The sequence below is a fragment of the Myxine glutinosa genome, chromosome 8 (genome assembly GCF_964187855.1).
Source record: "Myxine glutinosa chromosome 8, kmMyxGlut1.1, whole genome shotgun sequence".
In the NCBI taxonomy this organism is placed as follows: Eukaryota; Metazoa; Chordata; class Myxini; order Myxiniformes; family Myxinidae; genus Myxine; species Myxine glutinosa.
The window spans coordinates 21,758,671-21,830,759 of NC_136268.1; the positions used below are offsets into that span (position 1 = coordinate 21,758,671).

Genomic DNA, 72,089 nt, shown 5'->3' on the forward strand with positions numbered 1-72,089 from the left:
GTAACTGTGGGCGCGATTGACAACATAGATCATAACCCGTCAAGCACAACAGCCTCTGGATCACTGCATGGAACAGCAATGACAATTATGCAGCATCCCACTGAACATAATAAGGGTCAAGATCGTCATGAAATTAATGCCGATGCATCTAGGTCAACGTTCGATCTACCAGATAGCTACACCATAGTTCCTCCGCTCTGCAAGGCAACTATCCAAGTACCTAAAATCACGACGCAAACGAGTGAATCTAATCTTCACGATGCTATTGGAGAGGAGAATGACTGGCTGGCTTCAACATCAGAACTTGTAACGCACGGGAAGTTTGATGATTACGAGGCTATGTCTTGGTCGGCATTTCACGCAGCCAAAGAACGATCACCAACTTCTCCACCAGCCATTATTTCCCTTCTTCCTCTCTTCATGGAAAAGGCAGACTCTCCTGCAATGATCAAACACGGCATGGACATCCTAATATCGGCAACACGCTTCTTGAATCCTGGTCAGATGTCAATACTAGCCTGCGACTGTCCCATATATGCCCAATGCAAGTATCTTCAGTGGCGCTTTCCAGAATTATATGGCGAGGGGAAAATGCTGATCATGCTAGGCGGCCTCCATACTGAAAAGGCACTGTTGAACAGTTTAGGTGATCTGATGTGCCGATGTACCGGAAACTGCGTTCGGTGTAAATGTAAAAAGAGTGACCTTCCATGCACAAGGCTGTGCACATGTAACTGTGAAATATCTTAATAACAGTTCCGGTAATGATTAAATGTTATGATAGCGTACACATGCAACGTAACTCTGTAAATGGCACATTACCACTCCTTTATCCTTACTTTGCAACTGTAGAATAAATATTCTTGGATAATTGCAGGAAAAATCAAGCTAAAGATAGTGCATTATGCTTTGATGGAATATAAGCTATTTCAAGAGAGGTAATTCGATATTAATCATTTATTATACTGTTAAAATATAACTATTTGAGAGTTTTATACACCTAAAATGGTATTTGATGCATGTTTATGATTTCTGATATGTTTTAGAGCACACAGACATTATCATCTATTTATTAAAAATCATTTTAGATACGTTGAGTTACTTCCCTTGATCCATAAATGGAGACCAAAGTGTATCATCTTGCACGGGCCACTGTGGGCCTCATAGGGGGCCAAAAGTTGTTTGGAGAGGCTAATTATCTTCCTAAATCAATGTTCTAACTCCTGTGAAAATTTGGTGCTTTAGTCCGGCCGGTAATTTCAAATTTCATAACTCCCCTATGCTGCTCACGCATCGGAACAGGGGGCACAGTCAATCGTAATCAAATCCCCAGACACCGACGTAGTCGTGATTGCGCTTTATGCAAGTTTCACAATCCAAGCACAGCTGATATTTCGCACCGGTACACAACAGCGCACGCGATACATCGACCTGACTGCTATCGGCAAGAAGCTAGGACCAGATATATGCAAAGCTCTTCCAGGTACCATGCATTCAGCGGATGCGACTCGACAAGTGCCTTCGTTGGAAGAGGAAAGGCTGTTGGGTTCAAACTCCTCAAGGACGATGCCACCTTCAGAATCACGATGATGGATTTAGGTAGTACTTTTGATATGACCTCACAACAGCTCACGGCAGGTGAAGGCGCCATCTGTAGACTGTACGGCGATAAGCGACAGACCCATGTCAATGATGTCCAACATGCCATGTTTGGATGTCAGACAACTGACCCTAGCAGACTTTCGCCATGTCAAAATGTAGCTGAGAAACATCTCAGACATGCTAACTTCCAAGCTGCCATTTGGAGCAGGTGCTTGCAGCGTTGCCCAGTGATTCCTTCTGCCCAAGGGCATGGATGGGACTTGAGGGTGCTTCTAACTAAGAGGGTGCTTGAGGATAATGTGAGGCCATCTGTCGGAAAGTTGAAGCTCAACCGAAGGTGGACCTTGCAACATGACAATGACCCGAAACATACCAGTAAATCCACCAAAGAATGGCTGAAAAGAAAGAAATGGAGGGTTCTGGAATGGCCAAGTCAAAGCCCGGATCTAAATCCCATCGAGATGTTGTGGGGGGATTTGAAACGAGCTGTGCATGCAAGAAACCCCTCAGACATCGCACAGCTGAAATAATTCTGCATAGAGGAGTGGGCAAAAATTTCTCCCAGTCGATGTCAGAGACTGGTAGACAGTTATAAGAAATGCCTACTTGAGGTTGTTTCTGCCAAAGGGGGAAATACCACCTATTAGAGCCAAGGGTGTACTTACTTTTTCCACATGCAAAATTTGCATTTATGTTTATTTAAATTATACAATGGACTAAAAAATGTAAATGCTTCATGATATTTGGAATGTTATATCACCTTTATCTATCAATATTGTTGAAATGAAGATCAAATAGCTGTATGTTGAAATATGTTGAAAAAGTCAAAACTTTACATGGGGTGTACTTACTTTTTCACGTGACTGTATATATATGCACACAAATTTCTACAAGAGTATTGGGAAAAAATAAATAAAATGTTAAAAAATACTTTCTACACACGAACATTTCGAGTTCAGAATAGGTTGGCAGATACCGTCTTTCTCGGGGCAGTGAAGAATCCATGATTTTGCACATATTTTTCAGCAGTCGAAGCCACCGTAATTCCACTTCTGGGGGATTCGAGTGCTGCAAAAGATGTGCATAAAAATATCATGGAAGCTAAAATTGTGCGCAGCCACCAACTTCGGATACGCACACGTTCACTTCCCAGTCTCAAAATTGCCTGTTGTGATTCGGCTTAGAAAGGCCACATTGACAACTTCGATCACAGATTTTGAAGTGAAAAAGTGATTACATTTTCAATTTATTCGCCATGGGTACGCTCAGCCCTGTTTACCAATGTAAATTATGTTTCCCGAACAACGAGTGATGATCTAACATTTTGTCACGAGCATGACGGAGGCAGTCGCTGCAGTAGACCACTGTCCAGATGTGTAGATAAGAGCCTTTAAACTACTGCAGAAGAATCCCTCCCTTATAAGAGTCATTCAAGGAACTTGGTACATCTTATGACATATCTGAAGAGATGGTCAGTCATCTGGAAGAGTTTGTATGCCTACTGTATGGGCAGAAGGAAATTACTTCAGTAAATGAAGGGAGATATCTCATGTTGAAGACAGCAACCAGGACTGAAAGTGTCATGCTGCCAAACTAGGACTCCCTCAAAAAGCACATCCAGAGGGCTAACTATCAAGCCAGCATCTACAAGAAAAGCCTGATGCAGCACCAGGATCTGCCATCTCCTGCAGGCAATGGTTGGGAGATGGATGGCAATGAGCTCACAATTGACTGGATGGACCTAGCTCCAGCTCCTGAATGTGTTCTAGAACTTGCATTCTGCAGATGTGTTACGTGGTCCTCCCGGTAACTACCTGGTCTTGGTGACCCCCGGACCGTGGGAGGACCCCGCCAGAAAGATCTCTGATTTATACGCTTTCGTAGCGCAATCAATATGAAAGACACAATAATTCAAGTCAATAAGAAACCCCACACGAAGGATCCGGATTACTCAATAATATATTCCCCCATCAATCAACAACCATCAACAATCAATCACCAATATTACTAAGATGGCCATCTCATATATTTCCCCCCTTTCCCCACTCACGACCCCTCAATGGTCACTGTCCCTCACAATGTCTCTGGGCCCCTCCAGACCAAGGTGAAGGTCGACTTCTCCGCACACGGGCGGTTGAACGAACCCCTGGCTGACGTGCTCCAAACGCGCACGTCGCGTACCGGGAACAGCTGCTGCAGCGCACACCTCCTTGCAAAGCAAAGCGGGCAAAGCAAAGCGCGCGAGGCCCAAGGTGCGACCCGTACGCGTCCTTGTAGACGTGGAGGCGAACTGTGCCGGACGCTTGGTTCTGTGCACGAACCCACGGCAACTTGACGTGTAACCGGTAATTACCCCGCACCGGTAACTCCTCTCGCCAGACGGGCTTTCAAACGCAGCGTTCCCCACGCTGCTCAATATCGACACCGCTCGCGTCGGAGCTGGGCGATGAGAAGAAGATGGCCGCTTCTCCCGGACCTTGTCTTCTTCTTTTTTCTTCCGGTTCACTATCCCGTTTCTGGTCTCCTGTTATCCGGAGCCTCTCTAACCATTTAACCACAACAACCTTTAATTGAATAAACATTAATAAGCAATGACATGAATCGTAATTCACCTAAATCCGGGATCCGTAACAGATGTAAGGGATCAAAGTGTAAACCTCCAAATGCTGAGGAGTCATGCTGTATCTCTCTTGGATTGAGATGTACAGGTCTGTGCCAATGCAAGAAATGTGAGAACATTCAACTCCCAACAGACGTTGAAGAGACAGATAGACCTGGGGCTGATTTTCGAATTTTGAAATTTGCTGCACCCCCTGGCATCTTACGTTTCATGATTTTTTTTATGTTCTTTGATATATAAGATGATAATTTCAAAACATTACCCCTCTGGGAAAGTGTCCAAACGACCTTAATCGGATAACTTTAGACACTAGGGGTCCGGTTGCTTAATGCGCCATTTTTGGTCCACCAGATTAAGGGTGTGTGGTCATATTATGGTCTATAACTTTATTGATATACACATATCACATTTGCATATATCAATAGAATGCTGATGTATTGATCTCTCCGTTGGTGTATTATATCTATCTATAATTCCAGTAATCTCTGTGTGTCTGTGTGTCTGTGTGTCTGTGTGTCTGTGTGTCTGTGTGTCTGTGTGTTTGTCTGTGACCGCTGTTTCTCGACAACCACGGGTCCGATATACTTGAAACTTGCCAGGTATATTGCTGGGGACCCGAGGATGTGCCTTTTCAAGGTTTGAAATTAATCGGACAAGTACCTACCGAGCTATGTCCAAAAAACGCTTCAACCAATCAGAGAGCAGCGAGCTATCACGTGTGCCGAACCGTTAATGCAATGCAAGCGTTAATGCGTTAATGCAAGGCTTTTCTTTTTTTCCCTCTTCTCTTTCTACTTTTCCTTGCGATTAAATTGCAAACAGCCAAAATACGTTGGCGCTAATTGAATAATTGGCCATTAACACTAAAATAATCGTAACTGCGATATGCCAACTTCCGGACAGTGCAGCCTTCCCTGTTGTTGTTGTTTGCAGCAGCTGTTTGCAGCAAGGCAAGGCTTTTCTTTTTTTCCCTCTTCTCTTTCTACTTTGCCTTGCGATTAAATTGCAAACAGCCAAAATACGTTGGCGCTAATTGAATAATTGGGCATTATGTTTTACAACTAATAAAAACGAATTTGCGATTCATTCGCTTTCCTGCGCGTTTGTGTACGCGATGGCGATTTCTTTACCAAACTCCGGAAGCCGTTCGCTTTGGACCGAACCATTGCATGTAAATAGAGGGGGGGGATTGTCACCACTCGCAAGCCGTTCGCTTTGGACCAAACCATTTCATGTAAATAGGGGGGGGGATATAATTTTAGATATATATATAGTACGGGCATGCCCTAGTAACTATAATTGACAATTACTAAAGTCACCAGATATATTTGAGTGCATGTGCAACATATTGTGAGTTACCGAAAAAGGGGCATTTTCTCACGATACATCGAAACGTTGTTTGAAAAAAAATTACATCACAATAATTAATTTGCATAAACGTATTATTACAAACTAACATATAAACATTCAAATGTGTTTAACTAATTTGATTACATATCAATAACATACCCAATGTTCATAGTTCTGATGTTGTCAAACTATTGTCTATTCGTTGTCCGAATCATCGTCAGATTCCAATAGATTTTCTCCGTCCCCAGCTGTGTCTTTCTTGTTCTCACACATGCCATCCTTGCATGTGCATGCCCCAATGCAACTGAGACCGTTGCGTCGGCAGGAGCACCTCATGTCACTGCATTTCTGGCATTTGCAGCTGATACATTCCAGGATTGACATAGGTGCAGGGCTTACATCCATCCACAGTATGCTGATCTCATGACCAATAACATCCCATCCATGCCCTTGGGCAGAAGGAATCACTGGGCAACGCTGCAAGCACCTGCTCCAAATGGCAGCTTGGAAGTTAGCACGTCTGAGATGTTTCTCAGCTACATTTTGACATGGCGAAAGTCTGCGAGGGTCAGTTGTCTGACATCCAAACATGGCATGTCAGACATCATTGACACGGGTCTGTCGCTTATCGCCGTACAGTCTACAGATGGCGCCTTCACCTGCCGTGAGCTGTTGTGAGGTCATATCAAAAGTACTACCTAAATCCATCATCGTGCTTCTGAAGGTGGCGTCGTCCTTGAGGAGTTTGAACCCAACAGCCTTTCCTCTTCCAACGAAGGCACTTGTCGAGTCACATCCGCTGAATGCATGGTACCTGGAAGAGCTTTGCATATATCTGGTCCTAGCTTCTTGCTGATAGCAGTCAGGTCGATGTATCGCGTGCGCTGTTGTGTACCGGTGCGAAATATCAGCTGTGCTTGGATTGTGAAACTTGCATAAAGCGCAATCACGACTACGTCGGTGTCTGGGGATTTGATTACGATTGACTGTGCCCCCTGTTCCGATGCGTGAGCAGCATGTAGGGGCATCCTAGTATCCGCTTCTTCATGGGAAGACTCCAAGGTGCTGACTTCTGATTTCACTACGCTGCTGTTATCTTCACTGACTTTAAGTTGGAAGCATTATCCGCTGATGTGTCGAACGTGAACACAGCTGGCACTTTCACATTTGAACACAGCCCCCCCCCAGCCCCCCCCCCCCCCCCCCCCCCCCACCCAGGAAATTTAAAAAAATTGATCGTCAGAAACGGCATTGGTATACAAGATCGAGGCTCATGAAAGAACAAACATTAATCACACAAAAAGTCAAACCGACACATAAAACACAAAATAAGGGGAGCGGTAGACAAGATGGGGAGAGAGGGGGAAGGACACAAACACAACATTTGAGAGCAGGGACCGAGAGACATGGAGACATCGAGAGAACTGTGGGAGGGAGAGGGCTTGGAGGGAGGTGGGAGAGGTATAAAACATATGGACACCACAAGGACTTCCAGGAAAGAAGTTGGAATTTCAAAAAGTGTATCTGGGGTGAATTAGCGGGGGTAGAAAAGATCAAGGTTTTGGATGGGGGAAGATAAGAGATGGTGGTGAACAGCTGTTTTAAAGACCTGGAGGGAGGAGTGGGATTGAAGAGAGTGAGGGAGTTTGTTCCAGAGGCGGGAGAAAAGGGGAATGAAAGAGTGAAGGTGAGCAGAGAGCCTAGATTTTGGCAGTTTAACCATAAGAGGGTCCGGTTGCTGGCAGATCTTGTGCGACCTGTAGGAATATTTGGGGGACAGAGCACAGAGAGAGCTGGGGGAGCAAGGCCAGAGAGGAGTCGGTGGAAGACAGAAAGACCACCAACCTGCCTGCGGTGAGTGAGTGAAAGGCCCTCGGAGTTAGCTTCATCACAGGAGATTCAAAAGGGGTTGGGAGCCGTCGGAACCTCATCCTGTGTGTTAAGGCATAGTCATCTGCCATGGTTGCTGCCTCATACAACTTTGGTACTTTCCTTTCCTCCTGATGTACTTTAATGTCCTCGTGGACACACTGTTGGAATTCCTCCACCAGGATCAATTGTCGCAATAGTTCGAAGTCTTTCCCAACCCCTTTTAAATTTCGTGCGTTCTTGGAAGTTTCTGCAGTTCCTTGTGTTCTTCCATGATCCAACAGTTCAACAGATTCGCGATGACTAATGGTCAGATAGAGGAAGTGGGGAAACGACTTGCCCAGCTGTTCCTTCTGCTATAGATTGATGAATTTTGTAGGTGTGTGTGTGTGTGTGTAGGTGTGTGTGTGGGGTGTGTATGCGTGCGGCATGTTTTTTATGCAGTTCTACTGGAGCTTTCTGATATGGAATTTCTGATTTGTGTATTTCTCGCGAAATGATTGTTATGATCTCCTGAATTAATTAGTCTCATTAACTACAAAGAATCCAGAAGAATTCCCATGTTTCTAAATGCACGCCATGTTAAGGGTATAGAGCAGCTTAATAGGTCCTTCCATGGCATGCCATTCTCATTAATAAATAAATAACAAAAACAATGATAATATTTTACAAACCATTTATTCCAACTCAAGCACTATAGGAGGCAGGTATGCTGCAAGGCCATGAAAAGCGATGAAAATTTGGTCCATTTGGACCAACGGGCTCACTCGTAGATATATAAGACCTGAGCACTCCCATAGTGTGAAATGATGGCGATGACAGACTGTGTGCTGGTCAAAGCCTGGCACAGTCATGCTCCGAGGTTCTGAAGCTCAAGGCGGGGGGTTCTCCCCACAAAGCCCGGCACCGCCATGCGCCGAGGTTGTGAAGCTCAAGGCAGGGGGTTCTCCCCACAAAGCCCGGCACCGCCATGTGCCGAGGTTGTGAAGCTCAAGGCAGGGGGTTCTCCCCACAAAGCCCGGCACCGCCATGCGCCGAGGTTGTGAAGCTCAAGGCAGGGCGTTCTCCCCACAAAGCCTGGCACAGCCATGCGCCGAGGTTGTGAAGCTCAAGGCATGGGATTCTCCCCACAAAGCCTGGCACAGCCATGCGCCGAGGTTGTGAAGCTCAAGGCAGGGCGTTCTACCCACAAAGCCTGGCACAGCCATGCGCCGAGGTTGTGAAGATCAAGGCAGGGGATTCTCCCCACAAAACAGATCAGATTGGACAGCGGAATGTGAATTATTTTATTAATCGTAAATTTTGCTATTTTGCAATAGACGGCGCTTGTGTTTCTGAACGAAAATGTCACATACATCATGTGGAGATATGGTGAAGTCATGGTGTATGTTCATGAGGGCCAGAGATGCCATCCGACTTTCTCCCATGGAATTTCTTCGGTAGGCCTTCAGACGACGCACGCAAGAAAATGAGCGTTCGGCCTCACAGGAGCCTCCAGGGAGGGTGCATCCAATATGGAGTAGGACTTTGATGGATGGAAATTCGTCTCCATCTGCTGCGCAGAAACAATCCATGAATGTGCGTGGAAGCGTGTTGTTGGGCTTCCTTCTCCAAAACATCTGCAGTCTCTAAGCTCATTTATCAGTCCTGCAGGATGTTCCATGTCGTTTTTCCAACGCAACAGCTTCTGATGTAGGTAGGGCTGGAATGTCGCAGGTATCGGCGATTATTGCGGATGGCATCAGCAGAAACAGATCACTACCTTCCCGGTTTTCAGCGCAGAATCGGTATCCATTTCCTGGCTGAGGTGGTGGAATGGACATGTTTCTGAGGTAGAAGAGCAAGCGAGTATTCACGGCAGTGTTTGGACGATAGATTTGTCGTTTTGCAACTCTCGGCATTGTGACATCACCTCCTACAGATTCTATCATGGCCTTAGCGTGATCGAACCACAGAGAGAATTCAGTTTCTGCATTTGACCGTAGTTAAGTGAGCGCGTCCTTCTTGTCGTCAATCATAGAGTATGCCTCCAGCACATCCATGTAGAGTATGCCTCCAGCACATCCATATAGAGTATGCCTCCAGCACATCCATGTGGAGTATGCCTCCAGCACATCCATATAGAGTATGCCTCCAGCACATCCATATAGGGTATGCCTCCAGCACATCCATGTAGACATTGTAGAGTATGCCTCCAGCACACCCATATAGAGTATCCCTCCAGCACATCCATGTAGAGTATGCCTCCAGCACATCCATATAGAGTATGCCTCCAGCACATCCATATAGGGTATGTCTCCAGCACATCCATATAGGGTATGCCTCCAGCACATCCATGTGGAGTATGCCTCCATTACATCCATATAGAGTATGCCTCCAGCACATCCAGACAGAGTATGCCTCCAGCACATCCATGTTGAGTATGCCTCCATTACATCCATATCGAGTATGCCTCCAGCACATCCATGTAGAGTATGCCTCCAGCACATCCATATCGAGTATGCCTCCAGCACATCCATATAGAGTATGCCTCCAGCACATCCATATAGAGTATGCCTCCAGCACATCCATGTAGAGTATGCCTCCAGCACATCCATATCGAGTATGCCTCCATCACATCCATATAGAGTATGCCTCCAACACATCCATGTAGAGTATGCCTCCAACACATTCATGTGGAGTCTGCCTCCAGCACATCCATATAGACTATGCCTCCAGCACATCCATATCGAGTATGCCTCCATCACATCCATATAGAGTATGCCTCCAACACATCCATGTAGAGTATGCCTCCAACACATTCATGTGGAGTATGCCTCCAGCACATCCATATAGGGTATGCCTCCAGCACATCCATACAGAGTATGCCTCCAGCACATCCATGTGGAGTATGCCTCCATTACATCCATATCGAGTCTGCCTCCAGCACATCCATGTAGAGTATGCCTCCAGCACATCCATACAGAGTATGCCTCCAGCACATCCATGTAGAGTATGCCTCCATTACATCCATATAGAGTATGCCTTCAGCACATCCATGTAGAGTATGCCTCCAGCCCATCCATGTAGAGTATGCCTCCATTACATCCATATAGAGTATGCCTCCAGCACATCCATATAGAGTGTGCCTCCAGCACATCCATGTAGAGTATGCCTCCAGCACATCCATATAGAGTATGCCTCCAGCACATCCATATAGAGTATGCCTCCAGCACATCCATATAGAGTATGCCTCCAGCACATCCATATAGAGTATGCCTCCATTACATCCATGTAGAGTATGCCTCCAGCGCATCCATAAAGAGTCAGCCTCCAGCACATCCATATAGAGTATGCCTCCAACACATCGATGTAGACTCTAGACCAGGGGTCAGGAACCTTTTTGACTGGGAGAGCCATAAAAGCCAAATATTTCTAAATATATTTCATTGAGAGCCATATAGTATTTTTAACGTATAATAAATTAAATATGTATTACTTTTAATGCGACTTCTGGTGCTGCATGGTTTTGCTGATGGCCTTGTAGTCTGGTTCATACGTGGTGAGGTTGAGCTTCATGCAGGCGTTGAGGCTTCCATCAGTTAAACGTGAGCGTAGGTTGGTCTTAATGTTCCTCATATGCGAGAATGACTGCTCACATGCATATGTAGAGCCAAACATGGTCAATACGGCAATACTCACACGCTGCATTGTGTGGTATGTCACAGGAAGCTCGTTCCAAGTTTTAAGAATCAGCTGGTCTTCAGGTTGAAGATTTTTCATTTCTGTCCACTTGTGTTCCCTCGCCAGCTCTGCTCGCTGTCGCGCAAGACTTTCCAACTCTCCATTAAGTGACTTGAACTTACTCATCCACATGTCTGATGCCTTCAGGTCAGCAACTTCCAGCTCAAAGTCTCCGATAGAGACCCCGGGGATGCATGTCAGGTCGATTTTGTCCACTGCACACTCATGTGGATGAGTGATGAACTTGAAAAGACCAGTGCGCGCACGAAATTCTCCAAAACGTGCTTTGAATGACTGCAGGAGATTGGACGTAAAGCCAGCTCGCTGCTGGAGATCCAGATGTTGAGTGGAGTCACTTGCTAAGCATGCATCTCTAAATTGTTGCAGTCTTTCAAAGTGCAGAAGACGACCTGTTTCAATGTCCCTGAGAAAGACTTCCAGCTTGCTTTCAAATGCAAACACTGCTTGTTGAAGGGATGAGATTGTATTTCCAATACCTTGCATTTTCACATTGAGCTGGTTCAGATGGCCAGTTATGTCCACGAGATAGTGAAACTGCAGGAGCCAGTCAGTGTTGTCTAGCTCAGGATGCTTGACGCCTTTCATTTCAAGAAAAGTCCGGATTTCACTCAGGCAAGCTGCAAAACGGCTGAGCACCTTCCCCCTTGACAACCAACGCACGTTGCTGTGTAAAAGCAGACCGGGATAATGATTCCCAACTTCTTCTAACAGAGCTTTAAACTGGCGATCATTTAAAGCTCGGGCAACAATAAAGTTGACCACTCGAATGACCAGCGACATCACCTCACCAAGCTCCTGGCCACACGTCTGAGCGCAAAGCGCCTCCTGGTGCAGGATGCAATGAAAACTTAGGATGGCTCTCTTTTCATGTTCACGGAGAAGCGCTACAAATCCTTTGTTCTTCCCCAACATACAGGGTGCACCATCAGTACAGACAGAAATAAGTTTATCCATCGGTAGTTTTTTTTCTTTAGCAAACTCCATGAAAGACGTGAATAAATCCTCTCCTCTTGTTGTCCCTTTCATTGGCAAAACAGCCAAGCTTTCCTCACGCAGTGTGTCACCTGCAGCATACCTGGCAATTATACTGCACTGAGATAGATGGCTAACGTCTGTTGACTCATCTAACGCGAGAGAAAAGTATGTCCCGGCGTTTATGTCCTTAATTTGTGTTTCCTCGACTTGATTTGCCATCATGATGCTACGATCGTGCACAGTTCTTGCTGACAGGGGCATGTCTTTTATTCGTTTGATTATCTTGTCTTTATTTGGGAAGTCATCAAACAGTTCATTGGCCACATCAAGCATGAATGTTTTGGCATACTCGCCATCTGTGAATGGCTTTCCATTCCTTACTATTGCCAAAGCACCCGCAAAGCCAGCGGAATTCCCGTCACCTTGCTTGGTCCACACACGTAGTTGCTGCTGACTCGCCTGCACTCTCCGCTGTAGCTCCTCGCATGCCCTTTTCCTGCTGTCCCCCGCTGGATATTTCGATGCAAATGAAGCATGGTGCGTATCGAAGTGCCGCTTTATATTTGACCGTTTCATCGATGCAATTTTATCATTGCATATTAGACATACCGCAGATCCTGCGCTCTCACCAAATGCAAATTCCTTTGTCCACGCAGCCTGGAATGCACGGTAATCATCGTCTTTTTGTCTTTTCGCCATCTTTTCTGTTACAAGGGTTGAAGCGGATAAACTAGTTGGCTATCTGATAAGATTGATTTCTTCACCTTTACAATGACGCGGACATGCTCGCGAGCCATTGGTTCCCGACCCGACCCACGGGTGACCCGTGACCCGTGAAATTTATCTTCAAAACTAATTTCTGTTTACTTTAAAATGACACAGTATTATTAAGAAATATCACAAGTATTTTAAAATCAGTTCCAAACTGATTTTTTTTATTTTAATTTTTTTTTTTTCAACTCAAAATTGTCTGGAAGCCATATGCCGTCACCGGAAGAGCCATATATGGCTCGCGAGCCATAGGTTCCCGACCGCTGCTCTAGACCGTTGGACCATCTGGAACAGTGGTTCTCAACTCATTTCAGTTGATGGACTACCAGGCCAATCAAAACTTTTTGTGGACCACCTCCTTTTTGAGACATGATAAAAAAAATAGTAGACGACAAACATATTGGTTTGAAATTTATTTCTCATGCCATGTGACTTTGGACAATGTTCCTGTGGACCACCGTAAAAAGTCATCATGGACCACCAGTTGAGAACCACAAATCGAGAACCTTCTAGACACACACCACGTAAACATCTATTGTCTTCTGGCAAAACTCAGACTATACTTTTTTTTCAGCAAGTACTGTAATGAGCAATCTCTGGCCACCCAAAGGGTGGGTAGAGGTTGTGGGTGCGTACTCTGCTGATATACTCAAATGGGGAAAGGCATATCTGCTTACTGAAAGGTATGGCAATGAAGGCAGTACCTGTGGCTGAAGAACGTTTGGTCTTCAGCAACTGTTACTAAACCTTTCGTGACTTTGTGAAAGCTAAAGCTCAACTTCTTTTCTCATTACTGGAGTCTGATGTTAAAATCCAGGAAGTCTATCTCTGTCATTGGCTTCTCGTTATTAACTGCAGCCAAGATGACAGGTTTCGTTTGGTGATCGGTCCGAGTACCACTTTCTTTGCAAATGAAATGTTTTCGCCTGTCTGCTTATCTGCCTGAAAATGTTTTTATTGTAAACCCCCTTCCCTTTTTACCTTCGCCCCCCTCCCCCCAGATTCGGACAAATCTGCAGTTGCAGCAGCCAAAGTGGCACAAGAACGTGCTGCCATAGTTGCCAAGTATGACAAGTCAAGTGACTTATTCTGGGGAAAGTGATGGCAGCAGGGACAGTCGATAGGTTTAAACTGGAGTTGCATAAGTACTTGGAAGCAATGAGCATAGAGGGTTGTGTTGGCATGAAGTAAGTTGGCAGGAATTAGAATGGTAGGTATTTTAGGATTGGCTAGGTGTTTTTGAGTGGTGATGTCTGTAAGTTGGAGATGTCTAATTATGTGTCTTGGTATCGTGTGAAATGGGAATGTCGCTAATTTTTTTTTTCAAGCCCCCGCCCCATAGAATAAGGGAATGCTTATACCTGTTGTAGGGTTTCTTTATATAATTAGTTCCCCCAATTTTAAATGTACCTCAGAGTTTCTTCAACCCCTACGACTACTAACCCCCCATTTTGGGTTTTTTTCTTCTTCGTCCTTTTTTCTTGCCAATGTCTGAGCTGAATCTCGGAGTTGTCTGGGATTTTCGGAATGAAATTTTGCATTAATATTGGGAATAAAAATTATGTGGAGTTTTATGTAAATATTTTTATTCCTCCACCGACTAAGTTACCAGAGGCATTGTTTAAGGATTGTCCGCATGTCCGTGCGTCCGTAATAGGTTTTCATTACCATGATAACTTAAGAATGGCCGGAAGGGATCCAAGTCAAACTTGGTACAAGTATGTATAATGATACGAAGATGAACTGATTCGATTTTGAGGTCAAGAGGTCAAAGGTCAGATGTCCCATGAGGTGAAATTTCTGTTACCACGACAAATTGTGAACCAGTGATGTGATTTTTTAAAACCAAAATAGGTACAAGTATATATTATGATGCAAAGATGAACTTATTAGATTTCGGCATCAAAGGTCAGAGGTCATGTTGGGTAAAATGTGGTACTTGAGAACAGCTGAAGGGATTTAAATCAAAATTGGTAAAAGTATGTATAATGATGTAATAATGTATACAGAGGCATATCAGTCGACATTGTAGAGTACTGTCGTTGGTGTTGATATTGACCTATTTTTTACAGTCATGACCTAATTATAGACGATTTAACATTTTTCAAATGTTTAAGGTCAGAGTCATATCGTACCGGTGTGTACCCCGGTTTAGAATAGGTACACCGTATCCCTGCGTGTCGTAAGAGCGTGTCCAAGGGTTGGCGTCAGGAAGGGCATCCGGCCATAAAAACATTTCCTCAAAAATAGAACCATGACAATTTGGAGAAGATTGTCATGGGGACCGCAAGGCTAACCCCCGCACTTGCAGGGAAAATGGCCTTAAAATGCCTGTTGTTGTGTGGTTTGTCATATCGTGGTTTGAAAAGAAGATGCCATCATTGGATTGTGAGCCGTTGAGAGATGGAGCTAAAAATGATATATGGCGTGATATTTCAAAAAGTTGTGGACAGATTCAGACGAAACTAGGTAGATAAGTTGGTTAGATGACAAGAACAAGGCGATTAGATTTTGGTTGAGGTCGAGAATCGAGATCTGGCCTATCAGTGGATACAAAACATAAACTGTTCAGCCTGGCGGAGATGTGCGCTCTACCGAGTGCTGTTGTCGTCTTGCTGATTTTCTTTGACCTGCGTGCACCAAGGTCCAGTTTTGTTGTTTATTTTATTTTACCGTTTCAGGGCCGTGAGGAAGGAGCAACGATCGACCCCTGGGAAGACTGTGATTTTAGACTCTATAAAGTTACTGACCGCTTTGGCTTCCTGCAGTGAGTAATGAGCTGTTGGATAAGTTTGCTTTGTTTCGATGACAACTTATCTGCAAACCTTGGTCCACAAAATTATGTTGGTTAATGTACCTGCTTTGAACTTACCTTTCAGCCAAGAAGAGCTTGCAACACCAAATGCGGAGGAGGAGAAGGTCAGTTGTGTAAAATCGATCTCTGGGTTGCTCTGGATGCTTGTTTGGTGCAGGTCTCTTCGTTTGGTTTTGGCATGGTTTTTTTTTTTTTTTAATACAGAATTTAAACGTAGAGCAGCAATAAAGGCTGGAAAGGGTGGAAATGCGAATGGTTCAGTGGATGTGCGGAGTATCGTTGAGAGAGAGGAAGACAAATGATGAATTGCGAAAGATGATGGGAATAGAGCCTGTGATTGATGCTGTGAAGAGAAACAGGTTGAGATGGTTTGGTCATGTGTTGAGGAAGGATGAAAGTGACTGGTTGAGTAGAGTGATGGAAATGAATGCAGAAGGAAGTAGAGGACGGGGAAGACCGAGAAAGACTTGGCTGAAGGTGTTGGAAGAAGAAATGCGGGCAAGGGGATTAGCAAGGGGAGATGCAGAAAATAGGGCAAAATGGAGAAGATTGTCATGGGGCCCGCAAGGCCAACCCCCGCTCTTGCAGGGAAAATGGCCTTAGAATGCCTGTTGTTGTTTTTGTATACAGAATATAGGCTCGTGTAAGAGCTAACACATTGAACATGAAAAGATGCACAGACACATAAAACATGCAATGAAGGGAGCAGGAGACAAGAGGGGGAGAGAGGGAAGTACACAAGCACAACAACAGAAGAGAACAGGGACGTCGGTAGATCTGTGGAAGGGGGAGGGCTGGGGGAGGAGGGAGAGGTACACGGTTTAAAGCAAATGAACACTTCTAGGAATTTCAGGAAGAAGTTGGGGATTTAAAGGGATGGGGGAAGATGGATGGATGGGGGAAGATAAGAGATGGTGGTGAACAGCTGTTTTAAAGACCTGGAGGGAGGAGAGGGATTGAAGAGTGTGTGGGGTTTGTTTCAGAGGTGGGAGAAAAGAGGAATGAAGGAGTGAAGGTGAGCAGAGAGTCTTGATTTTGGCAGTTTCACCAGAAGAGGGTTGCTGGCAGATCTTGTGTGTCCTGCAGGAATATTTGGGGGACGTAGCACAGACAGAGCAGGGGGAGTAAGGCAGGAGAGGAGTCAGTGGAAGACAGAAAGACCACAAACCTGCCTGCGGTGAGAGAGAGAAAGGCCCTCAGAATCGGCTTCGTCGCGGGAGATTCCAATGATTCTGAATGCTTTGGTTTCAGCCGTGTGAAGCCGAGCTAGGTGTGAGGCAGGAGCACCAGCCCAGAGGGGAGAGCAGTATTGCATTGAGCTGCGGATGAAACCTTTGTATGTGGTGATGAGCTTAGAGTGCCCAGAAAGGACTTCGCACGACGGAGGATGCACAGTTGGCGACTGTCTTTGGAGGCCAGCTTGGAAATGTGGTTTTCTCAGGAAAGATCATGGCAGATAGTGAGACCCAAAAGTTTGAGTGGCAGAACTTCTTGGAGAGGATTGTTGAGAAAGTAGATGGGAGGGTTGTCCAGACGGTCTTTTCGGAGAGACAAAGTGAGAGTATTTGATGTTGGTTGATGATGACGTTGAATCTTTGGCATTGCCATTATTGCCTTGAGATGCTCTGAGGGTCCACCGTGGGAACGTTTTCCCTGCCAGTGTGTCAGAGTGGTGATTGCAGTTCGAACTGTGCGTGCGGATTCAAAGTCAAAGCCACGATGAAAATCAGTACCATCTTTACCGTTGCTCTCCTAAATCTTAAACGTAGGAGTAGCAGATAGACTTAGACTGCTTTACTTGTCCCACCATGTGGCTGCCCATGGTCATGTCACTTTAATGCGTGACTGATGAACAGGTATTATCACTGTTTGTTACTTGGCCCAAAAAAAATTTTGGACAAGTTTGTTGATCACTCTGGTTTGTGTGTTTGTCTGTCTGCTCACTTATACTTGCTACAGGTCACGATTTTAAACCGATCTTCACAAAACTTCGCCACATGGTATAGTTGGTGGTCCAACAGAATCCTATTTATTTTTGAGGTCAAAAGGTCAACATAAGCCAAAGGTCAACCACTTTTCTTTCAAATTTCTTAAAATCCTCAAGTTTCATCCGAGTGACTTGAAATTTGAAAAGGATTTACATATCAGCTTGCTGAATTAAACCACAAACTATTTTTGAGATCAACTTAGGCCAAAAGGTCAACATAGGCCAAAATATCAACAACCTTTTCAAATGTCTAAAATCCTCAATTTTCATCCAATTGACTTGAAATTTGAAAAGGATTTGCATATCGGGTCACTGAGTTCAACCACCAATTATTTTTGAGGTCAAAAGAATGCTCTACTGAGTGCCATTCTACTTTGTTCTCTTTTGCTAAGTGTCGCTCTATGAGTGATTTTTCATTATTCTGTTCTCCTTTGATTACCTACCTTCAGCCCCTCCCCCCCAACCAGCCTGGTGTTGGCTTAGCGGTTAGGGTGCAGGCTTGGGATCCTAGGATCCTGAGTTTGAATCCCGGGCGATCGTTGAATTAACGCCAGGGGGGTTGACTCAGCATCCTTCCGAGGTCGGCAAATTGAGTACCAGCTTGCAGGGATGAATGATCCCGATGTGTACCCCGATTCAGAATTGGTACATATCCCTGCGCATCGTAAGAGGCGACTAAGGGTTGGTGGTTGGTGGTTGGTGTCAGGAAGGGCATCCGGCCATAAAAACATTGCCTCAAACACGGAACCATGATTGTCATGGTGCCCGCAAGGCTAACCCCAGCTGTAGCGGGGAAAAATAGCCTTAAAACGATCATTCATTTCATTCAGCCCTTCCCCTCCCCCCTCCACCACCCAAGTAAAGTTTATCTTCCTTTAGTTAGTGCAGAATAGTTTATTCGATACGCTTGGTTTTGGGTGTTCTAAATGAAATGTTCGATGTCGCTGCTTATCCCTCAGCAAAAGCACACGGAGATCGAACGAGTGAGCAAATGGGTGAAGATGATTAAAAACTGGGACAAATACAAGAGCAGCGAAAAGGTGAGTTTGAGAAAGTGGACAACGTCGTGTTATTTTGATCCCCACGAACACGTCTGACCCAATGGGATCACCAGGTCGGATGTAAAATTTAGCGATTGATTGTATGTTTGGAATGTGCCAGTAATGCATTTTTTTCACCAGGGTAAGTAGCTTGCACCTTCATCACCTGCATGGCCCACCTGTGTGTGCATGCTCACCTCCACTGGCTAATGCAGCCATTACTTCACCAGCATGATGTTGCAAATGCCTTGTGGTTTTCACCTTTTGAACACGATACGTTAATGCCTTGGAAATGCATTGGAAGAATGAGGTCACAAATGGTTTAAAAAAATTGTTTAATACAAGGTCTAAGCTAATGGAAGACCTAAGACACAGAACAGATCAGGACACAACATAGCAAAGGGAACAGCAGGGGAAAGGGGAAACACCAACAGCTGGGCAGAGAGAGAAAGTTGACGGAGAAGGACAACCAGCAGATGCAGGTAACGAGGGATAGGGGAGAACTCGGGGGTGAACAAGATGGATACATAAGGAAAGTTTTGCGAGGGATAGTTAAATGGGTTTAGGAAAGATCATGGTTTTGGATGGGGAAAGACTTGAGATGGTGGTGAACAGCTGTTTTTAAGACCTGGAGGGAAGAATGAGATTGAAGTGTGTATAGAAGGTGGTTCCACAAATGGGAAAAAGAGGAATAAATGAGTGGAGGTGAGCAATGGTTCTGGATTTAGGCAGTTTCACAAGGAAGATGTTGCTGCTGGACCGCGTGCGTCCTGCAGATACCTGAGGGGACAAGGGGAGGGTGGAGGGTGCAACACCAAAAATGAGACTGAAGAAGACAGAGAAGCTACCGACCTGTCGGTGATGGCAAAGTGATAGGCCCATAGATTCAGCTTCATCGCGAGAGATTCCAATGGTTTTGAAAGCCTTGGTTTCCAGGACGTCAATCTGAGCAGGATGTGAGGCAGGGGAACCAGCCTAGAGGGGACAGCAGTATTCTATCAAGCTGCGGATGAAAGCCTTGTATGTGGATAGAAGCTCAGATGTGCCAATGAAGGACTTTGTCAAATGCACGCGATTCGTAGAGATCACCCACCACATCCCATCGCTCACCATGCTAGTTCTGCATCTTGTAGTTATTACATCACAAGAGCAAACCACATCCTCATCCTACAAGTTTGTCGTGTGCCCATTTATGATGCATGAACACTTATTTTGCTGTCTTCCTGCCCGGCAGTCAAACAAAATTGAAAATTATTCCCAACAGGAAATTTAGTTTTTAAGGACTTCATAAAGGTCAAAAACAACAGGCACAGATAACTAATGTACATGTTGTATCATGTGGGTAATAGCCACTGTGTCAATGGCGGTAAACTTCCAGAATTATTTTTTTCCTTTGAGTGTCACAATCTTTATTTTATTTCAATTTAATTTTATACTTGAACACTGTAGAACACAAATCACCTTCTTATTAATTAACAAAACCTCCGGTATTGCATTACTAGGACATGTGATGTAAGGTGGTGTATAAGACTGCATTGACGGTGCTAAGATTTTTAATATGACTTTTAAAATCGTTATTTTGTTTCATTTAAGTTATACACTTGAGCACGACATGGGGTAAGGTGTTCTATGAGCTGTCTAGTTTCCATCTGCAAAAACGTGGGTGTATGGTTTGTTAACCTTATTCCACGACATTATGAATGTTAGTTGTGGTGACTGCAGCTAGGTGTCACTGTTGACATTGTTTCCTGCTTCTGCATTCCCGACTGACTTAGTCGTGTATATACCGCTCCTTAAATAAACTTGGGTTAGTGCTTCCAAACCTCGCAGGTGTTACCGGCTGATCCTTCTCCCTCTTGGAGTGGTGGCACCGTTATCTGAACCTGTGTCCTTCGATCGATGAGATGGATTATTTCTACTTTCTCTGAACTGCCGGAGAACTTCACACTCCGAAGATGGCGGCACATTCGGCCCCTAAACAATGGAGTCTAATGAAGCGCAAAACAATTACATCTTTCGAGAACTGGCGACAAAATCTTCAGTATTTTCTTTACCTCGACACAAACGTTTCATATTTTCTCATCGATGGCTTCACATGGCAAATAAAACCAAGCAGTTGATCATTTGGGGCCTTGCTGATGACGGAGGGCATGTTCCTGCTGCCGTGTGATCTTGGATTTAATCAAGTCTTGGACCCATTTCATAGTCTTGGATTTAATCAAGCGTTCGCCTGATTACCACCAAGAGGATGTTTTCTTAAGGTTTTTGACCTTTGTGGAGGATACTCTGCTGCAGAAGCATGGGCCCATAACCCATCATGGAGAGCTCTCAATCATCGATGGAGAACTGACCCCTACCTTAGAAAATGAGGTGGTGTTAATATGGCTTAAATTTATCCACCCGGAATTTCATCAGCTAGCTCATTAAGCAACGGTTTAAATGCAGATGCCATTAAAGAGGGCGAAAAGGGAAGGGTGCCAGGGATTGATGAGGTGTGTGCAAAGATAATAATTGCAGCGGGAGAAGTCGGAGTCTGGTGGACGAAGAGGTTGTTGTATGTATGAGACCAACCCACCCACCTTTAGAGGCCATTTTTCCCCGCAAAGCGGGGGTTGGCCTTTTTCGGGAACCATGGTTGTTGTTGTTTTTTGGTCCCCTTTTTGAAGCAATGTTTTACGGCCGGATGCCCTTCCTGACGCCAACCCTTTTTGCCGCCTTTAACGACAAACAGGGAATTACCAGTGAACTGGTACTCAATTAGCCGACCTCGGAAGGATGACAGGCTGAGTCAACCCCCCTGGCGTTAATTCAGCGATTGACCGGGATTCGAACCCAGGATCCAAGGATCCTAAGCCGGCACCCTAGCCGCTAGCCCAACACCAGGGTTAAGCCGCTAGCCCAACAACTAGCACCCTAGCCGTTACAACTCGACCAGTTGTATGTATGAGAGATGGTTCCATTTCGGATGAGTGGAGGAAAGGGTTAATTGTGCCGATATGGAAAGGGAACGGGGAAATACAGGGGCATTACACTCCTTAGTCATGTTATGCAGGTGCTGGAGAGGGTTCTGAACAGGAGGGTAAGGAATAGTGGGGAGAAGGAGATCGGAGAAGAGCAGAACCGGTTTAGAAACGATAGGGGAATGACAAGGGATGTTCATGCTGGGACAGCTGTTGGAAAAGAGGTTGCAGGTGCATGGTGAAATGTCATTGGGGTTTGTGGACCTGGAGAAGGCCTACGACACTGTTCCGAGAGAGATGGTGATGGCGACACTGAGATGGATGGGAGTGCCAGAAGCAGAAGTTAGGTTGGTGGACGAGATGGGCAAGGGAACAAAAGGAGGAGTTTTGGTTGGTCCTGAGATGTCGGAGAAGTTCAATGTGAACATCGGACTGAGGCAGAGAAGCGATTGCAACCCACTCCTGTTTATCATGGTGATGGAGCTGGTAAGTAGGAAGGTAGACATGAAAGATATTCTGGGGAGGATATTGTATGCTGACGATCTGGTTGTTGGGGTGGAGAGTTGGTGGGAGATGCAGGAAGTACTGGGGGAGTGGAAGGAGGCATTTAAGAAACATGGGCTGAAAATGAGCATGGAGAAGGTGGAGGTGATGTGGGTTGGGCAGCAGAAAAAATAAATGAATGTCAGGTTGGAAGTGAAAGGAGGAGATCAAACGAGGAAATAGGTTTGTGTATCTGGGTGGAACAGTGACCGGCAATGGTAAGTCAGAGGTAGATGTATGGAGGAGGAGTCAGGTGGGTGTGAATGCCTCAAAGAGAATGTAGAGTGCAATGGCAGACAAAGATGTCAAGGAGATTGTAAGGAAAGGTTCTGTTGTCTTGTTTAACGCCAGCCTACCTCTACGGTCTGTAGATGGTGGCACTGACAGAAAGACAACGGAGGCTCCAGGTTTGCAAGAACAACTAGGTCAGGAGGATTGTGGGAATGAAGAGGGTGGATAGAAGGAGAATGGATGAACTGAGGGATGAGATTGGTGTGCAAATGAGCTTGATGGGGAGATTGGTAAAATTCTGGCTGAGATGGGCTGGCATTTGTTGTGGATGGGGGAAGAGAGAATGACAAAGGATAGGCTGAGGGAACAAGATAGAAGGAAAAGAGGTTCTCAGTAGCATTTTTAAGTATTTCATTATTTCTTCAGTAAGTGCAAGTTTCTTCCTGAGTCCGACCATCGATTTATGGCCCGTATTCGTCATGTGGGGATTACTGACTGTTCTGACAGTGAAGAAGACCACCTTGATGTGAAACCTGAGCCTCCCAGCCCTGGGCTGGCTGTGAGGCATGTGGATACAAACAAGTCCCCATTCATGTTTGCATTTTTCAACAAGCATCCCCTTCGTCTTACATTGGACAGTTGTTCAGAAACTAACATGATACGCTTGTTATTGGACAGGAGTGTGGACACGAAGATTGTGCAAAGTACTCAACAGGTGTTTCAGGCTGACGGTGCCATGCCTTTAAACATCGTGAGCGAAACTCGACTGTTGTTATTGAGGAACAATTTTACTCAACTTTGAACGTGTTTGTGGTCCCCGAATTGGATGTGGATGTACCAGCTGGAACTCCATTATTGATTGCCAATTATATAGGCCTTTGTCCAACTATGCAACTCGTTTAATATTTGACTGTGAACCAATTACCTATGAACACTCATGCCATTCGACGTACATAAGGGGCTGTAGTGCTCCTGCTGGTGGCCCCACAATTTGTCCTGGAGTTTAGATTGAAATGGTAATTCCTGAGGGCATCGACCACGAGTCTTATGTTGGCATTCAGCTCTATCTCAACTCCCCTTGCACCTGTTTGCTGCTGCCTAAGCGATTTTGGCCTGAGCCTAACCATGTTCACTCTGTGGCTGATCGGTTCAGAATTTCCAACACCATTGACCTACCCATAAAGCTCTGTAAACACACCCACGTGTGAATTGTGCACTCCGTTGCCAGCGTTTCTGATGGGATACTGCCTTCACCCACGATCCATACAAATAGTAAGGGCATTTTACGTGATATTTCACAAATCTGTTAACTAAATTGTTACCAAAAAATTTCTTCACCAATATGTTTGTAAAGGTGTGTAATAACATGTGTTAAAATGTTGAAGTTCAACTCCCGTGGGAAACCCAGAAAAAAAGCTGTTGAATTCGGGTACCGAAAAATTATTTTCGAGAATTTTTATTTTTTTTAATCGGCCCTTAAGTAACTTATGAGGGGTCAAATAAGGGTTTTTCATGATTCTGAGTTGATTGTTAACATTCATATTTTCACTTTTACATTTACACACAAAGTAGCTTTTATTTCACATACATATATAATACTCAAGAGTTATTTCTCATTCACAATGTCAGAAGTTTCAACAGTCATTGTCTATGTCTTCTTCAGACTCAACAACATCATGACTGCAGTTTCTGCATGTAATGCCATTACAGACTCCACAGGCCGAGATGCACGTGACCCCATTCTTCTTGCAGCTGCATCGCCGGTTGCTGCAATCTCCATGACAATTACAGCTCGTGAACTGCAATAGCTCCTCAGGAGCCGTGGGGTCCAGTGTTGGAACTGGCTCATACCCATGCACACGTATTGTCCATCCATAGTCACTGGGGTTTTTTTTTTGTTTTTTTTTTTTTTTGTTGTATACAAGATCGAGGCTCGTGAAAGAGCGAACATTAATCACACAGAAAGACAAACCGACACATAAAACATATAACATCGGGAGCGGTAGACAAGATGGGGAGAGAGGGGGAAGGACACAAACACAACATTTGAGAGCAGGGACCGAGAGACATGGAGACATCGAGAGATCTGAGAGAGGGCGAGGGCTTTGGGGGGGGGGGCATGGGAACGGGGCGGTGGGAGAGGTATAAAACATATGGACACTGCCAGGACTTCCAGGAAATAAGTTGGAATTTCAAACAAGGTGGATCTGGGGTGAATTAGCGGGGGTAGAAAAGATCAAGGTTTTGGATGGGGGAAGATAAGAGATGGTGGTGAACAGCTGTTTTAAAGACCTGGAGGGAGGAGTGGGATTGAAGGGAGTGAGGGAGTTTGTTCCAGAGGCGGGAGAAAAGAGGAATGAAAGAGTGAAGGTGAGCAGAGAGCCGAGATTTCGGCAGTTTAACCATCAGAGGGTTGCTGGCAGATCTTGTGCGACCTGTAGGAATATTTGGGGGACAGAACACAGAGAGAGCTGGGGGTGCAAGGCCGGAGAGGAGTCGGTAGAAGACAGAAAGACCACCTACCTGCCTGCGGTGAGTGAGTGAAAGGCCCTCAGAGATAGCTTCATCGCGGGAGATTCCAATAATTCTGAAAGCTTTGGTTTCAACAGCGTGAAGCCGAGCTAGGTGTGAGGCAGGAGCACCGGCCCATAGGGGAGAACAGTATTCCATTGAGCTGCGGATGAAAGCCTTGTATGTGGTGAGGAGCTCAGGTGTGCCGAGGAAGGACTTCGCACGACGGAGGATGCCCAGTCGGCGACTGGCTTTGGAGGCCAGCTTGGAAATGTGGTTTTCCCAAGAAAGATCATGGCAGATAGTGAGACCCAAAATCTTGAGCGACAGAACTTCTTGGAGAGGATTGTTGAGAAAGTAGATGGGAGGGTTGTCCAGTCGATCTTTTCGGAGAGACATAGTAAGAGTGTGAGATTTGTCAGGATTGAAAGACATGTTCCACTTGTTTGACCAGTCTGTGATTTTGTCCAGGTCTTCAGAGAGTGAGGAGGCAGCAGACTGCCGATCTGAGGGAAGAGGAATGGAGCGGCAGAGAGTGGAGTCATCAGCAAAGAGATAGAGAGGATTTTCGAGAGAGTCAGAGAGATCATTGATGAAGACCAGAAAAAGCACGGGGCCCAGAACACTGCCTTGGGGAACTCCAGCCTGAAAAGGAAGAGGAGATGAGAGAAACCCATTCAGGGCCACACGTTGACGACGACTAGAGAGGAAGTCCGACAGCCATGCGTGGAGATTTCCATGGATACCAAAGGGGGAGAGTTTGGTGAGCAGAGCGGGGTGCCAGACCGTGTCGAAGGCACGTGATATGTCGAGGGAGACAGCTCTAATTTCCTGTTTGGCATTGAGGACCTCCATCCATTGTTGAGACAGCAGAAGCAGCATGTCCAGAGTAGAGTGACCTGGTCTGAAACCAAATTGATGATCAGAGATCAAGCCATTGGAGAAGAGGAAAGATTTCATATCCGAAGCAATGATGGATTCCATGACTTTGCTGATAATTGGGAGAAGGCTGATTGGTCTGTAGTTGCTAGGATCTGTTTTTGCACCTTTTTTGTGCAAAGCGGTGATGTTGGCTGATTTCCAAGCAGATGGCAGTTGACCTTGAGCAAAAGAGAGGGTGAAGAGAACAGAGAGAGGGTGAGATAGAGCAGCAGAGCAGGATTTTAGGACCCGTGGGCTGATGCCGTCGGGTCCGGTTGCAGAATCAGAGTCGAGGGTTGACAGAAACTTTTCCACCTTGTCAGGAGGAAAGGACACGGAGTCCAGGAGCAGCAGGGTACGACTGGGTATCGTGGGTACAGAGAGGGATGGGTTTGGGACACAAGATTTAGAGGCAAACACAGAGTTGAGGCATTCAGCTTTTTCACGTGCGGAGTCAGCTGTGTAGCCGTTTGAGGTAAGGGAGGGGATGGAGGGGGAACAAACACCAGAAACGGATTTGACCAGACGCCACCAGGATTTGGAAGAGGGAGACAGATAAGAGAGTTCGGTCTTGAGAACGGAGAGATATTGTTTCCTGGCTCTCCTGAGGGTGGACACACACTTGTTTCGGGCTTTGTGAAAGGAAATGAGATTTCCTTCCGTTGGATTTGCTTTCCAGGAGACGAAGGCAAGTTGTTTCTGGGCAACAGCCTCACCACAAGATTCCGTGTACCATGGACGGGAGGAAGGGTATGACAACTGAAGACGAGATGGGATAAATCTGTGCATGAGAGAGAGCAATTTACTTTGGAAGAATTCCCAGGATGAGTTGATGTCAGAGGTGGTAGAGATGGGAGACCAGTCCAGATGATTGATGGCTGCTTGAAGACCGTGCCAGTTGGCCTGAGTGAAATGCCAGACTCGTCGACGCTGAGCAGGCTCCCTGAGGATGGTCAGAGAGATGTCCACTTTAACAAGGACATGATCAGATGATCCGATCGGAGCAGAAGAAGAGCAGCAGACATTTTCAGGGAAGTTAGTCATAACCAAGTCCAGAAGAGAAGATGTTCCATTGACTGAGATCCGGGTCGGGAAATTGACAGATTGTGTCAGTCCCAGTGAGTCGCAGAAGTCTTTTGCTGAGGAGCCATGGCTGGTGAGAGAGGTACCCACACCCAGCCAACTGGCATGATGACAGTTGAAATCACCACATATGAGGAAGAGAGAGTTGGGATGAGTAGATAGAAGTTGGTCCATATCATCAGACAGCGAGATGTAGATGGAGTCATCACTGTTTGGTGGACGGTACAACACACATATGAACAAGAGGTGGGAGCGAAGGGGAAGCCGTAGCCAGAGGTATTCCTGGGGGTGAGGTGGAGAGAGTGCAGTGCAGGGCGAGTGAGGAAGAGAGTTTTTGATAAAGATAGCAACCCCGCCTCCAGGACGAGGCTCAGGTCTATCATACCGGAGGAGGGAGTAGCCCGGGAGAGATACTATGGAATCAGAGACATCATAAAGGAGGAAAGTTTCTGTTAAGCAGATCACGTCTGGTTTGACAGAAGCAACCTGTATGGAGAGATCAGTTAAGTTTGAACGAAGGCCCCGGATGTTTGAGGTCCATTCCGTTAATGAAGAGGAAGGGGGAGCATCAGATACAGAACAGGGGGGAGGAGGGGTAGGGTAAGATGTGGAAGAGGTGGAAGAGGTAGGGAGAGCTGTTGAAGGTGTGTCAGAGATTTCAGAATAGCTCGGAGAAAGGGAAGGATGGGGCGGACAAAAGGTTTGATGGTGATTGGGTGAGCCACAATGAGGTGTTATTTGAGGAGGGGGAAGAGCGAGGCAGAAGGTTGGGGGAGATGGAGGTGAGAGTTTGAAGGGGGAAGAAGCGGGGAGGACGCTTTGAGGAGGGGGAGTGAGAGGGGGGAAATTGAGAAGCAATGAGGGTGGGGAGATTTGAAGGGGAGGGGTGAGGGGGGAGTTTGGGAGGGAAGGGACAAGGGGAGGGATTTGAAAGGGATGGGATATGGGGGAGATTTGGAGGGGAGGGGTGAGGCAGGAGTCTAGGAGGGGAGGGGCGAGGGGGCGAAGAGGTTCAGAGACATGCTCTGTAGAAGGATGCAGTCCCGGGTCTGCAGGTAGGCACGGAGTGAATGTTGTGCAGCTGCACCCTCTGTTGGAGGTAGAGTCTCTGGTTTGATCACTCCTGCCGCTGCCTTCCTTGAGAACATGTTGTACCGAATTTCACCCAATGTAGTATCTCGTCCATGGTAAATGTACTTGAAAATCGCAGTACCAGCCTGAATCACTGTTTCCTTGGTGGCTTCTGTGTCAAAGAAGATGTCGATGTACTCAGCCGCATCCCCTTCGCAAAACCTAAAAAAAAGCACCAGGTCTATGTCAAGTAAAGTATAATGTAAAACAGAAATAAAATTATTATTATTTTTAACATTTATACTATGATGACAATGATTATAATTATTATTATTATTAGTATTAGTATTATTTGCCGACGTAATAGTAGTATTATCATTATTACCTGGCAAATAGAGTTGTTTTCCCATGACCAGCGATTGCAGAAACCGTATCACACCCCGTGAAGGCGTGACAGAAGAGCAGGTAGCTCTTCTGTGTTTCGGAGAGAGATTCTTTGATCTTTCGGACGTCCTAAGAGCCGTTTGATGTGGTTAAGAAGAGTGGATGGTGGCTGTCTGAGCTATGGTGCACCAGCATTACCAGCACGTCTGCATCTTCTGCCCGCACCTGAAAATATAACAACATGTACAAAGCATAATGAACCGTTCAAGAACAGATTTAACTTTTCAACAGTGTGAATTCTCTTATTTTTAAATTACCCCATCTCCCCCCGGGCTCCATCCAATAGTTATACTAACTGAAGACACAAATGGTACTGACCTCAACAGAGCCATCTGAAGCAGCAGCCAATGCCTCTCTCACAATTGAAGTGTCAGCATCATTGTCACACTGCTCCACAGTGATGTGATGTTTTCGGAAGGTTGAAGAGAGAAGGTGGATGAGCTCACTCTTGTTATGAGTGTTGTCCAGAAACTTTGCTCTTGGGGTCCAGTTGGACATATCCGGTCGAATCTGGAGATTACAGCAGGAATTCGTGGTACGCCGGATGTGGTCGTGATCTTTTGGTGATCTGCTGTAGCCATCAAAGACCACAATGATCTTCTGGGAGCAGCGGCCCAGATACTGCACGTAGCTCAGGTAACTGTTGGCGATCTCCTGCCAGGTCTGACGTTGTTCCCACTTCACCATGTAGACAAGCCATCCGCCATCAATTACGAGGGTGCAGCAGGGTTGGTTAGTCAAGTCAAGTGGATCAGTTAACGCCTTCAGGCTTGTATTTGAAAAGTCTGCCTTGTTTGCCTTGTTCATCTTCTGATCTTTGTTGCTGAACAGGGAACAGGAACAGGGAACAGGGATACCATGGACGAGATACTACATTGGGTGAAATTCGGTACAACATGTTCTCAAGGAAGACAAGATGTCTTCGTATTTCTCGAGAAGTTTTATCTTTAGCCAATGCTTTGAATAAGAAAGGCTCTTCTCTGGTGACTGATCAAACTCCTGCAGCTTTTCATGGACTTGGTCCATGTTCATTACCCCATGCTCTAATTCTGAGTCTAACCATTCGCAGAATTCAATAAAAACTGCCTCTCGCTCCTCATCAATACTCCTCTGTCCTCTCTTCCTTTTTCCTTCCTCATCAGTCTTGGACAAACTGTCACCTCTCGCAAACATAAGTTTGCATCGCAAATGGTACAGTGTTTCTTCTGCTACCAAGTCGTTGATCCCTTCCAGGCGTGCAGTGACTTCAGTGCCCCAGTCATCCCCGTGACTCCGTGCTGTCTTCAGCAAGCTTGCCTTCAGTGTATCTGCAGTCAAATTATCTGGCACTCTGTATTTCTTTCTAGCTTGTGCTGGATTATTTTTGTAGAGCTGGGCTGGTTGGTTGCAAAGAATGCATACATCCTTATACAGGAGGTCAACTGACTGTGATCTTCTAGAACTGCAGCCAGTTGATGAACTGAACTCACAAGTAGTGCGTCTTCTCTTCAACTTTGATGACTCTTTCTCTGCCTTTGATGCTTGAGCTGACTTCTTGGTGGTTGCAACAAAGTTGTTGTACAGATCATTTTTACACTTCTGGTGGTACCTCAGTTTTCCTTCCTTTTGAGCCTCCTTCATACGTTCCACAACAGTAACATTTTCGACAGTTTCTGCTTGTTTCAATAAAGTTGAGTATCCCTTTGGAGTTGCCTGTATGAGCCTTTCAGCTGGTGTATCCGAGCGTGCACAGATGAAGCAATTGAGCACAGGTGGAGTAACGTCTTCATCCATATTGCTAGACTCCATGTCCTGCAAAGTAGAAAATGAGATATATTTAGAAATTATTTTTCCACAAAGGAGTGTCTGTGGTGAAATATAAATGTTAACAATCAACTCAGAATCATGAAAAACCCTTATTTGACCCCTCGTAAGTTACTTAAGGGCCGATTAAAAAAAATAAAAATTCTCGAAAATAATTTTTCGGTACCCGAATTCAACAGCTTTTTTTCTGGGTTTCCCACGGGAGTTGACCTTCAACATTTTAACACATGTTATTACACACCTTTACAAACATATTGGTGAAGAAATTTTTTGGTAACAATTTAGTTAACAGATTTTCATGTTTCCCTTACTAAAATGAGCCTCCTCTTTTTACAGATGATGGTCAGCTAATAAACAATGATCCAGACGTCACTGTCCATGATGTTCTGACTGAGTGACCCTTACCCTTTACTAAACAGATCCGCATGGATCACTACGCAGATGGAACGCAGTGATGTTCGCCGAGTTAATGTTCATTAACGACAGAGTACTCACCTATCAAAAAAGCCACCGTCAGCAATGTAAAAAGGTATCTGACTGTCGCAACAGTTGCGCAATGGACTCTTGTCTGTACGGCATGATGAGCCACTTGCCCTCACTCGTGAATGTATCATTGTATCATGGTCAGTAGTTGCTGGTCTGTTATCTGTGCTTCACATTCGCTTTGGACACCCGAGCAACAAACACGAGCTGAAGCAAATGTTCCATCGATATTTCTTCGCTCTGGACCTTGACGGTTCCATTGAAAGTGTTACTGAGTCATGTCATACCTGCACATCCCTGAGGCACTTTCGCAACCTGGTCATTGAGCAGACAATTTCGATCTACGCCCAGGATACAGGAGCAGTTTCCTATGCTGCTGACATTCTTAAATAGAAGAACCACCTTTAAGAGGCCATGTGCCGACATTCTTAAATACTACCGCCAATTGATCTTTGTTCTTCGGGAGACTGCCACTTCCTTCACCACCACCTGTTTTATCAACAACGAATGCAAAGCGACACAACTCGATGTCCTGACTCGTTTATGCATAGATTTATGCCCTGTTCATGGTCCCCTTATAACTGATCCCGCTCTTGGATTGAAAGTCATGGCCAATAGTCCCACGCTCGGCGGTTTGGGTATCTCCATAGACATTGGATGAATCAAGAACACCAATGAGGATCCCGTGGCCGAACGAGCTACTTGAGGAGCTGAGGGACAAGTTACAACTTGAAACCCCTGAAGGTTGTGCTGTTACATCTCATACCCTCACCTTTGGGACATACAGCCAGAACTCCCGCATATGCAATCGTGGCCTGTCTGCCCGTGAGATGTTATACCGATGTGATCAGTTCACCAACTTGTCCCCACCTCCGAGATGATCAGATTTCCTGAATTCCATGTCCTTACATCCTTATTGTACAAAATGTCGAGCATTGTAATGTTTCACTTTTTTGCTAATTTGAATGATTTGATTTCATATCTAGTTGTACATTTCTAAAAACTAGCTAATGTTTCATTATCAACTGCATGTGATCTCGATTTGGGGGTTGTTGTTAGGGGGTGAGGAAGTGTTTGTCACTCTGTTCGTTTATTTGGCGGTTACAGGTGTGCATCGGTTCACATAGGTACACACGAGGGTATGACTGTGCGAAGCAGTACTACGATTCTGGGTTATTTATTCAAAAAGACGTTTTATTTTGCCCTTGCCTACTAACTCGTGAATCTTTGTTCCACAGGCTCTTGGCCAGGAATTTTTGCCTTAAGTTGATTGACAAAATTTTCCCTTTTTGACCTAGAGCGGCTCATGAAACTGGAGATAGAAGGACTCGTTTACTTCCTGCAACATGAGCTCGCACAGAACTTTCAGGTCGATGACGACATGGTCATGGAACAGCTTCAGGCTTCCATGTCTGAACTGCGCAAGTTGAAGCTTGCTCTGCCTTCTCCAGGTAAGGGTGCCTTCACATACACGGATTATTCTTACGAGTCCTTACGGATCGCCAACTCATAGTCAATCGCAAGCATCCGTAAATAACGGAAGATGATTTTTGACATGTCAAAAGTTGTTGCGAGTTGTGACGAGTTATCTACGGATACCAGCGAGTTATTTGCGGATGCTTGTGATTGACTACGAGTTGGCGATCCGTAAGGACTCGTAAGAATAATCCGTGTATGTGAAGGTTGCATAAGGGAGCACACTTTGTTTAACCCCATTATCTTTAACACTGGATCTTCCCTGCTTTTATCAATCACTGGTGGGCTCGACACAATCTGGTGTTTTTACCGCTTATTGTAGTCTAACCCTTCGGACATCAGCCCCTAGTTGCTCAAAGCTCGGATAAGCACTATCCTGTGGATAAGTTACTTATCCAGAGGATAAAATTTATCCAATGGATAATGTCCGTTGTTCAAAGCCTGGATAACCTTTTCCGCTGGATAAGGTGCTGATTTTCCAGATAACTTTATCCGAGTCTCCTCTGGCCTGGATAAACGCCTTGCCCATGATTACTAAGGCGTACCTAGGTTTGTCAAATTCATAAGGCGTGGAAGGCGTCGTTGCAATCACCAACCACGCTTCTTCTTCTCATCATACGTTACGGTGTTGGAAAATTTACTCCTGATGACCCTGATGTACTCTTGTCACCCGACACAACATATCCCTTGCGTTTGGTGTAAAGTTTGCCTTCCTCTTTCTCGTTTGACGCTCTTCTGCCACCATTATTGTTTTGCCAGCAGACAACAGTGCAATGCATTGTGGGATACCATGTACCTGCCAAACGTTTATCCACACCTTATCCAGCAGATAGCTATCCTACCCTTTTCCACCCTTTGAACAACTGTAGTTTATCCGTCGGTTAGTTAGAGTTAACCCTCGGATACGAATTTTAACCACAGGAATAGCTCTTATCCTGTGGTTAAATTATCCGAGTTTTGATGAATTGGGGCCTGGGAGTTTTTATTGTCCAACTATCTTTGTGTCCATTTTGTAAGTTTGGGTATCTATCAAAATGATTTCCACCCTTCCGTTTGACCATGCCCTCCACGACTAATTTTTCTTTTCTTTTGTACTTTTCTAGGAAAGCCTGAAGAATTTCCACAGAGGCCTTTGGGCCAACTTCCTCAGGAGACGAGCCCACCAGTCGAGCTTAATGGTACAGTGAATGGGCAACAAAAGAGTAGCAAAGCTATTACACCAACAGCCAAGGCTGAGGGTCGAGTCTTGGTAATCAGCACTACTGCAGCAGCGACATCTCTTCGTTCTGTGGAGTCAGCAGCAGTGACTCGAGACAAGAGAAAGAAACAAATTGTGGGACATCGTTCTCCTTCAAGCCCGGAAAATGGTTTGACAAACCTGCTGGCGAATGAGAATGTGTCGCCATCACCTCACTTTGTCCCACAGTGGAGGAAACCTGCAGAGAACGTAGACAGGTCAACTACTGCCACAGATGGTGCTTCTACTTCAAAAATGATTCCAGTCACAGACACTTTCCTGCAGAACTGGAGTACAGTTATAAGTGTGGGCAATGTAGTGCGAGGGGATGATCATATTTCTGAGCGACGCACGTCGAGGCATTCGCTTTATGAAAATGTGATTGAGAGTTCTGATGGAGGCTTGAATGGTGAAAGTGAAACTTTGGTTATAGACGGTAGGCCTGTGCTTAGCTTGTCGAAAAGGCAGAGCATAGTTGGAAACGATTGTCACAACAGCATGGAGCAATTGGGGAGGAATGCACCCTCCAAAGGTGTGGAACACGAAACTTGTTTGGTGCAAGGTTCAGTCAAGGGTTCTCCTTCGCTTTGCAGCAGCCGCTCTGCTCACGGTACACCACTGCATGCTCCTGCCTTATCCCGTGAAGTAAGCAGCATGCCTGTCATTCCGATAGCAGCAGCGACGTCACCAAATAAGGGCACAAAAACAGTCAGACATAACGGAGTAATGGATTCGATAAATCCGGGAACAGAAACCTTTCCCGTGATCAACCCAAAGCTTAACCAGAACTCTCAGCAATTTGCGAGTAAAGCTGAAGCAGGATTGCCTGGCGCTATCCCTTCGCACAGCAGGAGCATTGATTCGGCCCTCAAGCAGCCGTGGCCAATTATGGAAACCTCCCAGGGCTCAAGCACTGCTCAGCTTCAGGCCTCTGCCCCATGCCCGGTATTTGAAGACGGGCAGTTCTTGAGAACGGCTGAATAAACCGTTTTGATCCCAGCAATGCCACGTGTCCGCGTGGTGACTGCTCTGGGAAACAGTGCAGTGGTATAGCAGTGGTTGTTGTACCAAAATATAATGGTTTGACCTTCCATCGAGGTTCACATGTGCTCGTCACATCGAGTAGATCATTTGCTTCGTCAATGGCCAACGTGATCGACGTTTGCCATGACCAGTTGGAGTCGTGTCAACAAACTCTTATTACCTTTGCAGGTTCTGACTCATCTTAAAAGTGTGTGATGAGATTCAAGTGTCTTTTGAATGTTCTTGAAAATAATTCCTCAGATAGGGGTAGGGGACTGCTAGTTGCATGGTTTACAGGGAGAAGAGTGTCGAGTTGTGTTGCATGAGAGATCAGCTGGTGAAATGGAAAGAATGGTGACTGACTGGGTGGCACTGACAGTGTGGGTTGGGGGGTTAGGGAGGCAGTGTGGAGTTTACAAAGACAATAGGATTTGAGCTATTGCTGGGATCAAACTTGGACAAAACCATCATTCCAGCTGGACCTGCTTAGTTTCTTTAAAATCAAATTAATGCACATTGCTGACCACGCAAGTTTATGCCAGGTCTACGTTTAGGCCACAAAAGGAGCCTTGTGTTTGAGCTAGAGCTCTTTTTGGTACCAGGACTCTTTTTCGAGGTCTAGGTGGTCTCGGCCCTTGGGTTGGATAGCCAAAGTGGTGGCATTGTGGATGTCACCTCTGCTTGTGGCAACCGTTCCTTGAACTCTTCTTTTTTTTTTTTTGGCAAATCTGAGGTTCTCGGGTTTTTTTTTCCACCTTACTGAGTTACTGAGTTAATCTGAGTTACTCATTCATGTTTTTATATTCCATTTTATGTGATATTCAGTGCTTAAAGCTTCCAGGACTTAAAAAGTTTTTCTTTGTATCTATTCCTCGCTGGTGAACAGACCAGCCATCATGATTGTGTCCATTCCCCGAGTAGTATTACCCGAACAACCGTTTCGCTCACTGGGACAGTTTTTTTTTTTTTAACAATGTAAATAAATAAATATGCGTTCCTTTATTCGGTACCAGATTGAGTTTCTGGATTGCCGCTGGAAAACAATAGGGAAGATGACCGATGATGGTATGAAAGATGAATTTTTTTACAGATGTGTATTTTTGAGCAGTCGTGATTTCCACCCTTGTGTTTTTGTACGCTCCGTGTAACCTTCGCACCTGTCACCGATTTATCGTACTTGAGCATTCAAAATGACGTTTGTAAATAGACGAAGGCACGAAACCTCTTCGGAATTTTGCTATTATTGTGTGTGTATAGCAAGCCTGCACAACTCGTTATATTTGCCTCGTCGTTTGCCATTTGCTGCACGACGGTCAACTCCGTGTATCGACATAACTATGCTTCCCAATTAGCTAACCCGGTAGTTTTTGTCGTTTTTTGTTTTTTTTTGTTATTATTTTTTCTATCCAAGCCCGACGGTGACATGTACAGCGTTTAAATGTAAATTGTATAAGTGCCGTCGCTTTCCCAAAGCTGATGTTTTTGTTTTAGTATTTATAAGTAAATGTACTTAGAGAGGTGAGGGGAGGCAGAAGATCATGAAGTATTTCCAGTAGTTTTTGTGCTCCATCGTTTCACAAGTCTGCTTTGAACTTTAGGTTACTTGGAGTTCATCACTGGATCCTGCCTTCCTATATTGAGGATTGCTCCTTTATTTTTGCTTCAGGGGTCATGTTTGGGGGATTGTGGGATGTTATGTGGCAGGAGGGGTGGGTGGTACTGTTTTAATTAATTATTTCAATTGATCAACCCAGTATTTAAAAAGGCTCGTTACAAGTAACTGTTCCGTATTTCGTATTTTTGTACCTTTATTACTATGCATTTCCAGTACAACTAGAATGTGATGATGCGTATTGTCTTTTTTTACGATTGCACACAAACGCAACAGTTCTCCAACTCTTGGGCACAAACCCAATTGCTCCCCCCTCCGGAAATGCTCATGGGACGTGGAAATTGATTCTGTGCTTTCAATATGCTTCTGCTCGGTCAACACTTGCAGGTTTGATAAAATCCTGAAAAATGCCTCGCTCTATCTCTCCAAAAAGACATTATGGCAAACCCTCCCATCTTCTTCCGAAACAAACTACTAGAAGATGCACAAACCTTTCGGCCTCACCATCAGCCGTGATCTTTCTTGGGCAAGCCACATGTTATATCTAAGTTGGCCTTCAAAGCCAGTCATCCTCAATCGTGCAAAGTCTTTGATTGGCACACCTGAACTTTTATCTACCTACAAGGCCTTCATCGACAGAGTACTCATTTCCCCTCTGGACTGCCCCCTGCCTCACTTCCTCAGCTTGACGTTGTGAAAACAAAGGCCTTCAATGTTATTGGAATCTCCCGCGATGAAGATGAGTCTATCGGTCAATCACTTTCAAGTCTATAGACAGGTCTGTGGTCTCCTTTCTGCTCTTGTATCCTCTGCCCTCTCTGTGCATTGTCTCCCCCAGATCCCATGGTGTCCTTCACGTGAAGAATATGCGAGTTATCGTCGCACCATGAACAAATTACCAATTCCTACTCTAACCGACAGAGGGAATTGCATCAGCAGCATGGCCATGCCCTCAGCCAATGACCCGACCGTGCAGACTTGTGCTGTATATGAAAGAAGAAGAACTCTCCCGAAACCCATCTCTTTTCAGTTTGTCCTTCCACTTCTGTGATTGAGAGTTTGCAGCTGTGTCTATCTTATTCACCCCCTGTGTCCTCCCATTGCTCTAATTCTTCCCCAACACCCTTTTCTCCAAACTACAGCTCCAACCGTCTGAGACATCAAAATAGTGGCTCTTCTTATCCTTTTTCTTCTCCAGGGGTGTACTCCATCATTTTGAAGGATCAATTCAAAACTTGTGGTGTTGTTGACATTTCCCATGAGAATATTTTTGTTTTAATCTATCTTTGTCAACACTTTTGGATTTGGACGAAACTTGGTGGATGAGTTGGTCAAGTGAAATGAAGAAGGTGATTCGAGTTTGGTTCAGGTCCAGATCCACATCTGGCCTATCATTGGGCGACAAAACACAAACTGTTCAGCTTGGCAGAGGTTTGCGCTCTGCCAAGTATCTCACCCAACTTACGTTGGTGTGTATTACGTCTGAGTTTTAACAGAATAACCACAGTGTAAGGATTCATGTGTGAAGACTGAGAAAAGAGAGGGAATCAAACAGGACACAGCTGTATTTATCGCGATCTTGGCAAAGGACACAGAACGACACACCTCACGGGTGCTAGTGCGGAACGCATGTCCGCTAGGCCTCAACGCACATCTCCCCCCCCCCCCCCCCCCCCCCCGTCAGAACCGGATGTTCAAACTTCCCTTCACAGTAGGCCCAGGAGACGGGTTTCTTCCATGGGCAGGTATAATTCTTCAAAGCAGAACCGTACAGCATAACAAGCACACCAATGGGCGCAGCACGTACCTAGAGTCAAAATCACCACCACGGCCACGCTTCTGTTTTCTCTTTGCACCTAAAACAAAAACAACGGAAGTGACTCAAAGAAAATGTGACAATTCAAATAACCGCGAGTTAGCAGCATTTGCTCATCTATAATAATGAAAAGCAGTGTGTGTATGCCGTCTCCTCCATAACTCCAAAACCATGAAACCGATCAGCCCCAAATTTTGCGTGCATACTTCTCGACCTCCAAGGGATTGCATGAATGAACACTGGGTGTTTGGGTGTGTTTTTGAAGATCATTTACGCTAACAAGCTTACCTTTGCCTTGGTCAGCCTGCATTCAGGTCACTCAGCTTGGGTGTCTTGATTCCACCATTTTATCTGCTCAACTGAAGCATCCCTTGCTTCAGAACAGGTCGGTTTCTGTGCAATAAATCTTAATATCTATGAATGGTAATTTAGCTGATCTTCATACCTACGAATCGCTGTATTCCTGTATACGTCACAATGCTTATAATGCCAGTTTTCATGCCTTTATTTAATTTCCGCAAAGATCGAGAATCATCTCTTCACCTGAACCGAATTTCGAATTTTAACTCTGGAATTGACCTCATCAGCAGTTCGACTCTTAAAAAGTGTTCATTTGTCTAATTCGGACATTGTGGGACACTCCAGGCATCTCAACAGTATTTTGGAGTGTTTGAGCCGCTTGGCGAGTGCTGTACGAGCAGCTTGATAATGGAACATCCCATGAGGTGGAACACACCTGCTCCCTCCTCAGATTGTCTATTTTATTTATTTCCTTCCTTTAAAAGGTACATACTGTATATCGATGAATGAAGGCAACTCCTCCCCTCACCCCCTCCTCGTGCCTCGCCTTTGTTGTGCGACCTGTCACTTCCACATAAATACACGCGTATAGGAATAAAGTCCATCAGCCTCGTGTTGAAGTTCCAGCATGTTGGTTTGAGCTGTGAATTTCAAAGTCGACGAAAAACGTTTTTTTCAAATTCGATAAACATTACAGAGAAACAATCTGCTTCTGATAATTCTTCTTCTTCAAACTCGAAAAGCATTACAGAGAAACTCAGCCATGATAATTCTTCTTCCAGAGAAACAGCGTGAACATTGGTAACATAAATTGCCCAGATCTTCTTCAAACTCACGCGAAACTATTTATTCAAACTCGGAAAGCATTACAGTCCACAGGTGATCAGGTGAGGTGCTGCTGGACCGTCATTCGCAGTCCTTAACCTTGGTCCGCATTCTTAGTCCGCAATCCTTAACCTTCATTCACAGTCCTTTAATTGATCCTTAACCATTGGTGGATAGTGCCAAAAACGATACATAGCAGGATATCTCAAAAAGTTGGACATGGATTTGGACGAAACTTGTTGGACAGGTTGTGTGTGTGACAAGGACGAATCGATTAGATTTTGGTGAAGATCCGGATTCAGCATGTATAATTTTAAATTGATGAGGCATGATGTCAGATTGATCGTGACCATCTTCACTTTTGGCATCTCGAAAAGAGTTCACGCCTTATGAAGGTAAATAAGTCTCTGCATGAGTTGTTCTCTGCTGCCTGTTATATAGCGTCATCATCTTCACTACTACCTTCCATGCCATCGCAACTGTCTGACGCAGACTCCTCTTTTGTGTATACACGGTAGCTTGACCTTTGGTGATGGTCTTCAGCTGCCCCAAGGTCCCTGCGTTTTCAATAGGAAGCATCCGCAGGTCCATCTTTCTTACAGAAGTTTGTCTGACTGTGACGTCAGTGCGGAGCTGAGCACATTGAACCAGACTTAGAGTTCTGTCCCTCAAGGTGTTTGTTAACCTTTTGGCAAAACATAGACTGAGCCTCAAACACTCCAGGTGAACCCTCTTGCCTTGTTGAACCTCGTCGAGAATGTTCATGATCATCAAAGTTCCTTTAGCAGTTATTTAACCCAGAAGCTTTTAACGGGTAAATTTGCTGCGGCGTTTACAATGGTGTCGCACTTACGGGAGTTCCCCCTCTGGAAGGTCCTTTAGGGTAATGAAAACGGTCATGATTTCGGATTTCTGCTTTTCCCTCAAACTCAAAAATACAAGAGTAAACAGAAGTTCATCAATCAGAAGAGTTGATCATTCTACGTATTAATCAGTCGTGTTTTTACTCTCTGGTACATTGATTGTGGTGTATTTGTATTATTTGGTGTCCCATGAACAGCCATACCGAGTCATTCAATAATTCGATTATTTAGGTTATTTCAAATTGTTTTTTAAATGATTTCAAAATGCAGTTTTTTTGACTCAAAATAGCCGTTTCCATGGCAACTCCAGGTCAAGATGCATGGAATTCACTCAGAGGAATTGCAGGTATTTATTTGAAACCATCTACAACCTTCAAATCAATTTTATCAATGAAATGCAATCTATTTATTGGGAATATTAAAACGTAGTTTTTGCCCCAAATTTCTTATGAAGGTGTCAATGTGCAATGGTCATCACATCAAAATATTGTTACGGACACGGTTTTTGGATGTTATTTTACCGAGCGGTGGTGTATTTAACCGCGTCCGAACAGTTACTCCCCGATTAGAACCCGATTCCAACCGAACGTTGACTAATCGCGCTACAGATATTCAATTGGGAAACCTCTAAAGCGACCGAAAGAGAAGAAGAGAGAAGAAAGACAGAGTTTGGAGGAAGAACAGATTTATTATACACACACAAGCAATATTTTAGAGCGACCAATATTATTTACAGCAATAGATGGAAAAGAGCAGTCACACAGTGCATTGTTAACTTATTCTATTTCATTTACTTAATCCCCAAGACAAACGAGTAGGACAGGACGTTCACACTCACACGGTGGATATTGCAGGCAGGTAATGGCTCGAGGTTGATTGCTTGAGAGGAAGGCAAGGTCGGAGGCAGCAGCTTTCAACCCCTCGCGGTTTTGGCGGGAAAACCTCCGTCGCGTATCCGCGGCCGTCACGCGCTGGCTCGGCACACCTGCTCCTCTTCCTGGGGTGGAGCCGTCTCCCTCCGTTCAGCGCGTCTCTCCAACGACAGGGGATATTGCAGGCAGGTAGGTAGGGCTTGCGGTGGATTGCGCTCCTCTTCCAGGTCATCCCCCAGCGTATCTCTCAAGGCCTCTCTACGGCTTGGGCTCCCTTGTGTCTGCCGGTAAAAACTCATCTCCTTTGCCACACCCCTGCCTTGGGTTATATAGGCCCCTGCCCCTCAACCTTTGCGAACCTCCCCGACCGCTCTTCCTCCGCCCTCTGTAGCCAAACCCCTGGCTCATGGTTGGTCGAGCGGGGCTGGTTCACTCCTCCCCCTCTATGACGAGGTGGAGACACGCCTTTCTTCCCTGACTCGAGCCTCGTGGTCAATGGCGGTTATTGGAGGGGAGGTGATTGGGAATCGAGGCTCAGCAATGACGAGAGGGGATGTAATATGGCAATCGAGGGTCGGCAATCACGAAAGGGGGGATGTGAAGGAAATGGGGATTTCTGGGGATGGGAATGGAAGGGGATCTATTCTCTTTCACTGGTGCAATGGAGTATTTCAATTAATGGGAGACACAGCCTTATCTTAAAACACAGAATAAGATATAACTATCGAACATGAATATCCTATGATTGGCTGACGTGTATGCTTGTGGACTATGGGACGCCCTTTGACCTTTATACAACCACAAACGGAGGGAGGAGGGGTGATATTTTACAACCTTTTACAACAACATTTTACCACAACAACAAAATAAAAAAACATTCTCATATCCACAACACTGCACCCTCCTCCCCTTAGGCACGTCCCGGGCCTATTACTTTTACCTTAGTGTGGCACGTAGGTGTAGTTCCCTCTACTTTTAACCTGACCCTGAGTGCGGCAGTTTTAAAACATAAATAAATGTGTCCCGCTGCTCCATTGCACCCTGCCTAACAGACTTACGCCCACAGTTAACCGAATTGCGGAATGGTCTTCAAACTATACACTGACGGTGGGAAGCATTATTTACACTGACGCTAATTTTATTTACAAAACTAACCCAGGACCTGTAATTGTTCTTTCTGGGGGGGAGACAGTCTGCTCTGCATCGACGCACCATGAACGCACCCAAAAACGCACCAATACACACCCAAGCACCAATCGGTGCAGTCACCATTGTTCAATGAATAAAATAAAACCAACAACCCCTAACCCTGCAGGTGTCTCTTGCTCTTCGGCTCCCTCTGCTGGTTATCATTATTTCTTCCAGTTGTTGTCATTTTCATTTTGCTTTGCTTACTGGCGGCCTATTTGCAATAAAGCTTGCCCAAACGTGTCCATTTTATTTATCTTTATTTATGGCCCACAGGGCCGACTACGTGTGGTTCACCTGTGGGGCATCGGTGCCCTGTGGCCAAGGTCCGCCAGCAAGATTTCGGGCCCTCATGGCCGGTTCCAGCAGAGGGGCCTTGCCCCAACCCATGGGGTCCATAAGTGGTGCTCGGCCACTGACATGTGGTCCATAATGTGGTGCATCGATGCAGACAGCTGGTTCTGGGAATTTCGGGCGCACAATGGCCGACCCACACACGCTCCCCTCGGCGCCCAACGGCGCTCAGGTCCTCATGTGGGAGACAAAAAGGGGGGACAAGACAGATGAGCGAGGGGTAAGGTCTCAAGGGTACACATCAAAAAGGCAATGCAAGGCGAAATGCGTACGGAGGGCGAAGTGAGAAAGCTCGTCCCTACCGTACGTCACCCCCCTGTTACCTAGCCTACCCTTGCCCTTACCCCATATGTACAAAATCTACACATTACCAATTCGTCACTACTGTCACGTCTTCCCCATATTTCCCCTATACCAAATTCGTCTCCACAATCCCTCTACTTCAAAATTTGCCATCACCAATTCATCATCAATCCTCATAAGGAGGGAGAGATGGAATTACGCACAATGTCACACCCACGTCATGATGCGTCTCACAATCCAAACATTTGCATCATAAAAAATAATCAAAACATGGCATGGTGTGGAGTACCTGTCACCTCAGGTGAGTGGATGCAGATGGTGCGAGGAGATCCTTCATCCTAACTATCCTCTAAATGACTTTAACACACTTTACACTACCCGGGGTCTTTCCCTGCCAATCCATTGGCCAACTTACACTATGGGTTCTGAAAACCAATTCCCATTGGCCAAACTGTGGTGCTTTTCAATTTGGGGTCTCACTCCCCCGATTCATCTCCCGGTGCCCTCGCACAATTTCTGGGCCGCGACGTGCAGCTCTCCCAACAGGTCTACCCACCTGCACACCTCCACCACTGTAGTTGCCACCCGAGCTTACCTAGCTCCTCACCCTAACCTATCTAACTGGGGGCAGCCCCTCTCCTGGCTCTGTCACCCCATGGTGCCCTCTGGCACTGGGCTACCCGGGTCCGTCCTCCGGATCCTCGGGCCCCATCCACAACAACTACTACCGGCTCCCAGAGCCCACCTGCGGCCTCACCTGGCCGACATCCTTACAGTGGTGGAGTGCCCAAACCAACTACACACACTAACAGGCTACACGCCCAGCCATTTCCACAACACTAACGCACCCATCCACATACCATTCTGTCACCCGCACCACAGATGCCAATATCCAACTACAATTTACCTATACCCTCTACCTAACACTTACACTACCCGCCCCGGGTATCCGTGATGGGGGTCCACTCTTCCCCCATTCACACCTTCGCACCATCCACTCCACTCCACAATTTCCACCATTCTCACTCCACGACCATCCATTCCACTACTCCATACCATTTATTCCATACACCTGTCTTTCATTCACCTGTCGTTGCACACCTGTGCAATCATACCTGGTGCCACCTGCACCCTCCTTTCTTCCTGGACCATTTGGTCAGCACAACACGCAATCACCACTACTCCCTCATACACTGCTCCATTCACCTGTTCAGTTGCACACCTGTGCAATCACACCTGTTCCATTCTCACCTGTTCAATCCTCACACGCACGGCATCATCTCAGCTAACTTCTCCCCTCTGAAACTTGCGCTTCCCAGTCGTCCCTTTAAACTATTGCGCTCCCACGTCATTATAATCCACACTAATCTACCTGCGTCCCCACTACAGGTATCAGTCACTAACTAACCTTAACGTCACCTAATGTCAATCTCTTCTAGATCCCTATCATTATCCAAGCCCTCCCTGGCTCGGTTGTCATAGCCACCCCATAAACTATTGCGCATTTGCCCCCACCTGTGAGGGATGGTGGATTTGCCATCCCACCACATCGGGGGTCTCTCACTACCAATTTCGCTCGTCCAAATCCAACAATTCAAAAATTTTCCATTTACTGCCAATTCTATTCACTTTTCTAAATTTCGTTTTAAATCACTATCACTACCACCATCACCCGTCTACTTATTACATCCTCTCGGTGCGCCAATTCACATCTACAGCCCGGCTTCGTACAGCCGAGCACTGAACGCGGATTCTTTTGTGCTGGCGGCTGGATGCGTCCCGCATTCGGGGCCGGGGCGGGGGCTTACCCGGGCCGAGATCCCACGCATCACCTCGGCGTGGAGCCATCCAATGTCCCGATCTCGACCTGCCGGCACGTCTCAATAGAAAGTGGTCGCCATGACGACCCTTCCTATCGAGCTGCCCGCTCCGCCTTGTGGAGCCCGGACGCGGCCGCTCCACGCGAGGCCCAGCGTGGATCGCGCACGGCGGTCCTTTCGAACCCGCCGTGGCTCGGATCTCCGCTGGTTCTCGCGGCACGCGAAGCCCGGCACGCACCGAGGGCCCGATCCGGCTAAAAGTCGACCTAACCTTTAACCCGGTTACCGTCGACGCTTCACCTGCAGGCTTACATGCATACGCTACCTCTTTCTTGCTCATACATGCAGCCGTTCCCATTCTCCTCGTACCTTTTCTTTCACACCTCGGTACACTCACTCCGCTCACCGACTTGGTCACACACCTGACCACCGAACACTTTGGCACACATTCGTTGCTCGCACACCTCACCAATACACCGCTTCGCGCCCCCTCCTCGGTCACCTCCTCTGTGACAATCACAGGTGTGCTCTCATTCGCACACCCAACCACGTGCCTCACTACCAACTCAAATGTGCCTTCCCACACACGCTCTACCATTCCAGGTGTGCATCCTTCCATCCCAGGTGTACATCCTCGCTCACCTGTCACAACCAACTCACTCTCCTTGTCACTCTCAATACTCTCACCTCCATTCTTGACAGCGCACTCACCCTTACTTTCGACGGCACACTCTTTCCTCATGCACCCGTCCGTTACACACCTTTCTCGCGCACACTCTCCCGTTACACCCTCTGTAACACTCACCACAGGTGTACACTCTCTCATTACTTCCTCCGTAACACTCACTACAGGTGTACACTTTCTCGTTACATCCTCTGTAACACTCACCACAGGTGTACACTCTCTCGTTACATCCTCTGTAACACTCACCACAGGTGTACACTCTCTCGTTACTTCCTCCGTAACACTCACCACAGATGTACACTCTCTCGTTACTTCCTCCGTAACACTCACCACAGACGTACACTTTCTCGTTACATCCTCTGTAACACTCACCACAGGTGTACACTCTCTCGTTACATCCTCTGTAACACTCACCACAGGTGTACACTCTCTCGTTACTTCCTCTGTAACACTCACCACACCGCGCTTCCATGTACCCCCTCGCACACGCGCTCCGACCGGCTCACTCCTGACGGCACACTCACTCCTCGGCGTGCACTTTTTCCTCACACACCCCATGGTCGGACATTCTCGCACACCTCTTTTTTCGCACACCTGACCTGTCACACACTTCACCAACGGCCTTTCACGAACACCCGGATCCAAACCAATCCCCAAGCCGACTGAATCTCCCCTCACATCATGTACATTGCCACTCACCTTGGCACCTCGTCCCCGCACCTCCTTTGCCACCTGCAAACTCTTTATTTGGTTAGTGAGCATCACATCATGATTTGAACACAGACCTTGTACATATTCCATGACTTCCTCCTTTATCTCCCTCTTAGCTTCCCTCCGTCTCTTCTTAATTTCACTCACCCCTTCTTCCACCTCCTCTAATTTTTCCTTTACCTCTTTCAGCTCCCGGTGCGCCCCCTCGATTTCTTCCTCCATTGCTACTTTAACCGTTTCTATGTGCGTCCTTACCTCCCGGTCCTTCGTCTCCATTACTTCTGTCACCTCTTCCAACCTCTTCGTCAATCCCTCATGTACCATTTGACATTCCTTTTGTGTCGCTATTAATTCATTTTTAATGTCCTTTTGTGTTGCTTTTAAACCCCCGATGATTGCAGTGTTCTTTTCCACTTGGTCCGCTAGTTCTTTTTGTCCCACCGTCAGCTGTTCTACTCCTTTCGTCAGATCTTCTATTCCCCCCTGTAACTTTACCGTATTATTTCTCACCTCTTTCTCGATACGCTTTTCGCCTCGCTTTACCTCCTCGCGTAGCCCCGAGACCTCCTCACTCATCCCTCTTCGTATTTCCTCCATCTGGTTCCCCATCTGTTCGATTTCCCGGGCGGATTGTTCCCCCATTTCCCGCAATTTGTCCTCCATCCTATTTTCTAACCCCATTAATTTCTTGTCTAACTCCTTAAAATTATTGTCTAACCCCTCACCGGTACCCCTCGCTTCGTCCCTCATTACCCCCATTTGGCCCTCCAATCGCTCACCCTGAGCATCCATCCGGTTCCCCATTACCCCCAATTGCTCACTCTGAGCATCCATCCGGTTCCCCATTACCCCCAATTGCTCACTCTGAGCATCCATCCGGCCCTCCAATCGCTCACTATTCTGGGCCATAAGGGCCTTCATTTGTATAAAAAAAAGGTTCAAATCCATTGGCATCTCCGGTTCGACTACCGCGACCATGGGCGTGGCTAAATGTGGCGCCGCTGTAATCACGTGCGCGAGAGCGCCATTTTGTGCACCTGAAATTCCCGCAACCACATTGCCATTTTCCTCCTCCCTTTCTTCCACATACATTTCCCCTGGTTCCTGGGTTACCCCTAACCCGTCTATCTCCCCCACCGACATCCGATCGCCTTGATTGTCCATGGCGCGATCTCAAAATTCGGGTTTTATAAAACAACACAATTTCGGCAGCTCGTAATTTTGACCAAAAATATTTTTTTAAAATTTGGGCCTAACAAATTTAGTCCCGGGTCCGAATCCGACTCCTCGACACCAATTGTTACGGACACGGTTTTTGGATGTTATTTTACCGAGCGGTGGTGTATTTAACCGCGTCCGAACAGTTACTCCCCGATTAGAACCCGATTCCAACCGAACGTTGACTAATCGCGCTACAGATATTCAATTGGGAAACCTCTAAAGCGACCGAAAGAGAAGAAGAGAGAAGAAAGACAGAGTTTGGAGGAAGAACAGATTTATTATACACACACAAGCAATATTTTAGAGCGACCAATATTATTTACAGCAATAGATGGAAAAGAGCAGTCACACAGTGCATTGTTAACTTATTCTATTTCATTTACTTAATCCCCAAGACAAACGAGTAGGACAGGACGTTCACACTCACACGGTGGATATTGCAGGCAGGTAATGGCTCGAGGTTGATTGCTTGAGAGGAAGGCAAGGTCGGAGGCAGCAGCTTTCAACCCCTCGCGGTTTTGGCGGGAAAACCTCCGTCGCGTATCCGCGGCCGTCACGCGCTGGCTCGGCACACCTGCTCCTCTTCCTGGGGTGGAGCCGTCTCCCTCCGTTCAGCGCGTCTCTCCAACGACAGGGGATATTGCAGGCAGGTAGGTAGGGCTTGCGGTGGATTGCGCTCCTCTTCCAGGTCATCCCCCAGCGTATCTCTCAAGGCCTCTCTACGGCTTGGGCTCCCTTGTGTCTGCCGGTAAAAACTCATCTCCTTTGCCACACCCCTGCCTTGGGTTATATAGGCCCCTGCCCCTCAACCTTTGCGAACCTCCCCGACCGCTCTTCCTCCGCCCTCTGTAGCCAAACCCCTGGCTCATGGTTGGTCGAGCGGGGCTGGTTCACTCCTCCCCCTCTATGACGAGGTGGAGACACGCCTTTCTTCCCTGACTCGAGCCTCGTGGTCAATGGCGGTTATTGGAGGGGAGGTGATTGGGAATCGAGGCTCAGCAATGACGAGAGGGGATGTAATATGGCAATCGAGGGTCGGCAATCACGAAAGGGGGGATGTGAAGGAAATGGGGATTTCTGGGGATGGGAATGGAAGGGGATCTATTCTCTTTCACTGGTGCAATGGAGTATTTCAATTAATGGGAGACACAGCCTTATCTTAAAACACAGAATAAGATATAACTATCGAACATGAATATCCTATGATTGGCTGACGTGTATGCTTGTGGACTATGGGACGCCCTTTGACCTTTATACAACCACAAACGGAGGGAGGAGGGGTGATATTTTACAACCTTTTACAACAACATTTTACCACAACAACAAAATAAAAAAACATTCTCATATCCACAACAATATGTTCCCTTGCCAAAGACTTTTCCAAAAAACCCTCTGAGGCCTTGCCACCCCAGGTGGTACTCACAAGTCAAATTTCCGCACTTGGCCCATGGACAACAGTATGTAATAAATAAATATAAATTAATCGGTAATTATATTGTTTTGTCAGGTCAGTCTTTTGGGACTGCCACAGGTAACACGTAACCCAGTTACCTGCCACATGACCAGGTGGCATGGTGTCTCCGAAAAATCACCCATCCGGTTTGGACCGGTTTGGATCAGACCAAACACTTTAAAATGGTTCTAGTTTGTTATAAAAACGATTGAGAATAAAACGTTTAGTTTTTAAGTGGACAAGACATGTTGTTTATTCACATCGTGGTGTTTACGCTGTTTTTCGTTTTCGGTTGTGGGACATCCCGAGCACCAGAGCAGGTAAGAGGGGATTGTAAGAGATGACCATCGACATTGTTGTTTGTACTTTGTTAACAAGGTTTTTGATCGATGGGAAACGGAACAGGTGCTGTGTGTGTTCCGTGTTAAATGTGTGTTCCGTGTTAAATGTGTGTGTTCCATTTTAAATGTGTGTGTGTTCCATGTTAAATGTGTGTTCCATGTTAAATGTGTGTGTGTTCCATGTTAAATGTGTGTGTGTTCCAGGTTAAATGTGTGTGTGTTCCATGTTAAATGTGTGTGTGTTCCAGGTTAAATGTGTGTGTGTTCCATGTTAAATGTGTGTGTGTTCCAGGTTAAATGTGTGTGTGTTCCATGTTAAATGTGTGTGTGTTCCAGGTTAAATGTGTGTGTGTTCCATGTTAAATGTGTGTGTGTTCCAGGTTAAATGTGTGTGTGTTCCATGTTAAATGTGTGTGTGTTCCAGGTTAAATGTGTGTGTGTTCCAGGTTAAATGTGTGTGTGTGTTCCAGGTTAAATGTGTGTGTGTTCCATGTTAAATGTATGTGTGTTCCATGTTAAATGTGTATGTGTTCCATGTTAAATGTGTGTGTGTTCCATGTTAAATGTGTGTGTGTTCCATGTTAAATGTGTGTGTTCCAGGTTAAATGTGTGTGTGTTCCAGGTTAAATGTGTGTGTTCCAGGTTAAATGTGTGTGTGTTTCATGTTAAATGTGTGTGTGTGTTCCAGGTTAAATGTGTGTGTTCCATTTTAAATGTGTGTATTCCACGTTAAATGTGTGTTCCATGTTAAATGTGTGTGTGTCCCATGTTAAATGTGTGTGTGTTCCATGTTAAATGTGTGTTCCATGTTAAATGTGTGTTCCATGTTAAATGTGTGTGTTCCATGTTAAATGTGTGTGTTCCATTTTAAATGTGTTTGTTCCACGTTAAATGTGTGTTCCATGATAAATGTGTGTTGCATGTTAAATGTGTGTGTGTCCCATGTTAAATGTGTGTGTTACACGGTGTGTTCCATGTTAAATGTGTGTTCCGTGTTAAATGTGTGTTACACGGTGTGTTCCCTGTTAAATGTGTGTGTTACACAGTGTGTTCCCTGTTAAATGTGTGTGTTACACGGTGTGTTCCGTGTTAAATGTCAAATGTTGATTCGAGAGGGAATTGGATTCGACTAAAAATCTGTGCAAAAAATTTCCCTTCAAACTTTTCTTCCCTGGAATTTCTGCATTTTTGCAATGGAATATTTTCCGCTATCTTGATTTGTTATTTTAATCAAGTGTCAAACAATGTTAACCACAAACAATGTTTACCACAAACAATATTAACCACAAACAATGTTAACCACAAACTTTGTTATCTTTACATTAAAGTCGCGGCAGTTTTTTCGATTGTCCGTCCGTTACGCTGCGTCATTACGTCGATGACGTAATTACGGTGAACGGCGGCAACTCCACCGACCGCCATTTTAATTTATCTGCCGTTTCAGCCAAACCTGTAATACTTCACAATCATCGTGCTCCACCTTCACGTGTTTCATTCAGTGTGAAACACAAACAAAGCGATTGTTAAAATAATCATCAAATATCGAAACTATCGACGTTTGGAAATAATGTTTGGAAATGTTTGGAAGTTTCCTGTTTGGAAATGTTCAGAAGTTTGCTGTTTGGAAATGTTCGGAAGTTTGCTGTTTGGAAATGTTCGGGAGTTTGCTGTTTGGAAATGTTCGGAAGTTTGCTGTTTGGAAAAGTTCGGAAATTTGCTGTTTGGAAATGTTCGGTAGTTCGCTGTTTGGAAAAGTTCGGAAATTTGCTGTTTGGAAATGTTCGGAAGTTTGCTGTTTGGAAATGTTCGGAAGTTTGCTGTTTGGAAATGTTTGGAAGTTTGCTGTTTGGAAATGTTCGGGAGTTTGCTGTTTGGAAATGTTCGGAAGTTTTCTGTTTGGAAATGTTCGGAAGTTTGCTGTTTGGAAATGTTCGGAAGTTTGCTGTTTGGAAATGTTTGGAAGTTTGCTGTTTGGAAATGTTCGGAAGTTTGCTGTTTGGAAATGTTCGGAAGTTTGCTGTTTGGAAATGTTCGGAAGTTTGCTGTTTGGAAATGTTCGGAAGTTTGCTGTTTGGAAATGTTCGGAAGTTTGCTGTTTGGAAATGTTCGGAAGTTTGCTGTTTGGAAAAGTTCGGAAATTTGCTGTTTGGAAATGTACGGATGTTTGCTGTTTGGAAAAGTTCGGAAATTTGCTGTTTGGAAATGTTCGGAAGTTTGCTGTTTGGAAAAGTTCGGAAGTTTGCTGTTTGGAAATGTTTGGAAGTTTGCTGTTTGGAAAAGTTCGGAAGTTTGCTGTTTGGAAATGTTCGGAAGTTTGCTGTTTGGAAATGTTTGGAAGTTTGCTGTTTGGAAATGTTCGGGAGTTTGCTGTTTGGAAATGTTCGGAAGTTTTCTGTTTGGAAATGTTCGGAAGTTTGCTGTTTGGAAATGTTCGGAAGTTTGCTGTTTGGAAATGTTTGGAAGTTTGCTGTTTGGAAATGTTCGGAAGTTTGCTGTTTGGAAATGTTCGGAAATTTGCTGTTTGGAAATGTTCGGAAGTTTGCTGTTTGGAAATGTTCGGAAGTTTGCTGTTTGGAAATGTTCGGAAGTTTGCTGTTTGGAAATGTTCGGAAGTTTGCTGTTTGGAAAAGTTCGGAAATTTGCTGTTTGGAAATGTACGGATGTTTGCTGTTTGGAAATGTTCGGAAGTTTGCTGTTTGGAAATGTTCGGAAGTTTGCTGTTTGGAAATGTTCGGAAGTTTGCTGTTTGGAAATGTTCGGAAGTTTGCCGTTTGGAAATGTTCGGAAGTTTGCCGTTTGGAAATGTTCGGAAGTTTGCCGTTTGGAAATGTTCGGAAGTTTGCTGTTTGGAAATGTTCGGAAGTTTGCTGTTTGGAAATGTTCGGAAGTTTGCTGTTTGGAAATGTTCGGAAGTTTGCTGTTTGGAAAAGTTCGGAAGTTTGCTGTTTGGAAATGTTTGGAAGTTTGCTGTTTGGAAATGTTCGGAAGTTTGCTGTTTGGAAATGTTTGGAAGTTTGCTGTTTGGAAATGTTTGGAAGTTTGCTGTTTGGAAATGTTCGGAAGTTTGCTGTTTGGAAATGTTCGGAAGTTTGCTGTTTGGAAATGTTCGGAAGTTTGCTGTTTGGAAATGTTCGGGAGTTTGCTGTTTGGAAATGTTGGGAAGTTTGCTGTTTGGAAATGTTCGGAAGTTTGCTGTTTGGAAATGTTTGGAAGTTTGCTGTTTGGAAATGTTTGGGAGTTTGCTGTTTGGAAATGTTCGGGAGTTTGCTGTTTGGAAATGTTCGGAAGTTTGCTGTTTGGAAATGTTTGGAAGTTTGCTGTTTGGAAATGTTCGGAAGTTTGCTGTTTGGAAATGTTTGGAAGTTTGCTGTTTGGAAATGTTTGGAAGTTTGCTGTTTGGAAATGTTCGGGAGTTTGCTGTTTGGAAATGTTCGGAAGTTTGCTGTTTGGAAATGTTTGGAAGTTTGCTGTTTGGAAATGTTTGGAAGTTTGCTGTTTGGAAATGTTTGGAAGTTTGCTGTTTGGAAATGTTTGGAAGTTTGCTGTTTGGAAATGTTTGGAAGTTTGCTGTTTGGAAATGTTTGGAAGTTTGCTGTTTGGAAATGTTCGGGAGTTTGCTGTTTGGAAATGTTCGGAAGTTTGCTGTTTGGAAATGTTTGGAAGTTTGCTGTTTGGAAATGTTTGGAAGTTTGCTGTTTGGAAATGTTTGGAAGTTTGCTGTTTGGAAATGTTTGGGAGTTTGCTGTTTGGAAATGTTCGGGAGTTTGCTGTTTGGAAATGTTCGGGAGTTTGCTGTTTGGAAATGTTCGGGAGTTTGCTGTTTGGAAATGTTTGGAAGTTTGCTGTTTGGAAATGTTCGGAAGTTTGCTGTTTGGAAATGTTTGGAAGTTTGCTGTTTGGAAATGTTTGGGAGTTTGCTGTTTGGAAATGTTCGGGAGTTTGCTGTTTGGAAATGTTCGGAAGTTTGCTGTTTGGAAATGTTTGGAAGTTTGCTGTTTGGAAATGTTCGGAAGTTTGCTGTTTGGAAATGTTTGGAAGTTTGCTGTTTGGAAATGTTTGGAAGTTTGCTGTTTGGAAATGTTCGGGAGTTTGCTGTTTGGAAATGTTCGGAAGTTTGCTGTTTGGAAATGTTTGGAAGTTTGCTGTTTGGAAATGTTTGGAAGTTTGCTGTTTGGAAATGTTTGGAAGTTTGCTGTTTGGAAATGTTTGGAAGTTTGCTGTTTGGAAATGTTCGGAAGTTTGCTGTTTGGAAATGTTCGGAAGTTTGCTGTTTGGAAATGTTCGGAAGTTTGCTGTTTGGAAATGTTCGGAAGTTTGCTGTTTGGAAATGTTCGGAAGTTTGCTGTTTGGAAATGTTCGGAAGTTTGCTGTTTGGAAATGTTCGGAAGTTTGCTGTTTGGAAATGTTCGGAAGTTTGCTGTTTGGAAATGTTCGGAAGTTTGCTGTTTGGAAATGTTCGGAAGTTTGCTGTTTGGAAATGTTCGGAAGTTTGCTGTTTGGAAATGTTCGGAACTTTGCTGTTTGGAAATGTTCGGAAGTTTGCTGTTTGGAAATGTTCGGAACTTTGCTGTTTGGAAATGTTCGGAAGTTTGCTGTTTGGAAATGTTCGGAAGTTTGCTGTTTGGAAATGTTCGGAAGTTTGCTGTTTGGAAATGTTCGGAAGTTTGCTGTTTGGAAATGTTTAGAAGTTTGCTGTTTGGAAATGTTCGAGAGTTTGCTGTTTGGAAATGTTCGGGAGTTTGCTGTTTGGAAATGTTCGGAAGTTTGCTGTTTGGAAATGTTCGGAAGTTTGCTGTTTGGAAATGTTCGGAAGTTTGCTGTTTGGAAATGTTCGGAACTTTGCTGTTTGGAAATGTTCGGAAGTTTGCTGTTTGGAAATGTTCGGAAGTTTGCTGTTTGGAAATGTTCGGAAGTTTGCTGTTTGGAAATGTTCGGAAGTTTGCTGTTTGGAAATGTTCCGAAGTTTGCTGTTTGGAAATGTTCCGAAGTTTGCTGTTTGGAAATGTTCGGAAGTTTGCTGTTTGGAAATGTTCGGAAGTTTGCTGTTTGGAAATGTTCGGAAGTTTGCTGTTTGGAAATGTTCGGAAGTTTGCTGTTTGGAAATGTTCGGAAGTTTGCTGTTTGGAAATGTTCGGAAGTTTGCTGTTTGGAAATGTTCGGAAGTTTGCTGTTTGGAAATGTACGGATGTTTGCTGTTTGTAAATGTTCGGAAGTTTGCTGTTTGGAAATGTTCGGAAGTTTGCTGTTTGGAAATGTTCGGAAGTTTGCTGTTTGGAAATGTTCGGAAGTTTGCTGTTTGGAAATGCTGTTTGGAAATGTTCGGAAGTTTGCTGTTTGGAAATGTTCGGAAGTTTGCTGTTTGGAAATGTTCGGAAGTTTGCTGTTTGGAAATGTTTGGAAGTTTGCTGTTTGGAAATGTTCGGAAGTTTGCTGTTTGGAAAAGTTCGGAAGTTTGCTGTTTGGAAATGTTTGGAAGTTTGCTGTTTGGAAATGTTCGGAAGTTTGCTGTTTGGAAATGTTCGGAAGTTTGCTGTTTGGAAATGTTCGGATGTTTGCTGTTTGGAAATGTTCGGAAGTTTGCTGTTTGGAAATGTTCACCCAGATTCGAACATGGCAGCAGGTCGCATGTAAAATTAGACCGGGCCTCGGTGGAGCGCGTACCTCTGCCAGGCTGAACAGTTTACGTTTTGTATCCACTGACAGGTCGGATCTGGACCTGGACCTGAACTCAAAGCTAATCGGCTTGTTCTTGTCACTTACCAAACTCATCCACCAAGTTTTGTCCGAAATCATCCACACCTTTTTGAAATATCATGCTGCATATCTTTTGGTCCAATCACTCAATGGTGAAGAATCACTTAAAATTTTCAAAGATTCTCGTATCCGGATTCGGATCTTCACCAAAATCGAATCGATTCGACCTCATCACACACTCAACCTGTCCACAAATCTTTGTCCGAATCTGGCCCTAAACTTTTGAGATATCCTGTTCACAAACAGACACAGACCTCCATCCACCTTCAATGGCAGAGGCAGCAAGTCCTGGCGAGGGTGTGCAACCATTGATTGCTCTTTCTCGTTCTGTATATTTTTGAACGGATGGAAATGTGTTTATCCAAAATGGTTGAGCAAAAGTATACAATGGACCACACGACCCTGGAACACAGCTCAACGTTGGTGGGTGGGCATCACGAAAATGCTCCCTGCCCTCAGCTGGCTCACCCGAGAAGGTTCAGTGAGGCTGCCTCTGCTCAACCCTTACCCCATCTCACAGGATGTAAGGAGGAGTATGACCCGGAGTGAACTCTGCAGACGTGTGAAGTCACATGAGATCACCAGCCAAGGGAAGGGAAGACATGGCCCCCAGTGCCACGATCCACCACCTTGAGAACAACACCCCTTGCCCTCACCATATCCACTGACCTTGGTCGTTGTGCTCACCCCAACCACTGACGGGAACCTCAAGGACCCATAAAATTCATGCTGGACCAAAGAGTAAAACTTAGGGGAAGGAAGCCAGCAATTTAGAGAGCTCGACCCTGCACGGGGGTGTGCGAGGCCCACAGTCCGCAATGGGTGCGACTTTGCCCGGCTGACGGAATTGTTTCCCAAGGGCACCGGGTGGTTCGCCATGGCCTCTCCTCCCGTGCATGTGATCCGCTCTCGCCCTCATGGATCTTTAAGTCCTACAATCGCCGGTCGAGACCTACCAAATCGCCCAAACGTCCAAACTCTATTCAAACATGACGGTCGGATCCACGAAAGGAACCCGCTTTGCTTTCCGTCTTGTGCGCAAGTGGTCAGGAGTACCCTGGCCCATCAAATGCAGACTGAATTCACTAGAACACCACTCAGTAGAGAGCATACCTCCACTAGGTGGACAATTTACGTTTTGTATCCAAGAGTAGACCAGAAAATAACAATACAGAATCATATTTAATCAAAATCATCCGTCCACAACTTTTTGAGATTTCCTGCTGTACATCGTTTTTGGCCCAATTTCGCAATGGTGAAGAATCACTTTAAAAATGCTACGAGTCGGATCCGGATCTTCACCAAAATTGAATCGATTCTTCCTTGTCACACACACAACCTGGTCACAACGTTTAGTCCAAAACCGTGCACAACGTTTTGAGATATCGTGTTCACAAACAGACAAACAGGGGTGAAAACATAACCCCCTTCCACCTTTGGTGGCGGAGGTAAGAAAGAACATTCTTCACGATTTGACCGAATCATTTACAAGTGCAATCTGAGACGAAAGTACTTTCACCAAGGATGGAGCGGGTCAAGACCCAATGCATGTCAAAGATTTCATTGATAAGTTACATTGATTTGTTTTGCAATATTTGTCAACACGTGTATGTTTAACTTTCATTTAAATCAATGGGAAATTCCCATAACAGGTGTATAACCACTATTGACGTTATTTACTTAGTTATTAACTATAATTTGCACCCCATGTCCACTCTTGGTCCAATATTCCCCAGTAACATCTCACAAGAACCGAATTGATCATCTTCCTCGTCCGTTCAATAACAAGCAGGGCTCCACAAGAATAACTTTGAGCGTCCTTAAATAGCACAAGTTGATCGATTTGTGGGATAAATGTTACAAACCTGTATTTGTTCAAAGAACAATAATCAAAATACATTCATAGGAGTAAAAATAGTTATTCTCTTACATCAACAGCAACTTGATCAGGATTCCTTTCTTTTCAATGTCGAATATTTAGGGAGTTTTCCCATATCTCAGAATGAGGCATTCCTGGAAATCTCCTCTGAGGTTTCTCAGAAAGGTGAGTGTCCAGGTGTTCCATTTGGTAGATGGAGGGGTACGGGGTAATGTTATGGTCGTGTGTCTGCCATGCAGTGAACACCGCAGGGCGACATGGATGGCCAAACGAGCTTGAACTCCAAGGCGTTCAATCCAATGGCGCACCTTCGTTATACGCACAGGGGAAGAGTGGGGGGGACGTTAGGGATATAAAATGCCGACTGCACAGCACCAATGTCCCGCGCAAGAGAGCAAAAATGCCACCGTTCGCGATGAACTCCTGGGTGTAAGGGGCAGAAAATGTCGGAACAACGGCTTTTGTCTTCCAGAGGGACAGCCAAGAGGACAAAATGTCGGGGAGAGCGTTATTTTAAACTCAATGCTCTGTCGTCATCCGTGCCTACTCCACCAATCAATAGTCCCATCTTCGCAGTCCTTGCGCTAATCAATCCCGGACCAATCACTGCCTTTCGGGGCGTCGCCTCCCGGACCTCCTGTGTCTGTGTGCTCACCAGGTCGGTGGTATCAGCGGTAGTTTTCAATATCCTGCTTTCAGTTGGTTTTTATTTAGTGTTATAAATGGCCGATTGCCTGGCTATCTGTGTGTGTTGCTGGTGTCATAAGGAACACAGGAAAAATAAGAGAGGCCATCACATACAAGGGATTAATTACCCATTATCCGAAACTAATTAACATAACCCCACCCCTCGTGATGGGAACGAAGATACGCTCTTGCACGACATAAGGTCTACCGGATCCGTACTTATGATACATGGGGTTTCTTCTTCTTCATGACAATCAGAGCACACTCCCTATGCAAATCTACCTGGGCTAAGGTATTACCTACCCACACCCCCCCCCCCAACACCCCCCACAAACTTAACATTATTTTCAAAATAAAAACTTTTCAAAGAATTTTCCCAAAACAAAATTTTTAACACAATGTTGGGCTTCTGCCAATTTAGATGACCTTTTGACCTCTGTAGACAGAAATTAAATTTTTGCTAAGCTATTATGTTTCTACTTTGTGCTTGTACAACTTATTTCACACGAAGATTGTAAATAAAGGAGCATAAGTTGTGGGTGGAATGGTGCCAAACTTCATTTACCCTACTCCTGAAAAAGGAGACGTTTTAAGACTCGACCCCGGTATTTTTAAAATATCTGTATATATATATACACAAAGAATTAAGTTAAGCACCCCCCCCCCCGTTTTTTTACAACCTCGCACATTACAAGTTTGTTGTCGTCAAAACAGTGTAATATACCCATGATATTGCTATATTTTCTGGAGAAGTGATATTATGGTCACATAAAAACATAACAATCATGCCGTTTTCAATATTTTATTCTGAATAATTTAAGGTGAAAATTTTTGGGAATTTTAGGCATATTTTCACCTCAATTGAAGTATGGAGCTATAGGTCCATCACGGACAGTGTGGATGACGTTTATGTTTTCTAACGTACAGTCATTGTTCTGAGAAGACCTCTAGCGATCTTTGCGTCAATAACGTGTGTAGGACCCACGTGATCGGATCACTGACTCAACCCTACGTCTCATAGACCCTGTAAGCCGTCGTATGCGTTGCTGTGGCAGGTTGAACCCCCTCGAGCACGTTTGGGACATGTTGGGACGACAAATTGCGAAGATGGTCCCTCCAATAGCCAATCTGGATGAATTGGAACGTGCATTACATCGGGAATGGAACAACCTGCCACAGCAACGCATACGACGGCTTACAGGGTCTATGAGACGTAGGGTTGAGTCAGTGATCCGATCACGTGGGTCCTACACACGTTATTGACGCAAAGATCGCTAGAGGTCTTCTCAGAACAATGACTGTACGTTAGAAAACATAAACGTCATCCACACTGTCCATGATGGACCTATAGCTCCATACTTAAATTGAGGTGAAAATATGCCTAAAATTCCCAAAAAATTTCACCTTAAATTATTCAGAATAAAATATTGAAAACGGCATGATTGTTATGTTTTTATGTGACCATAATATCACTTCTCCAGAAAATATAGCAATAACATGGGTATATTACACTGTTTTGACGACAACAAACTTGTAATGTGCGAGGTTGTAAAAAAACGGGGGGGGTGCTTAACTTAATTCTTTGTGTATATATAACATGTTTAATGATGATAGAGTATTGTGATGCAGTTTCAGGAGACCTTAAATCACCAGAAACCATTTAAAAACATTTTATGTGCACAACTTCATATACCGATCTAAAATATGTGCATCTGACAACTGGACTATGAAATATTGGTCCCAGAATGCTTTGCCTCCATTCCCTTTGGATTTCTGCTCATCAAAACGCAGTTAAACAGTTTATTCAGAACCTGAACCCCATATTCACCGAGGCAGGTCCATACTTCAATCGTATCTCATCAGGTCCCACAGATTTGCTGATTTTCATTACTCTGAAATCGGCTGTCTTGTCTTGCAGCACTTTTTTGCACAAATCAAAGATTCCAGGAGCAGCGATTAAAAAGGAGTAGGTCAGTGAGTGTTGGTACACAGTTGAAATCCCATATTCAATCTTCCTTGTCTGACATTTTAATTGTTGCGATCCATCTTTGTCGTGAGGATGTGATGAGGAATATAAAGAGATTTATCTTCGGTTGGAAACTTCAGGTTAACTTTCCCCACCAAGTGAAGTTGGAATTTGTCCCATCAAGGCAAAATCTTCTTCATGGTCGTGTCGATAGAGGAATCTTCATGGTGTACTTTTTCTGTAAATAGAAACACACATTGCACTCGTTTGTGTCGTGGAAATTGATACCGAGAAACTACATGTCAGGGCTGGCAGAGCTAAGCAGTTTGTACACTCACCTCTGAGCTGTCTTACCTTTTTTTTTTTTTTCTTTTTTTTTTGTATACAAGATCGAGGCTCGTGAAAGAGCGAACATTAATCACACAGAAAGACAAACAGACACACAAAACAAATAACATCGGGAGCGGTAGACAAGATGGGGAGAGAGGGGGAAGGACACAAACACAACATTTGAGAGCAGGGACCGAGAGACATGGAGACATCGAGTGAACTGTGGGAGGGAGAGGGCTTTGGGGGGAAGGCATGGGAAGGGGGCGGGGGTGGGAGAGGTATAAAACGTATGGACACTGCCAAAACTTCCAGGAAAGAAGTTGGAATTTCAAACAAGGTGGATCTGGGGTGAATTAGTGGGGGTAGAAAAGATCAAGGTTTTGGATGGGGGAAGATAAGAGATGGTGGTGAACAGCTGTTTTGAAGACCTGGAGGGAGGAGTGTGATTGAAGTGAGTGTGGGAGTTTGTTCCAGAGGCGGGAGAAAAGAGGAATGAAAGAGTGAAGGTGAGCAGAGAGCCGAGATTTCGGCAGTTTAACCATCAGAGGGTGGCTGGCAGATCTTGTGCGACCTGTAGGAATATTTGGGGGACAGAGCACAGAGAGAGCTGGGGGAGCAAGGCCGGAGAGGAGTCGGTAGAAGACAGAAAGACCACCTACCTGCCTGCGGTGAGTGAGTGAAAGGCCCTCAGAGATAGCTTCATCGCGGGAGATTCCAATGATTCTGAAAGCTTTGGATTCAACAGCGTGAAGCCGAGCCAGGTGTGAGGCAGGAGCACCAGCCCATAGGGGAGAACAGTATTCCATTGAGCTGCGGATGAAAGCCTTGTATGTGGTGAGGAGCTCAGGTGTGCCTAGGAAGGACTTCGCACGACGGAGGATGCCCAGTCGGCGACTGGCTTTGGAGGCCAGCTTGGAAATGTGGTTTTCCCAAGAAAGATCATGGCAGATGGTGAGACCCAAAAGCTTGAGCGACAGAACTTCTTGGAGAGGATTGTTGAGAAAGTAGATGGGAGGGTTGTCCAGTCGATCTTTTCGGAGAGACATAGTAAGAGTGTGAGATTTGTCAGGATTGAAAGACATGTTCCACATGTTTGACCAGTCTGATTTTGTCCAGGTCTTCAGAGAGTGAGGAGGCTGCAGACTGCCGATCTGAGGGAAGAGGAATGGAGCGGCAGAGAGTGGAGTCATCAGCAAAGAGATACAGAGGATTTTCCAGAGAGTCGGAGAGATCATTGATAAAGACCAGAAAAAGCACAGGGCCCAGCACACTGCCTTGGGGAACTCCAGCCTGAACGGGAAGGGGAGATGAGAGAAATCCATTCAGGGCCACACGTTGACTACGACCAGAGAGGAAGTCCGCAAGCCATGCATGGAGATTTCCATGGATACCATAGGAGGAGAGTTTGGTGAGCAGAGCTGGGTGCCAGACCGTATCGAAGGCACGTGATATGTCAAGGGAGACAGCTCTGATTTCCTGTTTGGCATTGAGGACCTCCATCCATTGTTGAGACAGCAGAAGCAGCATGTCCAGAGTAGAGTGACCTGGTCTGAAACCAAATTGATGATCAGAGATCAAGCCATTGGAGAAGAGGAAAGATTTCATATCCGAAGCAATGATGGATTCCATGACTTTGCTGATAATTGGGAGCAGGCTGATTGGTCTGTAGTTGCAAGGATCTGTTTTTGCACCTTTTTTGTGTAAAGCGGTAATGTTTGCTGATTTCCAGGATGCTGGCAGATGACCTTGAGCAAAAGATAGGGTGAAAAGAACAGAGAGAGGGTGAGATAGAGCGGCAGAGCAGGATTTTAGGACCCGTGGGCTGATGCCATCTGGTCCAGTTGCAGAATCAGAGTCGAGGTTTGACAAAAACTCCTCCACCTTGTCAGGAGAGAAGGTCACAGAGTCCAGGAGCAGTTTGGTTCGACTGGGAAAGGTGGGAACAGAGAGAGATGGGTTTGGGACAAAGGATTTTGAGGCAAACACAGAGTTGAGGCATTCGGCTTTGTCACGTGCGATGTCAACTGTGTGGCCATTTGAGGTAAGGGAGGGGATGGAGGGGGAACAAACACCAGAAACGGATTTGACCAGACGCCACCAGGATTTGGAGGAAAGAGACAGGTTTGAGAGTTCATTCTTGAGTGAGGAGAGATAGTGCTTCCTGGCACTCCTGAGGGTAGACACACACTTGTTCCGAGCTTGGTGGAAGGAACTGAGATTTCCTTCAGTTGGATTAGCCTTCCAAGAGGCAAAGGCAAGTTGTTTCAGGGCAACTGCCTCACCACAAGATTCAGTGTACCATGGACGGGAGGAAGGGTAAGACAACTGAAGGCGAGATGGGATAAATCTGTGCATGAGAGAGATCAGTTTGCTTTGGAAGAATTCCCAGAAAGAATTGATGTCAGAGGCAGTGGAGATGGGAGACCAATCCAGACGATTGATGGCTGCTTGAAGACCGTCCCAGTCGGCCTGAGTGAAATGCCAGACTCGTCGACGCTGAGGAGGCTCTCTGAGAATGGCCAGAGAGATGTCCACTTTGACAAGCACATGATCAGAAGAACCGATTGGAGCAGAAGAAGAGCAGCAGACATTAGCAGGGAAGTTAGTCATAATCAAGTCTAGAAGAGAAGATACTCCATTGGCTGAGATCCGGGTCGGGAAATTGACAGATTGTGTCAATCCCAGTGAGTCACAGAAGTCCTTTGCTGAGGTGCCATGACTGGTGAGAGAGGAACCCACACCCAACCAGGTGGCATGATGACAATTGAAGTCACCACATATGAGGAAGAGAGAGTTGGGATGAGTGGATAGAAGTTGGTCCATGTTGTCAGACAGTGAAATGTAGATGGAGTCATCACTGTTTGGGGGACGGTACAGAACACATATGAACAAAAGGTGGGAGCGGAGAGGAAGCCGTAGCCAGAGGTACTCCTGGGGGTGAGGAGGAGAGAGGGCAGTGCAAGGAGAGTGAGGAAGAGAGTTTTTGATAAAGATAGCCACCCCACCACCAGGCCGAGGCTCAGGTCTATCATACCGGAGGAGGGAGTAACCAGGAAGAGATATTAAGGAATCAGAGACATCTTGAAGGAGGAAAGTCTCTGTTAAGCAGATCAAGTCTGGATTGTCAGAAGCAACCTGTATGGAGAGATCAGTCAGGTTTGAGCGAAGGCCCCGGATGTTTGAGGTCCATACCGTTAATGAAGAGAGAGGGGGAGCATCGGGTACAGAACAGGGGAGGGGAGGAGTAGGGTAAGATGAAGGATGAGAGGGGGAGGTAGGGAGAGCAGTTGTTAGTGTGTCAGCGATTGCAGAAGAGTTCCAAGAAAGGGAAGGATGAGGAGGATGAAAGGTTTGAAGGTGAAGGGATGAGGCACAGTGAGGGGTTGTTTGAGGGGGGGCAGAGGAAAGAAGAAGGTTGGGGGGGGGTGGAGGTATGAGATAGAAGGGAGACGAAGTGGGGAGGAGGCAGCTTTGAGGAGGAGGGGAGAGGAGGGAGAATTGGAGAGGAATGGTATGGGGGGAGATTTGAATGGGAGGGGTTGGGGGGGAGTTTTGAAGGGGAGGAGTGAGGGGGGAGTTTAGGAGGGGAAGGGCAAGGGGGGAGTTCAGGAGTGGAAGGGCAAGGGGGGAGTTCAGGAGTGGAGGGGTAGGGGAGGAGTTTAAGAGTGGCGGGGCAAGGGGGGAGTTTAGTAGTGTAGGTGCAAGGGGAGGGATTTGGATGGGAGGGGCAAGAGGGGAGTTTAGAAAGTGGATGATTAATGAAAGACGAACATTGAAAACAAATTGGGTTTGTTGTGATTTTCAAGTTAGCAATCCGGTTCAGAATGATGGAGGAGGGATGGAATGAATGTGAATTTAGACCATGTAGTGAGGGAGACGTATAAGATATTGAATTTCTTTCTGGGACCTGGGTTCGAATCTCGAGCCATTGTGAATTTACTCTAAAACACTTCAAGAACATCTTGTTCTTACCTTGTCACGACCTTTTGGGTTTTGTAAAATAATTGTAAACATACAGCCACGTGAAAAAGTAAGTACACCCCATGTAAAGTTTTGACTTTTTCAACATATTTCAACATACAGCTATTTGGTCTTCATTTCAACAATATTGATAGATAAAGGTGACATAATGTAACAAATATCATGAAACATTTACAATTTGTAGTTTGTCATGGAAATCAATCAGGTCCACGACTTGTCCCAAAGGTTGGTTTAATCACATTTAGATCTTTGGTATCATCCTGTAAAATACAATCATGCAATAGATATCAGGGTCTTGGTATCAATCATATAGAAAGGTCCGATAACAGTAGGCAAAGCAAGCGAGTCTAGCATATAGGTGCGTACATACCATTCAAGGCTGCAGGACTATATGTCACAGTAAATGTCTCAGGAGTGGCCCCGCGTCGCGGTTGTCCCAGGTCTTATAGTCGCCCCACAGTGGTTCAGGCGAGTATCACTCCCGGGTTCAGTTTCGGTATTATTTCACTACATTCTCCCCGCCGTTAGAACTATACTGCCACCAGGCAGGTCGCAAGCGAGCGTCAGCATTAATCGGTTAGGGGTACGTTCCATGTCAGTCGGTCCACCCATCGCGGTCGGGGTGGCGAACTATCCTGCCAGCTCGTGTCCGGAAACTACCGGGTACGGCGTCCCCAAGCCCGGAGTCCCCTGAGTCGGAGTAGCCGCTGGAGGCAGGTGTCGGAGGGGGCACCTCAGAGCCGTCAGGCAAGGGTGTAGGTGACGTCGAAAGTGTCGGCGGTGGTTCCATAGAGGAAGCTTTGGTAGAGTCCATAGACTCATAGATCGGTTCGTCGATATCCCTATAAGGGTCGTCGACCCCACAAGGGGCGAGATGGCACACGGAGACTGTGGACTCACGTCCATCTGCCGTCATCACTCGACCATGCTCGGGATTAGCCTGGAGTACCTGCACCTTATCTACAAAGGGGTCGTACTTGCTTGTGCGAACCGTTCATTTGAGATAGGCGGGCCCTGGCTCGGCGAGCCAGCTGGGTAAAGATCGGATACTACCCGAGCTTCTAGGGTGGTGGAACAGTTTTCGTGAGGAGTCTGGTTGGTGGCCGTACATAGGAGAGCCCGGATCGAGTTCAGGGCTGCAGGTAGCGACCAAGCCCATTTATCGAGGCCCCGACCAAGGGTCCTGAGGCTTAGCATGACGGCCCTCCATATAATCCCGTTGAAGCGTTCGATCTGCCCATTCGCCTGGGGTCTGTACGGTGTGGTGTAACTCGAAGCGACATTATTTTGGAGCAAATAACCTCTCACCTCCTGAGACAGGAACACCGCACCCCGATCGATATGCACGTAGGCCAGATACCCAAACATAGAAAACAAATTCTGCAGGCACCGTATGACCGTGGCAGCCGTCATATCCCCGCATGTGGAAGCCAAAGGGAATCGCGAGTACTCATCAACGATCGTGAGCAGATAACGAGAGTTTACCAACACCGGCAGTGGCCCTTTGAAATCCATCGCTAATCTCTCCCACGGTCTAGTAGCCCTAACCAGCGTCCCCATGGGAGGGTTGTAAAAACGCGGTTTGCGTTCCGCACATATAGCGCAGTCACGGCAGATCCGGCGGATGTCCTCAATTGAGTACGGCAGATTACCACTACGCACAAAATGAGCGAAACGCGCCACCCCCGGATGACACATAGTGGCGTGCAAAACGTGCAGTCCCTCCAAAGTTACGATCCCCGCGCACGTAGCCGGCCTCGATAAGGCGTCGGCGACCAGGTTATCCTTCCCCGGTCGGTATTTGATATTGTAGCAGAAGTCGGCGAGTTCGATACGCCAGCGAGTGATTTCCTCATTACCTTCGCAAAAGCGGAAGGTTATGTTTTGATCGCTGTGTATTTATTTGTATGTCTGTGTGTGTGTGTGTGTGTGTATGTTATTCGCATAACTCAAAAAGTATTCAACCGATTCGCATGAAATTTGGTGGGATGATAGGTTATTATCCGGGAACCATTTGATTAGATTTTGGAATCGATCGGGTCAAAGGTCAAGGTCATGAAAAGGTCAAAATCGTCTTTTTACCATAGCGCGGTCAATTTGTGTCCAATTTGTATGAAACTAATGCCAAAATGTTCAGAATTCAATGCCCAATCTTGTGATATGCGACATGACACTCTGACGTCATAACCCTTGTTAGCGGTTGGGGGCCAAAGGTCAGGGGGGTCACGCCCTTGCAAAATGTGCGGTTTTTTAAAAATCATAACGCGGTCAATTCGGATCCAAATTGGATGAAAGTAGATGTGTCATTCTTATGTGTCATGATGTTTTCGACTGTTGGTGCAATTTGAAGAGATGAAAAACAGAACATATATATATATATGCATATTTTACAGTTGTAAGGATGCATGTAATAAACTTGGATTAGCAGCCGTAAACATGGTTCTTTCCGTGCAAATCAACGGGACTATGGCACAGTGACAACGAATCAGCGCCGAGATCTTGTAGTCATCGGGTGTCATTCCCTCGAATCTTGCTACACAGATCTTGTAGTCTTTTATTTTGGCAACAAAAGTAGCTGCGGCGAAGGTATGCGCTCTACCGAGTGCCCGTTCTAGTTCTTAATGCATTGAGCATGTAAGGTGTCGTACATGAACGCAACGCTTTGTTGGTCCGTGATGATTTGGAAGCATCGCCCGAGTAAGTACGGTCGCCATCGCCGAATTGACTCGACGATCGCGTACGCTTCCTTTTCGACAGACGAATGCCTCCGCTCAGCGGAGGTAAGAGTCCGCGAAAAGAAAGCCACAGGGCGCCCCCCTTGGGATAGAGTCGCCGCTCTCGCATGATCCGAGGCATCACTTTCCAAGACGAAAGATTCGCTCTCATCGATCGTCGCTACAGCGGCGCCAGCGATGTCGGCCTTAAGGCCCCCGAAGGCCGCCAAGGCGGCCGGGCTCATGGGGAACGTGTCGCAGGCCATGAGGGGGCGGAGCTTTGCGGAGAAATTTTGCACCCACTTTGAATAGTGGGCGAACAGCCCGAGGGCGCGCTTCAGCGAAGCCCGATCGCTAGGCGGAGCCATATCGAGCAAAGATCTCGCGAGATCTCGCGAGATCTTGGAGACGGCGGCAGGGATTTTCGAAGCTCCACACGGTCTCCACGTTTTTCGAAGTTAAGTCTGTTCACAATTGTATTTTGTCGAAACTGTATTTTTATTTCGGTGTGTGAAGTTATTGTGTGCAACTTTGGTTGTTTCTCGGTGTTTATCTTTCATAAATTGATCGTCTGTTTGCCGTGTCACGAGCAAGGCCTTTGCCGCGTCGCGAACGATTTGAAATCGAAGTTAAGTGATTGTTCCCATTTGTATTTTCGTTAAAACTGTATTTATTTATGGTGTTGTACGTATATTGTGTCCCGACGAAGATTTTTCGGTGCAAATCTTTCATACCTGTATTGAAAATCGTGTTAATTCGTGTCGTGTCTTGAGGCCTTGTACAGTGTGCACTGTACAACCTTGAGGCTTTGTTTTTCTCAGCGGTCCGTCGTTTGTGATCCAATAACTTTCGTTCTCTGTATTCCCAGTCTTTTCACCCATAGCCTACTTCCTTGTGTAAATCTCAACTCAAAAAAAAAAAAAAAAAAAAAAACATTTCCTTCTCTGTTCTCATTCGTTTATTCATTCTTATTCGTTCGTTCGTTCTTCGACCACGTGTTTCTCCCCCATTTCCCCAGATAGTTTTCACTCATTAACCTTCAATGTTTACACTTTCCCCTCAAGTTATGTATTCCGTCATATTTTATAACACCTTTTTCTTCTGCTTCTTTAAAAGGCTGCTTTCGACTTGCTCACCAAATCAATTCATCCCAAAAAAAATATCCATCTCCTATAGTGCCTTTTTTCTACATTCCCTAAACTCTCCTGCACTCCATCCTCCATCCAGCGTCCTTAAACGTATTTTTAACTCGAAGGTCACAAGAAACTCATTTTGCAATAAATGTTCGTTTCCCATAAATCGTACACTTTCAAAAATCCAATCTCACCCCTCCCCTCCAAATCTTCCCCATAACCCCTCCCCTCCAAATCTTCCCCATCACCCCTCCCCTCCAAATCTTCCCCATCACCCATCCCTTTCAAATCTCCCCCCTTGCCCCCTCCCTCCTAAACTACCCCCTCACCCCTCCCCGCCAAGACGCCCCCTCGCCCCTCCCCTCCTAGACTCCTGCCTCACCCCTCCCCTCCAAATCTCCCCCATATCCCATCCCTTTCAAATCCCTCCCCTTGTCCCTTCCCTCCCAAACTCCCCCCTCACCCCTCCCCTTCAAATCTCCCCACCCTCATTGCTTCTCAATTTCCCCCCTCTCACTCCCCCTCCTCAAAGCGTCCTCCCCGCTTCTTCCCCCTTCAAACTCTCACCTCCATCTCCCCCAACCTTCTGCCTCGCTCTTCCCCCTCCTCAAATAACACCTCATTGTGGCTCACCCAATCACCATCAAACCTTTTGTCCGCCCCATCCTTCCCTTTCTCCGAGCTATTCTGAAATCTCTGACACACCTTCAACAGCTCTCCCTACCTCTTCCACCTCTTCCACATCTTACCCTACCCCTCCTCCCCCCTGTTCTGTATCTGATGCTCCCCCTTCCTGTTCATTAACGGTATGGACCTCAAACATCCGGGGCCTTCGTTCAAACTTAACTGATCTCTCCATACAGGTTGCTTCTGTCAAACCAGACGTGATCTGCTTAACAGAAACTTTCCTCCTTTATGATGTCTCTGATTCCATAGTATCTCTCCCGGGCTACTCCCTCCTCCGGTATGATAGACCTGAGCCTCGTCCTGGAGGCGGGGTTGCTATCTTTATCAAAAACTCTCTTCCTCACTCGCCCTGCACTGCACTCTCTCCACCTCACCCCCAGGAATACCTCTGGCTACGGCTTCCCCTTCGCTCCCACCTCTTGTTCATATGTGTGTTGTACCGTCCACCAAACAGTGATGACTCCATCTACATCTCGCTGTCTGATGATATGGACCAACTTCTATCTACTCATCCCAACTCTCTCTTCCTCATATGTGGTGATTTCAACTGTCATCATGCCAGTTGGCTGGGTGTGGGTACCTCTCTCACCAGCCATGGCTCCTCAGCAAAGGACTTCTGCGACTCACTGGGACTGACACAATCTGTCAATTTCCCGACCCGGATCTCAGTCAACGGAACATCTTCTCTTCTGGACTTGGTTATGACTAACTTCCCTGAAAATGTCTGCTGCTCTTCTTCTGCTCCGATCGGATCATCTGATCATGTCCTTGTTAAAGTGGAAATCTCTCTGACCATCCTCAGGGAGCCTGCTCAGCGTCGGCGAGTCTGGCATTTCACTCAGGCCAACTGGCACGGTCTTCAAGCAGCCATCAATCATCTGGACTGGTCTCCCATCTCTACCACCTCTGACATCAACTCATCCTGGGAATTCTTCCAAAGTAAATTGCTCTCTCTCATGCACAGATTTATCCCATCTCGTCTTCAGTTGTCATACCCTTCCTCCCGTCCATGGTACACGGAATCTTGTGGTGAGGCTGTTGCCCAGAAACAACTTGCCTTCGTCTCCTGGAAAGCAAATCCAACGGAAGGAAATCTCATTTCCTTTCACAAAGCCCGAAACAAGTGTGTGTCCACCCTCAGGAGAGCCAGGAAACAATATCTCTCCGTTCTCAAGACCGAACTCTCTTATCTGTCTCCCTCTTCCAAATCCTGGTGGCGTCTGGTCAAATCCGTTTCTGGTGTTTGTTCCCCCTCCATCCCCTCCCTTACCTCAAACGGCTACACAGCTGACTCCGCACGTGAAAAAGCTGAATGCCTCAACTCTGTGTTTGCCTCTAAATCTTGTGTCCCAAACCCATCCCTCTCTGTACCCACCATACCCAGTCGTACCCTGCTGCTCCTGGACTCCGTGTCCTTTCCTCCTGACAAGGTGGAAAAGTTTCTGTCAACCCTCGACTCTGATTCTGCAACTGGACCCGACGGCATCAGCCCACGGGTCCTAAAATCCTGCTCTGCTGCTCTATCTCACCCTCTCTGTTCTCTTCACCCTCTCTTTTGCTCAAGGTCAACTGCCATCTGCTTGGAAATCAGCCAACATCACCGCTTTGCACAAAAAAGGTGCAAAAACAGATCCTAGCAACTACAGACCAATCAGCCTTCTCCCAATTATCAGCAAAGTCATGGAATCCATCATTGCTTCGGATATGAAATCTTTCCTCTTCTCCAATGGCTTGATCTCTGATCATCAATTTGGTTTCAGACCAGGTCACTCTACTCTGGACATGCTGCTTCTGCTGTCTCAACAATGGATGGAGGTCCTCAATGCCAAACAGGAAATTAGAGCTGTCTCCCTCGACATATCACGTGCCTTCGACACGGTCTGGCACCCCGCTCTGCTCACCAAACTCTCCTCCTTTGGTATCCATGGAAATCTCCACGCATGGCTGGCGGACTTCCTCTCTAGTCGTCGTCAACGTGTGGCCCTGAATGGGTTTCTCTCATCTCCTCTTCCTGTTCAGGCTGGAGTTCCCCAAGGCAGTGTTCTGGGCCCCGTGCTTTTTCTGGTCTTCATCAATGATCTCTCTGACTCTCTCGAAAATCCTCTCTATCTCTTTGCTGATGACTCCACTCTCTGCCGCTCCATTCCTCTTCCCTCAGATCGGCAGTCTGCTGCCTCCTCACTCTCTGAAGACCTGGACAAAATCACAGACTGGTCAAACAAGTGGAACATGTCTTTCAATCCTGACAAATCTCACACTCTTACTATGTCTCTCCGAAAAGATTGACTGGACAACCCTCCCATCTACTTTCTCAACAATCCTCTCCAAGAAGTTCTGTCGCTCAAGATTTTGGGTCTCACTATCTGCCATGATCTTTCTTGGGAAAACCACATTTCCAAGCTGGCCTCCAAAGCCAGTCGCCGACTGGGCATCCTCCGTCGTGCGAAGTCCTTCCTCGGCACACCTGAGCTCCTCACCACATACAAGGCTTTCATCCGCAGCTCAATGGAATACTGTTCTCCCCTATGGGCCGGTGCTCCTGCCTCACACCTAGCTCGGCTTCACGCTGTTGAAACCAAAGCTTTCAGAATTATTGGAATCTCCCGCGATGAAGCTATCTCTGAGGGCCTTTCACTCACTCACCGCAGGCAGGTAGGTGGTCTTTCTGTCTTCTACCGACTCCTCTCCGGCCTTGCACCCCCAGCTCTCTCTGTGCTTTGCCCCCCAAATATTCCTACAGGTCGCACAAGATCTGCCAGCAACCCTCTGATGGTTAAACTGCCGAAATCTCGGCTCTCTGCTCACCTTCACTCTTTCATTCCTCTTTTCTCCCGCCTCTGGAACAAACTCCCTCACTCCCTTCAATCCCACTCCTCCCTCCAGGTCTTTAAAACAGCTGTTCACCACCATCTCTTATCTTCCCCCATCCAAAACCTTGATCTTTTCTACCCCCGCTAATTCACCCCAGATCCACCTTGTTTGAAATTCCAACTTCTTTCCTGGAAGTCCTGGCAGTGTCCATATGTTTTATACCTCTCCCACCGCCCCCTTCCCACGCCCCCCCCCCCCCCAAAGCCCTCGCCCTCTCTCAGATCTCTCGATGTCTCCATGTCTCTCGGTCCCTGCTCTCAAATGTTGTGTTTGTGTCCTTCCCCCTCTCTCCCCATCTTGTCTACCGCTCCCTATGTTATATGTTTTATGTGTCGGTTTGTCTTTCTGTGTGATTAATGTTCGCTCTTTCACGAGCCTCGATCTTGTATAGAAAAAAAAAAAAAAAAAAAAAAAAAATAAGTCGCAGACGCTCCTTATCCGGAGAGACAGAACCATGGGTCACGGTGTACCCCAGAAGATCTATTGTGCGTAGAGAGTAACGACACTTAGCCTCATTCATGGTTAGGCGATACTGCCACGCGACCTCGAGGAAGCGCTTCAGATTAGCATCGTGATGCCCCTGGTCATTCCCACAAACCGTAAGATTGTCCAGATATACAAAGACATCTGTCAAGTTCTCCTTAGTAATGAGGTCGTCCATAGCCCTCTGAAAACAGGCGACCCCGTTCGTCACCCCAAAAGGAAGTCGGGTGAACTGGTATAACCGTTGACCCGATTCAAAGGCGGTGTAGATGCGATCAGCCCTAGAGATGGGGAATCTGATGATACGCACTACGCAGATCGAGGGTGCTGTAAACAGAGTACTGGGCCACCTGACGTACTAGCGCGTCCATCCCCGGTAAGGGGTAGGCATCCAGCTGTGTAAAGCGATTAATCGTCTGTGAGTAGTCGATTACCATACGTCGGCGATGGGCCTCACTTCGCACCACTAAGACTTGGGCCCGCCACGGCGACCGACTGGGTTCTATAATACTGTCCTTTAAGAGCTGGGCCGTTTCTTCCGCAATGAATTGCGCGTCTGCGCGGGAGTAACGGCGCGATTTGACTGCTACAGGAGTGCAGTCAGTGGTCAGGTTGGGGAACAGCGAAAGAGGCTCCATGTCCATCTTAGCGAGTGCGCACACTGCAAGCGTGTCCGTCCCA

The 72,089-nt window shown here is 45.9% G+C and overlaps 2 protein-coding genes across 2 annotated transcripts; one reads left to right on the plus strand and one right to left on the minus strand.

Annotated features, from left to right (window-relative positions):
• Nucleotides 1–15,610: 15,610 nt before the first annotated feature.
• Nucleotides 15,611–36,260, plus strand: LOC137432033 (uncharacterized). The gene is made up of 5 exons (XM_078782987.1): nt 15,611–15,698; nt 15,811–15,850; nt 18,693–18,773; nt 32,122–32,274; nt 33,403–36,260. The coding sequence occupies exons 4-5, from the start codon at nt 32,130–32,132 to the stop codon at nt 34,518–34,520; spliced, it is 1,263 nt and encodes a 420-aa protein (XP_078639113.1). The 5' UTR covers nt 15,611–15,698; nt 15,811–15,850; nt 18,693–18,773; nt 32,122–32,129; the 3' UTR covers nt 34,521–36,260.
• On the minus strand, nt 28,339–29,260 carry LOC144893143 (uncharacterized). Its single transcript, XM_078782781.1, has 2 exons — nt 28,856–29,260; nt 28,339–28,702 (listed from the first exon to the last, which is right to left on the minus strand). Exons 1-2 carry the CDS (start codon nt 29,222–29,224, stop codon nt 28,607–28,609), a joined length of 465 nt encoding a protein of 154 aa, XP_078638907.1. The 5' UTR covers nt 29,225–29,260; the 3' UTR covers nt 28,339–28,606.
• Nucleotides 36,261–72,089: the final 35,829 nt, after the last annotated feature.

What these genes read in the sequence shown, in the direction of transcription:
- LOC144893143 (XM_078782781.1), bottom strand. Translation starts at nt 29,224, where the DNA reads ATGGTGAAGTGGGAACAACGTCAGACCTGGCAGGAGATCGCCAACAGT. An exon ending in CTTCAGATGGCTCTGTTGAG is followed by an intron (nt 28,703 to 28,855) that starts GTCAGTACCATT and finishes TTATATTTTCAG; the next exon opens with GTGCGGGCAGAAGATGCAGA.
- LOC137432033 (XM_078782987.1), top strand. Translation starts at nt 32,130, where the DNA reads ATGAAACTGGAGATAGAAGGACTCGTTTACTTCCTGCAACATGAGCTC. An exon ending in GCTTGCTCTGCCTTCTCCAG is followed by an intron (nt 32,275 to 33,402) that starts GTAAGGGTGCCT and finishes GTACTTTTCTAG; the next exon opens with GAAAGCCTGAAGAATTTCCA.